Consider the following 72,089-nt stretch of genomic DNA (forward strand, 5'->3'; position numbering starts at 1 on the left):
AAAACCCTAAAAAATCCTAAGAAAACCCTAGAAAACCCTAGAAAACCCTATAAACCATAGAAAACATTAGAAAACCTTAGAAAATCCTAGAAAATCTTAGAAAAACACTCGAAAACCATAGAAATTCCTAAAAAACTTTAGAAAACCCTAAGAAAATCATAGAAAACCCTATAAATCCATAGAAAACCCTAGAAAAACCCTAGAAAATCGTAGAAAATCATAGAAAACCCTAGAAAACTCCTAGAAAAACCTAGAAAACCCTCAGAAATCCCTAGAAAATCCTAGAAAACCTAAGATAATTCTAGAAAACCCTCGAAAATCCTAGAAAACCCTAGAAAACCCTAGAAAAACCCTAGAAATCCCTGGAAAACCCTTAGAGATTCCTAGAAAACCCTAGAAAACCCTAGAAAACCTTAGAAAACCCTAGAAAACCCTAGAAAATCCTAGAAAAACCCTCGAAAATAATAGAAAACCCTAAAAAACTCTCGAAAATCCTAGAAAACCCTAAGAAAATCTTAAAAAACCCAAGAAATCCCTAGAAAACCGTAGAAAATCCTAGAAAACCCTAGAAAACCCCTGGAAATCCCTAGAAAAACCTAGAAAACCCTAGGAAAACCCTTAGAAATCTCTAAAAAAATCCTAGAAAACCCAAGAAAACCCTAGAAAATCCTCAAAAATCATAGAAAACCGCAGAAAACCCTAGAAATTCCTAGAAAATCCTAGAAAAACCCTTGAAAATCATAGAAAACCCTAAAAAACCCTCGAAAACCCTAAGAAAACCTTAGAAAACCCTATAAATCCCTAGAAAATCCTAGAAAACCCTAGAAAATCCCTAGAAATCCCCCGAAAACCCTTGGAAATCCCTAGAAAACTGAGAAAGACCTTAAAGACCCTAGAAAAACCAAGAAAAACCTTAGAAAATACTAGAAAATCCTAGAAAAACCCTAAAAAACCCTAGAAATCCCAAAAAAATCCTAGAAAACTCAAGAAAACCCTAGAAAAACCCTAGAAAACCCAAGAAAACCCTAGAAAACCCAAGAAAATCCCAGAAAACTCTAAAAAATCCTAGAAAAACCCTCGAAACCCATAGAAAACCCTAAAAAATTCTCGAAAATCCTAGAAAACTCTAAGAAAATCTTAGAAAACCATAGAAATTCCTAGAAAACACTAGAAAACCCTTAAAAATCCCTAGAAAACCCTAGAAAACCTAAGAAAACCCTAGAAAATCCTAGAAAAACCACAGAAAATCCTAGAAAATCCTAGAAAAACCCTTGAAAACCATAAAAAAAACCTTAAAAAACCCTCGAAAACTCTAAGAAAACCTTAGAAAATCCTAGAAATCTCGAGAAAATCCTAGAAAACCCTAATAAATATCTAGAAATCCCCCGAAAACCCCTAGAAATCCCTAGAAAACCCTAGAAAACTGAAAAAGACCTTAAAAATTCTAGAAAAACCTTAGAAAATATTAGAAAATCCTAGAAAAACCCTAAAAACCCTGGAAATCCCTAAAAAATCCTAGAAAAGCCAAGAAAACCCTTGAGAAACCTTAGAAAATCCTAGAAAACCTTAGAAAATCCTAGAAAATCATAAAAAACACTAAGAAAATCCTAGAAAACCCTAGAAAATCCTAAAAAATCTTAAGAAAATTCTAGAAAATCCTAGAAAAACCCTAGAAAACCCTAGAAAACCATAAAAAAACCCTAGAAAACTCTTAGAAATCCCTAGAAAACCTTAGAAAATCCAAAAAAACCATAGAAAATCCATAAAAAATCCTAGAAAATCTTAGAAAACACTTAAAAATCCCTAGAAAACCCTAGAAAACCCTAGAAAATCATAAAAAATCCTAAAAAAACCACAGAAAACCCTAGAAAATTCTACAAAATCGTAGAAAAACCCTTGAAAATCGCAGAAAACCCTCAAAAACCCTCGAAAACTCTAAGAAAACCTTAGAAAATCCTAGAAAACCCTAGAAAATCCTAGAAAAACACTAGAAAATCTCTAGAAATCCCCCGAAAACACCTTGAAATCCTTAGAAAATCCTAGAAAACTGAAAAAGACCTTAAAAACCCTAGAAAAACCTAGAAAAACCTTAGAAAACATTAGAAAATCCTAGAAAAACCCTAAAAACCCTAGAAATCCTTAAAAAACCCAAGAAAACCCTAGAAAACCCTAGAAAATTCTAGAAAACCCTAGAAAATCCTAGAAAATCCCTAGAAAACCCTAAAAATTCCTAGAAAACTTTAGAAAATCCTAGAAAAACACTAGAAAACCCTAAAAAACCATAACAAAACCCTAGAAAACCCTAGAAAATCCTAGAAAACTATAGAAAACACTAGAAAACCCCTAGAAAACTCCTAGAAATCCCTAGAAAAACTTAGAAAACCTTAGAAAATCCAAAAAAAACCATAGAAAATCCCTAGAAAACCCTAGAAAATCCTAGAAAAACCTTAGAAAACCCAAGAAAATCCTAGAAAAACTACAGAAAACCCTAGAAAACACAAGAAAATGATAGAAAAACCCTCGAAAACCATAGAAAACCCTATAAATCCATAGAAAACCTTAGAAAATCCTATAAAAAGCCTAGAAAATCGTAGAAAATCATAGAAAACCCTAGAAAACCCAAGAAAACTCTTAGAAAAACTTGGAAAACCCTAGAATACACTCAGAAATCCCTAGAATACCCTCGAAAACCCAAGAAAATCTTAGAAAACCCTAGAAAATCCTAGAAAAACCCTCGAAAACCCTAGAAAATCCTAGAAAAACCCTATAAAACCCTAGAAAATACTAGAAAAACCCTAAAAAATCCTCGAAAACCCTAGAAAAATTCTAGAAAACGCTAGAAAATTTTAAAAAAACCATAGAAAACGCTAGAAAAACTTAGAAAACCCTAGAAAACCCTTAGAAATTCCTAGAAAACCCTAGAAAATCCTAGAGAACCCTAGAAAACCCTAGAAAATCATAGAAAAATTCTTAAAAATCATAGAAAACCCTAAAAATTTCTCAAAAACCCTAGAAAACCCAAAGAAAATCTTAGAAAACCCTAGAAAATCTTAGAAAATTCTAGAAATCCCTAGAAAATCCTAGAGAATCCTAGAAAACCCCAGAAAATCCCTGGAAATCCCTAGAAAAACCTAGAAAATCCTATAAAACCCTTAGAAATTCCTAGAAAACCCAAGAAAATCCTAGAAAACCCTAGAATATCATAGAATAACCCCAGAAAATCCTAGAAAGTTATAAAAAATCCTAGAAAAACCCTTTATAATTGTAGAAAACCCTAAAAAATATTCGAAAACCCTAGAAAACTCTAAGAAAACCATAGAAAACCCTATAAATCCATAGAAAACCCTAGAAAAACCTAAAAAACATTAGAAAATCCTAGAAAACTATAGAAAACCATAAAAAAACCCTAGAAAATCCTAGAAAAACCTAGAAAACCCTCAGAAATCCCTAGAAATTCCTAGAAAACCCTAGAAAACCCAAGAAAATCCCAGAAAACCCTTGAAAATCCTAGAAAACCCTAGAAAAACCCTAGAAATCCCTAGAAAATCCTTAGAAATCCCTAGAAAACCCTAGAAAACCCAAGAAAATCCTAGAAAACGCTAGAAAAACCAAGAAAACCCCTAGAAAACCCTTGAAACCCTAGAAAATCCTAGAAAAACCCTCAAAAACCATAGAAAACCCTAAGAAAAACATAGAAAACCCTATAAATGCATAGAAAACCCTAGAAAATCCTAGGAAAGCCCTAGAAAATCCTAGAGAATCGAACAAAACCATAGAAAATCTTAGAAAACCCTAGAAAACTCCTAGAAAAACCTAGAAAATCCTAGAATACACTCAGAAATCCCTAGAAAACCCAAGAAAATTCTAGAAAACCCTAGAAATTCCTAGAAAAACTTTCGAAAACCATACAAAACCCTAAAAAAACCCTCGAAAACCCTAGAAAAATCCTAGAAAACACTAGAAAATACTTGAAAAACCCTAAAAACCATCGAAAACCCTAAAAAATCCTAGAAACCCCTAGAAAATCCTAAAAAAAACCATAAAAAAAACTTAGAAAACCCTTAAAAACTCTTAGAAATCCCTAGAAAACCGTAGAAAATAAAAAAAAAATCCTACAAAACCCAAAAAAACCCAAGAAAACCCTAGAAAACTCCAGAAAAACCACAGAAAATCCTAGAAAACCCTAGAAAACTTTAGAAATTCCTAAAAAACTCTCGAAAATCCTAGAAAACCCTAAGAAAATCTTAGAAAACCCTAAAAATCCCTAGAAAACTCTAGAAAATCCTAGAAAACCCTCAGAAATCCCTAGAAAACTCTAAAATACCCTAGAAAACCCTCAGAAATCCCTAGAAAACTCTAAAAAACTCAAGAAAATCCTAGAAAATTCTTAAAAATCCTAGAAAACCCTAGAAAATCCTAGAAAACCCTAGAAAATCTTAGAAAAACCCTCGAAAATCATAGAAAATCCAAAAAAACTCTCGAAAACCCGAGAAAACCCTAGAAAAACCTTAGAAATCCCTAGAAAATCCTAGAAGACCCAAGAAAACCCTAGAAAACCCTAGAAAAACCACAGAAAACCCTAGAAAACATTAGAAAATCCTAGAAAAACCCTCAAAAACCATAGAAAACCCTGAGAAAAACATAGAAAACCCTATAAATCCATAGAAAACCCTAGAAAATCCTAGAAAAATCCTAGAAAATCATAGAAAACCATAGAAAAACATAAAAAACCCTAGAAAACCCAAGAAAACTCCTAGAAAAACCTGGAAAACCTTAGAATACCTTCAGAAATTCCTAGAAAATCCTAGAAAACCCAAGAAAATCTTAGAAAACCCTAGAAAATCTTAGAAAACCCTCGAAAACCATAGAAAACCCTAAAAAACCCTCGAAAATCCTAGAAAAACCCTAGAAAACTTTAGAAAATACTAGAAAAACACTAAAAAATCCTCAAAAACCCTAGAAAAATTCTAGAAAACGCTAGAAAATTCTAAAAAAACCTAGAAAACACTAGAAAAACTTAGAAAACCCTAGAAAACCCTTAGAAATTCCTAGAAAACCCAAGAAAACCCCTAGAAAACCTTAGAAAATCATAAAAAAACACTTAAAAACCATAGAAAACCCTAAAAAACTCTCGAAAATCCTAGAAAACCCAAAGAAAATCTTAGAAAATCCTAGAAAAGCCTAGAAAATCCTAGAAATCCCTAGAAAATCCTAGAGGATCCTAGAAAATCTCAAAAAATCCCAAAAAATCCCGAGAAAAACCTAGAAAATCCTAGAAAACCCTTAGAAATTCCTAGAAAACTCTAGAAAACCCAAGAAAATCCTAGAAAATCCTAGAATATCGTAGAAAAACCCCAGAAAACCCTAGAAAATTATAGAAAATCCTAGAAAAACCCTTCAAAACTGTAAAAAACCCTAAAAAATCCTCGAAAACCATAGAAAACTCTAAGAAAATCATAGAAAACCCTATAAATCCATGGAAAACCCTAGAAAAACCTAGAAAAACCTTAGAAAATCCTAGAAAATTGTAGAAAACCATAAAAAACCCTAGAAAATCCCAGAAAACTCCTAGAAAAATCTAGAAAACCCTCAGAAATCCCTAGAAATCCCTAGAAAATCCTAGAAAATCCCAGAAAACCCTTGAAAATCCTAGAAAAACCCTAGAAAAACCCTAGAAAAACCCTAGAAAACCCTTAGAAATCCCTAGAAAAACCTAGAAAAACACAAGAAAACCCTAGAAAATGCTAGAAAAATCAAGAAAACCCCCCAAAAAATCTTAGAAAATCCTAGAAAATCCTAGAAAAATCCTCGAAAATCATAGAAAACCCTAAGAAAAACATAGAAAATCCTATAAATCCATAGAAAACCCTAGAAAATCCTAGGAAAGCCCTAGAAAATCGAAGAAAACCATAAAAAAATCTAGAAAACCCTAGAAAACTCCTAGAAAAACCTAGAAAACCCTAAAATACCCTCAGAAATCCCTAGAAAACCCTAGAAAAGCCAAGAAAATTCTAGAAAACCCTAGAAATTTCAAGAAAAACCCTCGAAAACCATAGAAAATCCTAAAAAAAACCCTCAAAAATCCTAGAAAAATCCTAGAAAATACTAGAAAATACTAGAAAAACCCTAGAAAACCCTCGAAAACCCTTTAAAACCCTTAGAAATCCCTAGAAAACCGTAGAAAATCCAAAAAAACCCTAGAAAACCCAAGAAAACCCAAGAAAACCCTAGAAAAACAACAGAAAATCCTAGAAAATCCTAGAAAACCCTAAAAAACTCTCGAAAATCCTAGAAAACCCTAAGAAAATCTTAGAAAATCCTAAAAATCCTTAGAAAATTCTAAAAAATACTAGAAAACCCTCAGAAATTCCTAGAAAACTCTAAAATACCCTAGAAAACCCTCAGAAATCCCTAGAAAACTCTAAAAAACCCAAGGAAATCCTAGAAAATCCTTAAAAATCCTAGAAAACCCAAGAAAACCCTAGAAAAACCCTAAAAAACCCTAGAAAATCCTAGAAAAACCTTCGAAAACCATAGAAAATCCAAAAAAACTCTCGAAAACCCTGGAAAATCCTAAGAAAACCATAAAAAACTCTCAGAAATCTCTCGAAAACCCTAGAAAACCCAAGAAAACCTAGAAAAACTCTAGAAAACCCTAGAAAATCCCAGAAAAATCCTTAGAAAAACTTAGAAAATCCTTAGAAATCCCTAGAAAACCCTAGAAAATCCTAGAATACCCAAGAAAACCCCCAGAAAATCCTAGAAAATCCTAGGAAAATCCTCGATAACCATAGAAAACCCTAAAAAACTCTCGAAAACACTAGAAAACTATAAGAAAATCTTAGAAAATCCTAGAAATCCCTAGAAAATCTTAGAAAATCCCTAGAAAATCCTAGAAAATGCTAGAGAACCCCAGAAAACCCCTGGAAATCCCTAGAAAAACCTAAACCCTAGAAAACCCTAGAAAATCCTAGAAAAACCCTATAAAAACTTAGAAAACACAAGAAAACCCTTAGAAATCCCTAAAATACCGTAAAAAACCCAAAAAAACCTAGAAAACCTTAGAAAACCCTAGAGAATCCTAAAAAAACCACAAAAAGTCTAGAAAACCCTCTAAAATTATAGAAAACCCCTCGAAAACCATAGAAAACCCTAAAAACTCTCGAAAACACTAGAAAACCCTAAGAAAATCCTAGAAATCCCTAGAAAATCCCTAGAAAATCCTAGAAAATCTTAAAAAACCCTAGAAAACCCAAGAAAACCTCTCGAAATCCCAAGAAAAATCTAGAAAACCCTTAGAAATTCCTAGAAAACCCTAGAAAACCCAAGAAAATCCTAGAAAACCCTAAAAAATCCTAGAAAAACCCAGAAAACCCTAGAAAATCTTAGAAAATCCTAGAAAAACCCTTGAAAACTGTTGAAAACCCTAAAAAATCCTCAAAAACTCTAGAAAACCTTAAGAAAACCTTAGAAAACCCTAGAAATCCCTAGAAATTACTAGAAAATCCTAAAAAACCCCTAGAAAACCCCAGAAAACTCCTGAAAATCCCTAGAAAATCCTAGAAAATCGAAAAATACCTTAAAAACCCTAGAAAAACCTAGAAAAACCTTAGAAAATATTAGAAAATCCTAGTAAAACACTGAAAAATCCTAGAAAACCCAAGAAAAACCCTAGAAAACACTAGAAAATCCGAGAAAACTCTAGAAAAACCTAGAAAACCCTAAGAAATCCTAGATAACACTAAAAAACCTAAGAAAACCATAGTAAATCCTAGAAAACCCTAGAAATTCCTAAAAAAACCCAAGAAAATTGTAGATAATTGTAAAAAATCCTAGAAAATCGTAAAAAAACCCTAGAAAAGCCCTAGATAATCCTAGATAATCCTAGAAAATCCTAAAAAAATCCTAGAAAAGCCTAAAAAATCCAAAGTACCCTAGAAAACACTAAAAAATCCTAAAAATCCTAGAAAACCCTAGAAAAACCTAAAAGACCCTAGAAAAACCAATAAAAAACCCTAAAAACCCTAGCAAACCCTAGAAAATTCTAAAAACCTCGAAAACCCTAGAAGCTCCTAGATAATCCTAGAAAACCTAAGAAAAACCCTTGAAAACCCTAAGAAAATGCTAGAAAACCCTAGAAAAACCTAGAGAACCCTAGAAAAATCCTAGAAAACCCCGAAAAAATCTTCCAAAACCCTAGAAAACACTAAAACCTGTAGAAAACCCTGAGAAAATCCTAGAAAATCCTAAAAAAATCCTAGAAAAACCTAAAAAATCCTATGTACCTTAGAAACCACTAAAAAATCCTAAAAACCCTAGAAAACCCTAAAAAATTCTAAAAAACTTCGAAAACCCTAGAAAGGCCAAGAAAAACCCTTGAAAACATTCGAAAACCCTAAGAAAACCATAGAAAACCCTAGAAAAACCTAGAAAACCCTAGAAAAACCCTAGAGAACACTAGAAAACCCTAAAAAATCCTCAAAAAGCCTAGAAAACACTAAAAGCCATAGAAAACCCTGAGAAAATCCTAGAAACCCCTAGAAAAACTCTAGAAACCCCTAGAAAACCCTAAGTACCCTAGAAAACACTAGAAAATTCTAAAAACCCTAGAAAACCCTAAGAAAATGCTAGAAAATCTTAGAAAAATACAGAAAACCCTAGAAAATCCTAAGAAAACTCTAGAAAAATCTAGAAAACCCTAGAAAAATACAAAAAAATCCTAGAAAACTATAGAAAAACACTAGAAAACCCTATGAAAACCATAGAAAATCCTAGATAAACCTAGAAAACACTAGGAAAACCTTGAAAAATCCTAGAAAACCTTAGAAAATTCTAATAACCCTAGAAAAACACAAGAAAATCCTAGAGAACCCTAGGAAAATCCTAGGAAACACTAAAAAAATCTAGGAAACCCTAGAAAACTCTAAAAAACCCGAGAAAACCATAGAAAAACCCTAGAAAACAGTAGAAAATCCTAGAAAATCCTAAGAAACCCTAGAAAACCCTAGAAAAACGTAGATAATCATAAAAAATCCTAGAAAATCGTAAAAAACCATAGAAAAACCCAAGAAAATCCTAGATAACCCAAGAAAAACCTAGAAAAATCCTAGAAAATCCTAAGTACCTCCTAAAAATCCTAGAAAATCTTAGAAAACCCTAAAAGACTCTAGAAAAACCCTTGAAAAATCCTAAAAATGCTAGCAAACCCTAGAAAATCCTAAAAATCGTCGAAAATCCTAGAAAACCCTAGATAACCCTAGAAAACCGAAGAAAAATCCTAGAAAATCCCAAAAAAATCCTAGAAAACTCTAGAAAAACATTGAAAACCCAAGAAAAACCCTAGAGAACCCTAAAAAATCCTCAAAATCCTAGAAAACCCTAAAAAACCTCGAAAAACACAAGAAAATCCTAGAAAACCTTAGAAAATACTAGAAAATCCTAAAAATCCTAGAAAATCCTAAGAAAATCCTAGAAAACCCTAGAAAAATCCTATAAAACCCTAAGAAAACCCAAGAAAATTCCCAAAGAATCCTAGATAAATCTAGAAAACCCGAGATAAACCTAGAAAATACTAGAAAACCCTAGAAAAACACTAAAGAGCCCTAGAAAATCCTAGAAAGCCCAAGAAAAACCCTAGAAAACCCTAGGAAAAGCCTAGAACACCCTAGAAAATCCTAGAAAATCCTAGAAAACCATAAAAAATCCTAGAAAAATCTAGAAAAACCCTATAAAATCCTAGAAAACTCTAGAAAACCCGAGAAAACCCTAAAAAACCTAGAGAACCCTAAGAAAATCCAAGAAAACCCTAAAAAACCCTAAAAAATTCTAGAAGTTCCTAGAAAACTGTAAAAAATCCTAGAAAACAATGAAAAACCCTATAAAATCCTATAAAACCTAGAAAACCCTAGAAAATCCTAAAAAACCTTCGAAAATCCAAGAAAACTTAGGAAAACCCTAGAAAACCATAGGAAACCCTAAAAAATTCTAGAAAAACCCTAGAAAACCCTAGAAAAATCTACAATACCCTAAAAAACCCTCGAAAACCCTAGAAAATCCTAAAAAACCCTAGAAAACCCTAAAATTATCCTAGAAAATCCTAGAAAACCCTAGAAAATTTAGGATATCCAAAAAACCCTTGAAAAAACCTAGGAAACCTTAAAAAACCCTAAAAACCCCTAGAAAATTCTAGAAAATCCTAGGAAACTCTAGAAAAACTCTAAAAATCCTAGAAAACCTTAGAAAAATCCTAGAAAATCCTAGAATGCCCTAAAAAATCCTAAAAATCCTAAAAAAATTCTAGAAAAATCTGAAAAATCCTAAAAATCCTAGATAACTGTAGAAAACCTAAAAATCCTATATAAATGTAGAAAATCCTATAAAAACTATAAAAAATCCTAGAAAATTCTAAAAAACTCTAGAAATCCCTAGAAAATACTAGAAAAATCCTAAAAACTTAGAAAAATACTAAAAACCCCTAAAAAATCCTAGGAAATTCCAGATAATCATAAGAAACCTTAGAAAGCCCTAAAATACCCTAGAAATCCCTAGAAAAACCCTAGAAAATAGTAGAAATCCTAGAAAACCATAAGAAACCCTAGAAAACCCTAGAAAAATCATAGAAAACCCTAGGAAATCCTAAAAAACCCTAGAAAAACCCTAGAAAAACCCAAGAAAATCGTAGCTAATCGTAAAAACTTAAAAAACCGTAAAAAACAATAGGAAAACCCTAAAAATCCTAGATAATCCTAGAAAATCTTAGAAAAACCCTAGAAAATCCTAAAAAATCCTAAGTACCCTAGAAAACACTAGAAAATCCTAAATACCCTAGAAAACCCCAGAAAACCCTAAAAGACCTTAGAAAAATTCTTGAAAAATCTTAGCAAACCCTAGAAAACCCTAAAAAACATCGATAACCCTAGAAAACCTAAGAAAAAACCTTGAAAACCCTAGAAAACCCTAATAAAACCCTAGAAAAACCTAGAAAACTTTAGAAAAACCCTAGAGAACCCTATAAAACCCTAAAAAGTCCTCAAAAATCCTAGAAAACGCTAAAAGTCATAGAAAACCCTAGAGAAACCTTAGAAACTCCTAGAAAACACTAAAAAATCATAGGAAACCCTAGAAAAACACTAGAAAACCCTAAGAAAACCATAGAAAATCCTAGATAAACCTAGAAAACACTAGAAAACCCTAGAAAAATCCTAGAAACTTCTAATAACTCAAGAAAAACACAAGAAAATCCTAGAAAACCCTAGGAAAATCCTAGGAAACACTAGAAAACCATAGAAAAACTCTAGAAAACAGTAGAAAATCCTAGAAAACCCTAAGAAACCCTAAGAAACCCTTAAAAAACCATAGAAAAACGTAGAGAATCGTAAAAAACACTAAAAATCGTAAAAAAATCCTAGAAAAACCTAAGAAAATCCTAGATAACCCTAGAAAATCCTAAGTACCCTAGAAAACACTAAAAAGTCCTAAAAACCCTAGAAAAACCTAGAAAACCCTAAAAGCCCCTAGAAAAACCCTAAAAATCCTAGCAAACCCTATAAAATCCTAAAAACCCTTGAAAACCCGAGAAAACCCTAGATAACCCTATATAACCCAAGAAAAATTCTAGAAAACCCTAAAAAATCCCTAGAAAACACTAGAAAAACCTAGAAAATCCAAGAAAAATCCAAGAGAACCCTAAAAAATCCTTGAAAACCCTAGAAAATCCTAGAAAAAGCTAAAAAACCTAGAAAATACTAGAAAATCCTAAAAACCCTAGAAAAACACAAGAAAACCCTACCAAAACCCATAAAACCCTAAGAAAATTCTAGAAAAATCTAGAAAATCCTAGAAAAATTTAGAAAAACCCTAGAAAACCCTAAAAAACCCAAGGAAACCCTAGAAAACCATAAAAAACCCTAGAAAACCCTACAAAAACCCTATAAAAACCTAGAAAATAGTAGAAAATCCTAAGAAAACCCTAGAAAAACCCTAGAAAACTGTAGATAATCGTAAAAAACTCTAGAAAAACCCAAGAAAATCCTAGATAACCATACAAAACCCGAGAAAAACCCAAGAAAATACTAGAAAGTCCTAAAAATCCTAGAAAACGCGGAAAAACCCTAGAAAAACCCTTGAAAAACCATAGCAAACCCTAGAAAACCCTAAAAACCCTCGAAAATCCTAGAAAACCCTAGATAATCCTAGAAAACCCAAGAAAAATCCTAGAAAACCCTAAAAAAAAACCTAGAAAACCCTAGATAACCCTAGAAAATCCAAGAAAAACCTAGAAAACAAAAAAAAATCCTTGAAAATACTAAAAAACCCTAGAAAATACTAAAAGCCGTAGAAAACCCTGAGAAAATCCTAGAAAACTCTAGAAAACCCCTAAAAAACTCTAAGTACCCTAGAAAATAATAGAAAATCCTAAAAATCTTAGAAAACTCTAAGACAACGCTAGAAAAGCCTGGAAAAATAAAGAAAACCTTAGAAAACCCTAGAAAATTCTAAAAAATCCTAGGAAACTCTAGAAAAATACTAGAAAACCATAGAAAACCCTAGATAAACCTAGAAAATACTAGAAAACCCGAGAAAAATCCTAGAAAACCCTAGAAAATTCTAATAACCCTAGAAAAACATAAGAAAATCCTAGAAAACCTTAGGAAAATCTTAGAAAACACTAGAAAACCCTAGGAAACCCTAGAAAACTCTAAAAAACCCGAGAAAACCCTAGAAAAACCATAGAAAATAGTAGAGAATCCTAGAAAATCCTAAGAAACCCTAGAAAAATCCTAGAAAACCGTAGATAATCATAAAAAACCCTAGAAAACCGTAAAAAACCCTAGAAAAATCCTAGAAAATCCTAGAAAATCCTAGAAAACCCTAGAAAATCCTAAAAAACCTTAGAAAACCCTAGAAAACCCTAGGAAACCTTAAAAAACCCTAAAAAATCTTAGAAAGTCCTAGAAAAATCCTAAAAAACCTAAAAAACCCCCGAAAATACTAGAAAACCCTAGAAAACCCTAAAAACGCTAGAAAATCCAAAAAAAATCTTAAAAAATCCTAGAGAACCCTAAGAAAATCCTGGAAAACCCATGAAAATTCTAGAAAAAATCTAGAAAATCCTAAAAAACCCTCGAAACCCCCAGAAAACCCTAGAAAATAAAAAAACCGTAGAAAACCCTAAGAAAACCCTAGAAAATCCAAGAAAAACTTAGAAAATCCTAAAAAAACCCTAGAAAATCCTAGAAAACTTTAGAAAAACCCTAGAAAATCCTAGAAAAACACTAGAAAATCCTAGAAAAATTTTAGAAAAATCTAGAAAACCCTAAAAACCCTAGATACCCCTAGAAAAATCCAAGAAAACCCTAAAAACTCTAAGTACACTAGAAAACCCTAAGAAAATCTTAGAAAAACCTTGAGAAACATAGAAAACCCTAGAAAAACCCTAAGATATTCTAAAGAACCTTCGAAAACCATAAAAAACACTAAAACCCTAGATAACCCTAGAAAACCCTAAGAAAACCTAATAAAACCCAGAAAAACCTAGAAAATCTTAGAAAACTTTAGAAAACTCTAGAAAAATCTTAGAAAACCCTTGAAAACCCCTAGAAAACCCTAAGAAAACCATAAAAAATCCTAGAAAGTATTAGGAACCCCTAGAAAAACATTAGAAAATCCTACAAAAACCCTAGAAAATCCTAGAAATCCCTATAAAACCCTAGAAAACCATAGAAAATCCTAGAAAAATCCTAGAAAAACCTGGAAAACCCTAAAAATTCAAGATAACAAAAAAAAACCTTTAAAAAACCCAAGAAAACCCTAAAAAACTCTAAGTACCCTAAGAAAACCCTTGAAAAACCTATAAAAATATAAAAAACCCTAGAAAAACCCTTGAAAAATCCATTCTAACTTGAGCGTCGGAATGTCTTTGCAGATACCACCCACATTGCTCTAATCAGACGATCCGGCCATCATTCCGACCCGCAAGTCCCCGATCCATCTTACAACCCATACCAGAGTCTTCCAATACAATTTTTAATAAACATATTTTAACTAATATTAGTAAACATACTATTAAACATTCGTAAACTTATTTTAAAAAAAAAATTTTAATAATAACTTTTAACATTTTCATTCTAAACATATTATTACTGTTAGTAACAATTTTTTTTACAAAAATATTAATTACAACTTTTGATATTCCACTCTTATTAATCACGTATTATTTCTATTAAGCCTAAATATATTACAAAAAAATTATAGCACAAAAAATCTAAAATTTTAACTAATTACATCAATTTTATATTAACTCTAAATATTTTTAAAAAACTTTACTCTACATATTCTAACATTTTAACTAATTACAAATATTTTTTAGTGATTTCAAAACATATTCATAAATTCTAACACATTAACCGTCTCCAAATAATACTAACTAATACAATAAACACTAATATTAATTAAAATTAATATTAAATAAATTAACTTACATATTTAGGATAATTTAAAAATGGAATAATGTATTCTTTATATTTAATGAAATTACGAATCACCAATATTATTTTACTCTTTTAAATTTAAAATTTTACTGAACTCCCGATTAGAACACCATCCATACAACTCTTCCTCCCTCTTTGTAAATTTTTTAGTAAGTGAAGATATGAAAATGACTTCACTTGGCCATCCAATTATTTTGTTGTGGTTTATCCGTGAAGGAAAGAGACAGGAGCAAGCAGCCATGTGTTTCCCCTGGTCAGCTGCATTGTGGATAGTGGATACTTGTTCTCTTCCTAGCAATTCCTCCCTTGGGCTGCCCAGGCGCTCCCTCCATCTTTTCTTGAAGTTCCGAAAAAGCCCTTCAAATTGGGCCATCATTTTCAACGCTATACTCGTTTTTTTTCTCCCGAACAGTCACAATTCGCCGCTTTATTTGGGTTTGGTGACTGGATTCGACGATTTCGGTCCTCCCAATATTTTCTTGTTTGGTATTCGGTCCTCCTAATATTATTTTTTATAAAATTAGATTACATACTAAATGGGCCCTTATCAATAAATACACCAAAACTGATCCAATTTTATGATTCGCCAAAATAATAATAATAATAATAATAATAATAATAATAACAATTTACATAAAGTTAAGATGATGGTCATCCTCCATAAGCTCTGCAACAAGAAATTTTATTAATCCTCAATTAAATAAATGAATTGATTCTGGGCAATTTGCTCATTCATTTGGATTAATACCAGACAAGAGAGAAAAATATTGTAGCTTTGTCCATTTGAGGGCTAAAGAAAAGATACCCGGATACCCCTATTGGGCTCGGACAGAGACGCATCTTCATGTCAGCCACAGAACCACCTTCATTCCAAGAAGCAGCGCGATGTGTTGTCTGCAATTGCAGTTTCAACACTTTCAGGAGACGGGTACTTCAGATCCCTCCCATCATATCTTCACGTTCTGTCTTAGATTCTTAATTTGAGATTTTATTTTACTTTTTTTTACCAATTCCATTTGCATTTGGGGATCTCTTAACGATTGATGCGATCTTGCCTGTTTTAATGATTGTTGAAGGGTCGATTATTTCACATCAATTTTTAGGTGCATGGAACGATGTTCAGTAACTTTTAATGTTTGCCATAAGTAAATAATACCACAACTCCGAACAGTTTTGATTAAATGCTTATTTAAGATCCAGTCCATTTGTTGTGAAAATGGCACAAAGTCTAAAGTTGTTACAAACTGTTTAATTTTACTTACAGAAGGAGCCTTAAAGAATTTGTATTGACTATGATATTGCTCATGGTGCATAGCTTGTGTCAAACAATCATTGCATGTTAAATATGCTGTGATCATCCTCTTTTAAAATGTTGGCGAACTACTTCTCTTCAGTGTACGGTGTATATGTGGCTGTGTGTAAATTCTGCTTGTCTTACATGGCTTTAATTTGCAAGCCCAATGCACACGAAATTCTGTTTATAATAAAAATCTTCTCCTGGCAACTGACTGTATGCTTCTTTGAGGTGTGTATGCAGCATCATTGTCGATCCTGTGGGAGAACTTTGTGCAATGAACATTCATCAAATCAAATGGTATGATACTTTTTCTTGGGAGTGAAATACTTGTTCTAGTAGTATCCTTGAACTTCATAGAACAATACTTTACTATGCAGGCTTTACCTCAATTTGGCATTTACTCAAGTGTCCGAGTATGTGCTGATTGTTTCAACAATTCAAGGTAAACTACTTGGTCTAAAGTTTCAATGTATGCATGTTACATTTATTTTATTTTTTCCCCGAATTATCATGTGACTACAAAAATCAGATACATATTTCTTAAAACATGTTAGATAGTCAACACTTACAAGGAAAAGATGGTTAGGAGAACCTGTGTGACTTATGATCTATATTAAATCATAAAATATGCTAATATCTTGGATTGTATAGTTTTTATCTTTTTAACATGTTGGTTCAATGTATTCTAGTCTGTGAAGTGCTCCAGAGATCGATTGAACATCTTTTTTATTACTTTTATGTTACACGCCGCCCGGGGGGGGGGGGGGGGTGGGATATTGGATTGAGTCAAAACGTCATATCAATCACACCTTGGTGTTTAGGTTAGGTTCTGTGGGATATGAGCTGTTAGCCTGTTACTTGTTAACAAGTTCAACGTCATAATTAGTGATTTTAAGCCAATATGAATGTCCTTAATTAAGGAAGTAACTCGTTAGGAAGAGAGAAGAATATTGAATAAAGTTAGGAGTGTAAGTTATTACAGAGGGGGTCCTTAAGAGACCCTTTATTAATTTTATCAATGTAGCCATGCTGTACTGTTTTCATTTTCATTTCCTCTTCTTGTAATAATAACGATGCTTTCTAAATGAGATCACTATTATATGATAGTCATACATACCACACATGCCATCGTGTCTTTGACACAGGTCTGGGAATGGTTTAAGACAGGCTTCTTCCGGTGGAGTGAGCAGCATAACGGATACAATTTCTAAAATAGATATCGATGCCAATGATGATCCAAAAACCATTCCTACTGCAGGGAGTACACTTGCATTGGGCATTAAAGAGTGTATGTGTGGAATGCCTCTTTGCATTTGTGAGTCTGAGGCTCCCACACCTTCCTCTTCTGCACAACCTCGGCAGGTAATAATTCTTATTGTTATCGGGTACCTTTGTTGTTGCAGTGCATAAGCTCATGTTTTCTTTTTAATCCTTTGTGACGGAAGATATCCTCTCCGGCTATTACCTCTGAATCAAATCCTAAACCTAAGAAGGCAGATACTGCTCCAAAAAATAGAAGCTCCAGTTCATCTAGCAAGTTTAGGTAAGGACCTGCTGGACAAAAAACTGCTTTTGCTGACACTAAGTATGTCTTGAATGTTAACAGTTTAATTATGTAGTTGTGAATCAAAACCTGACGATGTAGAGTGACAGAAATCGCGTTTCTATTTTCTAACCCTTGCATTGTCTACTACCTACATAACTAAAAACTTGTAGCAGGCCATCACTGTTAGGAGCTATTTCTTTTTAAAAACTGAATTCTCCATCAGCTAAAACCACTGTGTAAGCAAAGGGAGAAAAAAAAAACAACTAAAAAAAAGGAAAAGGCCTATGAACGTGTAGAAATTTATGTGTCTATGCCTCTGTGGTATTCAACTGGTGATTTTTTGTTCCTAAGCTTATTGATTATTTATAATGTAAAATTGCAGTTCTGCTTTTGGTCATGTAACCAATGGGACATCGGAGAGAAGCCAGACCGATTATGGAGCCAATGGAGAGGTAACTCCTCCCCCCAATTGTTTACACTTGTGCTATTGCATTGTGCGAAAAAAATCTTGGGTATTGAAAGTCACTTTGAACTGAAGACAGTGCTCTCTCTCAGGGTTTAAGAGAAGCAATAAAAAATGGTGACGTAGCTGCTGTCAAGAAACTTCTTGATGAGGTTTTTCACTTTAAAATTACATACTTACAGTTATAGTTCATTTTCTGGAATAAGTATTTACGGATGCTAAAATGTGCAGGGTGTGGATGCAAATTACAGGGACAAGCAAGGGCTATCGTTACTGCATTTGGTACCTCTCTTACTGTGTGTAGTGTGTTTGTGCTTGCGTGCTTCTGCTTGTTTGTACTTGTGCCTTTCACCGTCAGAATTAATATATTCCAGATTTCCAGTTTTCTTGATATTGGATAGTAATTTTAATATTATCTGTAGGCTGCGGTCTTCAATCAAACTGATATAGTTTTCATTCTCATGGATTCGGGTGCGAGCCTGGAGTACAAAAATGCACAAGGCAATTAATCCTCTCCTTTCTTGATATTATTGTTCCTATTGTTCTTAACAGTGGAAAGTAACAAAACTCCCGGCTGCAAATCATAATCAACTGCTTTTTCTTTTTCAGGAGAAACACCTTTAGATTGTGCACCAGCTACCTTACAGTACAAAATGCGAAAGAAGATAGAAGACGGTGGAACAATGAACCAAAGCATTTGAATAGGTGGAACAATGAACCAAAGCATTTGAATAATCTGTTGCTTGTATTCGTAATCTTCTTATTCGGTGCAGCAACAGAGCTTGAACTATTACCAGTGTCAAAGAACAAAAGAATATTGTGTGTTCCAGAGTAAAAATCTTCTGCTTCTATGTAACGTGATCGAATCGGATTTAAATTCATCAGATTGAGGATGCAGTCCTGTATAAGACACATCTTTGTTCAGCTACCCAACATAGGGAGTAGTTTTGAGTTTGTAAACATGTGAGGTATGACATAAGAGCATCTTTTATAATATGCATGTTACTTACAGTGAAAGGCAATGAATTATGAATGGCGAATTCAATTGATACCACTATGTTTTTTTGGGTGAAGTATGATTTTTGTCCCTAACATTTCTGAAATTTTTTAAATTATCCCTAATATTTAATTTGATTCAATTATATTCTTAACGTTTGAACTAGTTTCAATTCTATCCTTACTGTTAAATTTTTAACCGTCAAAATTAGTCAAAATTTCTTTTTTCAATTTTAACTTTAACTCAATCCCTCATCCCAACCCTAATTGTCCAATTCAATCCCCCCACCAAACCTCCCACACTTTCAAAACACAGCCACTTAAAGTCTTCTTCTTCGGACAAGGGGATCACTGCGTCGCAGCTGATGCTGCTAGCATGTGTCCAACCTCTCCTCCCCTTTGCCATCTTGTTGTCCTTGCTACCTCCCGATCTCTGGCTAGTCGCGGCTCGCCGGCTTCACCACCTTCCCTATCGGCCCTGGCGCCCAGCTCGCCTCTTCTGACCTCCTTGCAACCTTCCTAGCTTCACCTTCCTTCCCAGCGGCACTTCCTCACTCAGCCTCGCTTCCTCTGTGGACATATCTCTAGGCTCCTCATCGTCAGCTATATGCCTCCCCCATGTCGTCCAGACTCCGGATCCCCCAACCTTCATCGGCGACGACTCTCAACATTCATCAGTCACATACATCTCGTTCCTGTTGAATTTATTGTTTTTTATTTCATCTTGTATTAAGTTGTAACCCCCAAAATAGATTGAAGTTCTTCAAGATTGTTGTGCTTTCTGCTATACTATTCCTTCATCTTCCATAAGATTTGAGTTTGAGTTGCATGTGTATATGTTTCTTCATCTTTGTTGAATTTTTCAAGGTTTATGTGCTTTTTCTGCTGTTCGATTTAAATTTCAGTATCTTTTTTATTGTTGTTGTTTGGAGGGAAGAATATGAATAAAGAAGAGGTGATGGTGGTTGCAGTGGTGATGGCAATGACACTAGTAGAGGCTTGGATTTGCCAATTGGAATTGAAAAATGGGGAATGAGTTAATGATAAAATTGAAAAAAAAAGTTTTGACTAATTTTTTACTGTTAAAAATTTAACGGCAGAGATAAAATTGAAATTATTTCAAACGTTAAGGACATTGAAATTTAACAACAACAACAACAAAGTTTTGTCCTACTAGGTGGGGTCGGCTACATGAATCAAATGACGTCATTGAGTTCTGTCATGTATCATGTCTACAGAGAGACCGTTAATATGTAGATTTCGTTTGACCATCTCATGGATGGTCTGTCTGTCTTCTTCTCACATGTCCAAATCACCTGAGACGCGATTCTACCATATTTTCCACAATGGGTGCTCCTCCAACTCTCTCCCTTATATCTTCGTTCCTTATTTTATCCAATCGCATATGATCACTCATCCATCTCAACATCTTCATCTCTGCCACACTTAGCTTATGTTTGTGCTCCCCTTTGGCCACCCAATACTTCGTACCATAAAGCATAGCCGGTGTTATATCAGTACGATAGAATTTACCTTTAAGTTTTAAAGGCATTTTTTTGTTGCATATAAAACCAGATGCACTCCGCCATTTTGACCAACCTGCTTAGATCCTATGATTTACATCCTATTCAATCTCTCCATTATCCTGTATGATGCACCTAAGATACTTAAAACTTTTAACTTTTCGTAGGATGTTTTCTCCAATCTTCACCTCTATATTAGGGTTTTCCCTTCTAAAACCGAACTTACATTCCATATATTCCGTCTTGCTACGGCTTATGTGCAGACCATACACTTCTAGAGCTTCTCTCCATAAGTCCAACTTCTTATTTAGGTCTTCCCTTGACTCTCCCATAAGGACAATATCATCGGCAAAAAGCATGCACCATGGCACAGGCTCTTAGATGTGCTCTGATCTGTGAGTACTTCCAAGACTAATATGAAAATGTATGGACTTAAGGATGATCATTGGTGTAATCCTATACCAATAGAAAATTCTTCTGTCACACCACCTTAAGTCTTCACACTAGTTGTGGTCCCATCATACATGTCTTTAATTGCACGAATATATGCAATCCTTACTCTCCTCCTTTCTAAAACCTTCCATAAAACCTCCCTTGGCACCCTATCGTACGCTTTTTCCAAATCAATAAACATCATATGTAGATCCATTTTATTACTATGATACCTCTCTATCATCCTTCTTAATAGGTATATCGCTTCGGTGGTGGATCCATCTGACATAAATCCAAATTGGTTCTCTGTTACTTGTGTCTCTTTTCTCAACCTCCGTTCTATCACCCTTTTTCCATAACTTCATGGTATGGCTCATGAGCTTGATTCCTCTATAGTTTCCGCAACTTTGTATATCCCCCTTATTCTTGTAGATAGGTACCAATGTGCTCTTTTTCCACTCATTAGACATCTTCTTTGACCTTAAAATCTCATTAAAAAGCTTAGTTAACCAGTTGATGTCTTTTCCTCCAAGGCCCTTCCAAACCTCAATCGGGATATTATCAGGTCCTACTGCCCTGCCATTTTTCATCTGCTTTAGAGCCTCTTTTATCTCGAAGTCTCGAATCCTTCGATAGTAGTCAAAGTTTTGATCTTCTTCCCTTGTACATAACCGACCAAGGCTCGGAAGAGTCTTATGTCCTTCATTAAATAACTCGTAGAAGTAGTTCTTCCACCTTTCATTAATCTTTTCCTCTTGAGCCAGTACCTCTCCATCCTTATTCTTTATGCATTTAACCTGATCCAAATCTCTCGTTCTTCTTTCACGGATCTTTGCGTTTTTATATATACATTTTTCTCCTTCTTTCGTACCCAAAGACTGGTAGAGACCCTCATATGCTCTTGCTCTTGCTTCACTTACAGCCACTTTTGTCTCTTTCTTAGCCGCCTTATATTTTTCCCAATTATTTGCTTTGCGGCATAAAGACCACTCTTTAGAACACTCCCTTTTTATCTTTATCTTTTCTTGTACACTTGCATTCTACCACCAGGACTCCTTGTCTCTTGGTCCTATTCCTTTAGATTCACCAAAACTTTCTTTTGTTATTCTTCTAATAACTCCTGCCATCTCCCTCCACATCTCTTCTGCACTTCCATTCCATCCCACTTTGCCTCTTCTCCTACCCGTCTTAGGAAGCTTCTTTGTTCCTCACCTTTCATCTGCCACCACCTTGTCCTTGGTTTCTTCGTATGATGTCTTTTCCTCAACATTTGCTCAACGCGAAAATCCATGATGAGCATCCTATGTTGTGTTGTTAAACTCTCTCCCGAGATAATTTTACAATTAATGCAAAATTTTCGGTCGACTCTCCTCAACTAGAAGAAGTCGATTTGAGAGCTTGTCATGCCACTCTTATAGGTTATAAGATGTTCGTCTCCCTTTTTAAAACATGTATTTGCGATGAGAAGTTCAAAGGTTGAGGAAAAGTCCAAAATACTTTGTGAACTAGCTTATTTACCCTTGTCCGTTCATGAAAACGCGGGAACCCTTACTCATTTAACACTACATCTGGGTACCGATGCAGCGGCCCTTACTCATTTGATCGAGCCATATAGTGCATTACTTCTGGGCAATGACCTAGTTTTAGCGCAATAACGTCTTTGATTCATGTCATGAGGATTAGACTATGTTTTTATGTTGGTTGTCAAAGATCTAGCATAACCCTCCTCCTTTATTCGAATTTGGGACCAGCTATGTACCTCAAATGTAACATAGGTAGACAGACGTTAAGGACATAATTGAATCAAATTAAACGTTAAAGATAATTTTAAAATTTTTTTAAAACATTAAAAACAGAAAACATAATATTGTATTCAGAAGTGTAATATACTCATGTAGACCAACAAAAAGACATGTTCCTTTATATATAGGTACTACAAAATTCTGAGTTAGATTTGTTATCACACTCAAATATAATGGTCTGATTTGTTAATTATAATTTAAAAAAGTTAAACTTCATATTAGAGAGAAATAGACAAACTAACCATAATAGTAAATAACACACAACCTTTATCTATTTATAAAAAATTAGCCACAATGTGCATACGTTGGATCTGACTAGGATGTTGGGATTCAACACATGCAATACAAGCATTGTGACGTTTCATGATCCTGTATAAAAAGCAAAGCTGACCTAGCTTCATGACCAGAGTGAACCCCCTTTAAAATCTCATAATTCCATAATCAGTCATTACTAATGGCCATATATAATTGATGGCAAGCAATAGTTTATGGAGAAAAAGAATATTTTTATTAAAGCTAGAATGGTCCATCAATTACACGGCTCAATAACTTTAGAGTGCACATTACATTTCAAGTGGCTTGTAAGTGGCCTTGTGTTGATTTTTTCCCCTTGCCTTGTGTTGATTTCATACATGATATATCAATTCACTTTTTTTAACATCCCTAAAACTACTTGCTGCATATAACTAAAATTTATTGTTGAAATATGTGGGATTAAAAGACGGTCAAAGAAATAATAATTTAAAATTATCATATTTAATTTAATATTTATAATTGTATATATATAATTTTTATAATTATAAATTTATTATATTTAATATTATTTATTATAATAATTAATAAATATAAATAAAATAATTTTAGATCGATTTAGAATAATTTCTATAGTCTCATTTGTTTTTGTCCAAAAAAAAAAAACAATATATATCAATGCATGTGTTCATCACTTCATTGTAAAATTAATCGTAACAAATATCACATAAGGAACATCCATTAACAAACATATATGACGATGATCCAACTGAAATCGCTGCGTTTCTCAAAATATTTATTAATCCAGTGGCTTCTGACGAGGACACGCGGAAGAGTGTCAATTAGTGGTCGCGAACCTTTATACCTAATCCCCTAAAAGGACGGTGCGTACATCTATTAAGTAAAAATTTATATGAAGTTATTTTGATAGAAAATTGGTAGTTAAAAATTATTAGATAAAATTTAATTAAATTTATTAAATTATTTAATTATTTTAAATATTAAAATAATAATCAAAAGTAAAAATATTAGATAATTCACAACGGACATCTTTTAAAAAAATTAAGTCTAATTAAATAATAAATTTTAATAATTTTTTAATATTTTTTAAAATAAATATTATAATTTTTAAAAAATAGTATATAATTTATTAAAATAAATAAAAGTTAATATTTATTTTTTAAAAATAAATTGAGTAAATTCAACACTTAATTAAAAGACAAAGAATTTACTTATATATATATTAATGAGGTATAATTTAAATAACATTATTTTTTCATACTCAGTTTAATATATTGATGGAAGAGAGTATAAGTGTATAACTAAAGAAAGAAGGTGGATGAGAGTGAAAGCATAAAGAAAGTAAGAAAAGCCGCCAGCACCACCTTCTTCATTGGCTTTATATAGAAGCCATCTATAACGTCTTGAACTTCCCCCTTTTCCTTTTCTCTCTCATTCACTCTATTCTTTTTACTTCAGAATCACACATTTCTTCAGAACATATAGAGATTCATTCTTCACTGCTTTTACATTTCAATGGGTTTCTATGCTGAGGACTCATCATCTGCATATGGTTGGACAATAGGTCAAGCCATATATGAAGCAGCTCTAATCGTTGCAGTTCTGAGATGGGTCTTGTGCTTGGTTTTCAGGCTCATCAAAGATAGAGGAACAACACCTTCTTCTTCTTCTTGTACTCTTGTGTTGACCACGTTTCGTGAGATAATGGAGAGGCTTCCAGAGACAGAAGAAGATACATCTTGTGCAGTGTGCTTGAACCAGATGAAGATGGAAGATGAGGTTAGGGAACTAATGAACTGCTACCATGTCTTCCACAGAGAATGCATCGACAAATGGTTGGACAATGATGACAACAACCATAACCCTACTTGCCCTCTTTGTAGAGCACCTTTGCTCACTCTTAATAATAATTGCAGTTATTCTTCATCAGAGAGCTCTTTTGGTTGTGTGCCACCATCTCCTCAACCTAGTTGGGCTGTGGAGAGACTTCTCTACCTCTTCGGAGATGATCTTCTTCCTTGCTAGCTATATGTGCAATAAGAATTGTGAAGAGATGATTAATGTAGATCTATTAGTTAGTTAGTTAGTTAGAGGAATTCATTATTTATTGCGTTTGATCATCAATGTTTGGAGCTGCAATCAATTAGATGATACGAGTAGAACTAGGCACATTATTTAGGATTTTAATTTGTTTGTATATAGATTTTTTTTTCCCCCATATCTGCCATATGATGATATGATATATAATTCCATTCTTGAATTAATAATGGCCATCTGTTTATTCTGCAAATAAATGTTGAAATATATACATCTTTATTTTTATTTTATCCTGTCCTCTAATATGTTTAATTAAGTTCCGAGTTTATGTTATGAAAGTGGCTATTCCTTCGTTTTTATATAGATCTAGGCGACACTTTTTTCAGTAGAAAATGATTCATTATTATTTCTTCAAATACTGAGCAAGATGTACCGTGGCATAATAAGAAGGCCAAGTGTGCGTCATGCTGCAAAAGTTGCTATGTTGTTAGTGGCACATGCACTAGCACTCTAGCATCACCCTCCAACAAATCACAACAATCCACACACCCATAGAGAGTCATCTCTCTTATTCTTATCTCTATATGGCCAATAATTAAGTGCCTTATTGCCCTTCATAGTTAGTTATGTGCCAGTGCTTAAGTTTTATTAGGCAAGCGTCGGTAAGTTCGTGAGAAAACAAAATATGAAAGTATGATTAAACTTTCTATTCCCTACTTTTTAAGTAATTAAAAAGTAAAAAGTGCATTAATTCATACAGCTACTACTGTATCACACTTAATCAATGATGAAAGCTATTGCGCTCTGATCTGTTCTGTTTGTGGGGTTACTTCCAGCAAAACTATCTACAGCACATGTTACATCAATAATTGCAGGATTTTTTATAATAGCATCAATTTGATATACCTTTCCCTCCTTTATTATTCTCAACAGAAAATATACAATCTTCCGACTCAAATTCTCATTCAATATTTATACAATATTATTCTAAGTGATCAATAAACTAAAACTCTTCAGCTTTCTGTAAGCCTTGCTGTATGTGGTAGCTAGTATTGTATTGTATTGTATATTTCAAGCATGTGAACCAGACCAAAATGACGTAATCTAATCTTTCGGATAAAAGAAAAATGATGCATTTATTAACAGAAAGATCTTAGATGTCCTGAGAACAACCATACCATCGGTATATTAAACATCAATTAATAAATCAACTACTCATATAAAATATATATTAGAATAAAATACACATTAAAAATAAATTAAATAATATATCTATTTATACACAAATATATAATACCTAATTTAATATCTGATTTTTTTGTATGTAAATAATATTTTTTCTCCTAAAATACATAATGCCTAATCAAACCATGCAAATTAAGAGTTGCATCAAGATGACCTTCTTTCTTCTTACCTTTTTTTTATTTTATATAGTGAGGCTCTTTCATTTACTTTACAAAAGAGAACAGAGATTGAATTTTTTTATTTGATGCTAAATCTTAGGTGCTCCAAAGTTAGTCACTTATTTTTTGCAGATGATTCAATACTATTTGGAAGAGCAACTGAGCATGACTGCTACAATGTTATTCAAATTCTTAATGCATACGAAGAAATTAGTGAATAGAAAATGAACTTAGACAAATCCTCAGTTTTCTTCAGCAATAATACTCTTACTCGCGTTAGAGATCAACTAGTTGATATTTTACTAGTTCCGCATGTAAAAAACAAAAACAAATACTTGGGTTTGTCAACTGTAGTTGAGAGATCAAAGAGAGCCACTTTTAACTATATTAAGGATAAAGTTGAACAAAAATTGCAACACGGCAAGAGAGTTTTGTTATCATCAAGCGGAAGCTGAGGGAGGTTCCTATCAAAATTATTGTTATTGTTGTTCCTATTTACACCTTGAGTTGTTTTAAACTACCGAAATCTCTTATTAATGATATCCAGAAGGCTATTCTTCAATTTTGGTGGAGTTAAAGAGGGTCGGAGAAAGAATACAATAGGTTAGTTGGAGAATCTCTTCTAGACCTAAAGTCTAAAGAGGCCTAACTTTTAAAGACCTAAAAATCTTTAATCTCGGCATGCTAGCTAAGCAAGGTTGGAGGCTCTTGACTAGACTGAATTCATTGGTGTAAAAGATCTATAAGAGCAAATACGTTAAATACTCTAATTCTTTTAGAGCTTAAGTTGGGATTATCCTTTATGGGGATGAAAAGGCATTCTTGAAGGGAGAAAAGTGTTGGATAAGGTAAGAAATTTTGTGAAAAGTGGGCAGAGGTTCATCAATCAGAATCAGAGAGAACTCGTGGGTGAAAGACTACACAGCTATTACCCTTAATCCATACTCGACTATATAGTACTCTCCAGAATGGGACTCAAAGTTAATCCTCCCAAATAGAACTTGGAATCAGGTTCTAATTCAAGATATGTTCATAACAAAAATTACAACAGTCATACTCGGTACAAAAATTTATCAAGGAAAATATGAATTACCTGGATGAAGGAGAAGGGTAGCTATTCAATGGCTTTTAGTAACCATGTAGGATCCAAATTTTTCACCTTTCAGTGGAATTTCTACTGAAAAAGTGTGGACACAAGGAATTATGGTCAGGTCTATGGAACATCAATTTTCAACCCAAATTAAGAATTTTCTTTGGAAAATAATACACCAGGGTTTACCAATGATGCAGCAGATGAAAGCCACATTCCAGTACGTGAATTCTTAATGTCCACCATGTAACAAAGTTATTTTGATAAAAAGCTAAATAAAATGAAAGGATATAAGCACTCCTATTTTATAATCATTGAATTTTAATGGGAGAGTGATGGTTATCCGTGGCTAAGAGAAGGGAGTTGAATCTTAGCTTCTTTTTCTGCTGTATAGTGCTTTTACTTTCTCACAAAAACTTAGGAAATATTTTTACTTTTGTCTCATACCTAGTTGAGAGACATTTTCATTTTGTCTCCTAATTAACAGAAACATAATCGAAGTAGAGAAGGAATGATATCGGATATATCCTGGTTCAGCTACTTAGTGCAATGTAACCTACATCCAGTCTCCATTACAACTATGACACAAAATAGAAAGATGTACAAAGCAAACCTGAGACATCTTATGCTTTTTCTCCTAGTTTAACTTACTGCCTTTTTCTTCTCATTGGCTTTTTCTTACAAACCTCACCATATTTGTATTTTACAATGAGACTCAGACAGATTAAACTGAGAAAAAGAAAATATTAAATGAAGGCTTAAGTACGATTTTAGTCCTTAACGTAGAGGCCGAAAATTTATTTCGTCATCGGCTTTTTTTTCGCTACAAAATGGTCCCAAAGGTTCCAATTTGTTTTAAAATCGTCCTTTGGACGAAAATACCCTTCTCCTTCTTCCCCAAAATCAACAAAAAACAGAAGCTCAACCAGAAGCGAAAGAACAGCAGCGGAAGAACAGTAGAAGCAAAAAATAATGAAACAACAAGCTCAACCAGAAGCGAAAGATCAGCAGAAGCAAAAAATAATGAAACAACAACAACTAGAAGTAGAAGAACAACAATAACAATGGATCTTGTATACAATTAACCATTAACAGAAATTCAATAACCTAAGCTAATTCTATCAAATCTAAGCTAATTCAACAACAACAACAACAACAATTCAGCAGCAACTTTCAGCAATTCAATAACCTAAAATCAACTAATAGAAAATTAAAATCCAGCTAAACTAACCTAGAATCAAATCAAGGAACTAACACTAACCAAAAACCAAAATTGAAAGCAAAATAATAACCTGGATTATGAAAATAGAAAACAGAAAAGATGGGACAGGGGGCAGTGGTGGAGCGTCGGCGGTCTGGGCATGACGGGAAGGGGCTGGAGGGAGGGTAACAGGCAGTGGTGGCTCTGATTCCTTCTGTGACAGGGACTGAGGGAGGGGAAGCAGGGAGGCTCGCTAGCGGTGGTGAAGCAGAGGAGGCTCCACGTTGCTGCATAGTGGTGAAGCAGGGGAGGTTCCACGTTGCTGCGCCATGGTGAAGCAGGAGAGGCTCGCCAGCGGTGAGCTCTGGTTCGAGGAGATCCGAGACAGAGAAGGAGAGAAGGAGGGGAGAGAGTCGTGGTTGCTCTGGGGTTAGCGCGAAGGAGAGAGGAACAGCGGCGGCGGCAGCCCTTCCCCTTCCCTTCCCCCTCTTCTGAACCAACTCCCCCTGGCCCCTCCCCCCAGCATGCGTGATCCCTTCCCCCTTTCCCCCTTATTCAACGCTTTTTTTTAGGGATATTTTTGGAATAAAATTAAAATTTTGGTAAAAAATATGATTTTAAAACAAACTGAAATTTTCGGGACCATTTTGTAGTAAAAAAAAGGCCGAGGACGAAATAAATTTTTGATCTCTACGTTAGGGACCAAAATCGTACTTAACCCTTAAATGAACTACATGAAGGAGAAGGACTCAAACAGTTTAGGTAACTATGAGAGTGAACTCTGTATTTTTTTTTTTTACTTACTCTCCTTGCCTTCAACCATTGGTCGTTCACCCTTAATATAAAAGAGTGAAGTTTCCAAGGTTGAATCAAATCCAATCCTAACACTGTCTTCTTCTCCAATATCAGAGACTAGCAGCGGCTTCATCAGAGAGGAGAGAGAGAGCCAAATATGTTGCATGCATCTCAACTGTTCTCTCTCATCATTTTTCTTCAAACTTCTTCAATCTTGACCGTTGAGCTTGACTTTGGCTCCAAATTTTGATTCTGAGCGTTGATAAGCTTCTGAACCAAGTTGACTTCACATTCTCCATTGTTTCTTCTTATGTGCTTGAGATCTTGTGGCTTTTCTTCTTGGTTCCTCGGTGTGTCACAAATGAGGGAAGATGCTTGGTGTGCTTTGACCGAGTAAGATGAGCTACTTGGTTGTAGCCTATTTTCTTTGCTTTGTTTTGGCAAAGCTCCTTTTGTCTTTCTTCATAACCTTTCTTCTGTGTTTTTCATTTTCTTCTTTCTTCTTCTTTGATTGAGTGATGTGACCAAACCAAGAAAGAGAAGAGAGAAGTGATGGCTTTCGGTGGAAGTTTCAAGGAACTTAATTGAATTGAATTTGAAGTTTCAGTTACCAAAAGTGAGAGAATCGTATGGGGCTTGTGGTCTCTTGAGTTACTTTCTTTAATTTTATCATACTTGGTTCATGGGCTTGTGATTGGTAATAAACCCCAATTTTGTAGTTTATCTTGTGTTGAATTTAGTAGATTTTATCAACTTATCTCACATTTATTCAATAAAATAGCATGGTTTTGTAATTCTCCCTAAATTGTGCTTAATGATTAAAAACATACTTTTTAGGCCTTAAAAGTGCCAAATTTAATTCACTTTAATTCCATTTGATGCCTTGATATATTTGTTGAGTGATTCCAGGTTTATAAGGTAAGGATTGGATTGAAGAACTGAAGAAAAAGCATGCAAGCGGAGAATTCATAAAGAAATGAGGATTTGTGAAAATCATAGCAAAGCGCACGCGTGACCAAGAAATTTCGCCAAGCGACGCGCAAGCGTCACCCAAGCGTACGCATGACACTTGTCATGTAACCTCATTAAAGGAACACGCTGGAGGCGTTTTCTGGACTTGCTAGAGCCCAATCCAACTCATTTTTGAAGATATTAGAGGCCAAATTCTTTCTCAGAATTAATATCAATCATTCCCAGTTCAGTTCTCAGCTTGCAAAATCTTTCTTCACATAGTGGCTTAGTAAAAATGTCAGCCAATTGCTCTTCAGATTTTACAAATTGAATATCAATAGTTTCCTTTTGCACATATCTTCTAATGAAATGATATCTCACTTCAATGTACAAGACTCATATTAAAGGTGGGATGTTGAAAGTTGTTAAAGGTGCTTTTGCGGTAATAAAAGTTGAAAAGATTGAAACGAATCTATACATGTTTATGAGAGATACTTTGCAAGAGGCATTAGTTGCTTCGGCAAGTTAAGAAGAAATGACTATGATATGATATTGTAAACTCGGCCATATGTCAAATTGGGACTTGAAGTGTATATATATATATATATATATAGAGAGAGAGAGAGAGAGAGAGAGAGAGAGAGAGAGAGAGAGAGAGAGAGAGAGAGAGAGAGAGAGAGAGAGAGAGAGAGAGAGAGAGAGAGAGAGAGAGGTGCTACGACTCCGATGGCGGTGACAACTAGTGAGGTTGTGAGACGAAGACTACGACCCAAAGATGAAGGTGGAGTGCAATGACAACAGCGCAATAAGTCACGACATAAGATGCAAGCGAGAGGGGGCGAGTCAACGATAATTACGACTATAACAGCAGCGAGACAGGTGACAACATCAAGGACAAACGTCAAACAAGTGAGAAGAAGTTAGGTTGGGTCGAATAGGGTGAAATAAAAGTGGCTACAAGTGAGATCAGCATAGATGAAGCGGCAAGGCTACAAGTGAGGTAGAGTGGGATGAGATAATTGTGGTTGTAGGTGAATTAGAATGATGGTGAGAGATTAGAGATCGAGAATAGGTGAGATTAGAATTATTATTGGAAACTTGGAATTAAGCTAGGCAAGGTAAAAAGAGAGTTTGAAATTTTGAATAATTTTTTAATAAAAAATAATAAAATTTGAGTAAAATTCCACTCCAATCCTTAACCATTTATAAAAAGGATCTGGCATTTTCTGACCAACATAAAATGACAATGCGATCCTTATTCATTCACTCCGTGTGACCAAAAGGTCCTCTAATAGCTCTTCCGTGAAATATAACTGAGAAATCCTATGTGTAATGGTAACTCTCCTACGTGGATTCAAACCATTTGATGACATAATTAGGTCTCTACACAGTCATAAAAAACGTTACTATTTTGATGCACCCTCAAACCATATTTTAAAAGAGACTTCTCATTCTGTCCCTAACATATCAAACACTCTCATTCTTTGCCCTCATCTCATACATAGAATTACCTTAAACCCTAGAGGCTGTCAGACTTCCCGCCAGAAACTACTGACGAAGGAGAGCCGGCGAGGGAGAACGTGAGGGCGAGATAACTGCGATGTGGCGTTTACTGATGAAAGAGGTGACATGTTGTTGACGGAGCAGTTCTTCGAGATTAGTTTCTTCAACCGTTTGTAGACCACAATATTGTGGTCCTTCATTTGTTTCTTTGAAGAAAGTCTTTGAAGAAAGTATTGTTCCTATAGATCACCATAAAGTATGATATATGTATTTTTTTTTTGTTACATTTATGAAGAATAGTCGCTTTCACTAGGGTTTGATTATTACTTCAAGTAAAGAATTTTTTTGTTTTGGGTATATTAATGTTTGGTAATTATAATTTATTGTGCCTTAATGAGTATACTTTATATGTTGCAAAAGTCCTTTGAGATTATATCAGTGTTTCACTATGGAGGGTAGTTTGAGAGAGACAACAATAGAGTGCTTTGCTACCTTTATGGTAAGGTGCATAGATTCTCCAAGTTGGACATTAACTTTGTTAATTTTAAAGATTTAGAGGACATGTTCAAAGGTCTAGGATATACAGAGTACAAGACTATGTATTGGCAAGACCCTGCCCCTGACCTAGAGTTTGGCCTCCATATTTTGAAAGGTGACAAAGAAATTAACCAAATCTGTGATAACAAGATGGTAATTTTTGAAACTGATGAATTGTATGTGTATGCTGATCATCCTGTGATCCAACCAGTTGTGAATAAAGCACGAAATGTTCCTATAGAGTTGAGTGATTCCTCTACTGATGATAGCATTGAGAGTGCTGAAGATGAGTCTTATAAGCCTCTCCCACTTGGTTATGAGACACTCAGCAGCAGTAGTAGTGAAGAGTTGAAATCAAGAAGACATCAACACCTAAGAAGAAGAGTGTGACTCCTGTAAAGAGAAAAGTTAATGATGATGATTGCTTATCTCCTAAAATCAAGAAGAAGAAAAATAAGAGATATGGGAGGAGAAAAAGAAGGCGTATTTTGAAAAAGGATGAAGCTGTGAATGGGTCAAAGCAGGGATAACATGCTAGAGATAAGGGCCCAGATTGTAATGACACTAATGGGTGAGGTTGAAAGCCCAAATGAAGTGCCTAGAGCATGGGCCAATGATGAGCCCATTGTAAAAGAAGTAGATTCTGGTATTGAAGAGTCATATCAATATGAATCAAAAGCATTCAACTCTCCAATTTCATCTTATGATGAGGGCAAGAAGCCTAAATTTTATGAATTTGATGATGATACTAATTATGATGAAGTGAATTTCGAAGTTGAAGAAATGTTTGATACTATGCACAATTCAAGCAAGCACTGAAGGACATGTTTATTTTTGAAGGAAAAGAGTTAGAGTATATAAAGGTTTTCATTACTTATTAAATATGGTTAATTCTTATTCAACGGCATTATACCAAAACATACTTCAAATAACAAAACACTAATAAATTGTCACTTCAACTCACAACAATGATAAATACTAGAGGATTATAAATTATATTTTTACTTGTAATTTAATTCACTACAATCTTTCCATCATCAAAATCCAACAATCTTTACATCTTAATCACCATTCCTAATGTGCATCTAACTTATAACAATAATACCCAAAATCTAAAATAAGTTGCAATTTTTTACCTCCTATTTGTTTGCAGTGCAGTAAAAAAGAATCTGAGAGCAACGACAATGAATAATGCCATGATGATACATCCAGTCCGTGTTGTGTATCTTCTTCTTTGAACTCCTTCGTATAGCTTAATCTTCATTTCTTCAATTTTATCCTCCAACTCCTTTAATCTACCTTGAACTTTCATCTTCTACACTTCCACAACCGTATAGTCAGACTCAGTTATTAGCTCATCCAGTCACTTGAAATATTTGCAATGTGTTGAAGGAGTCTACAATTATGGACAATTATTTTTAATCAACCTAATTACAGAGAAGATTGTAAGCTGGAGTGAATACTAATGTACCTTGAAATAACTGCAACCAAAGAACAACCTATTTGGGTTATTTGATGTGGTGGATTCAAAAAAATTGCATAAGCTCTACAATTGCAAGTTAGATGTGTGAACTTCTTTCTCGCCATGCCAACATTGCCAAAGTTGTTGCTTGAACAGCCCATCGAGTTCTCTTTCCATGAACAACGGATTGAACTTGATGAATGATCTTCCATTATCATCACTAAAGGTAGGGTTTGAGATTTAGGGTTTACAAACGATTAACATTTGGGTCCGTTCTTTTTAAGAACAAGGATCAAAACGGCAACGTTTTTATGATTGTGTAGAGACTTCTTTGTCCTATCAAATACATTGAGTCCACGTAAAAGAGTTACCGGTACACATAGAATTTTTCGGTTACCATTTCACTGAAAATCTACAAGAAATGCCTTTTGATCATACGGAATGAATAGATAAGCGTCGCATTATCATTTTATAATGGTCAGAGAACGCTAGGTCTTTTTCGTAAATGGTTTAAGACCGAAATGAAATTTTACTTTTAAAATTTTAAATTTATCTTTTTCATTTTTAAATAAAATTTTAATATTTTTAAAAATAATATATTTATATTTTTGCTCATTTAAATATTAAAATAACAATTAAAAAGATAAATTAAAATTTCCAATCATTAATCTTTCAATAGAATCATCGAATTTTAATTGAATCATCGAAAGTTGACATTTGGATGGTTTTGTTGATTGGAATTTATCTTTTATGACATTTGGATGGTTTTGTTGATTAGAATTTATTTTTTATGAATACAACTTCAGTTATATTTGTTCATGAATAAATTTGTTTGCATTCAAACCATTTAGTATGGAAATAATAATTTACTCGTCAATTTATGCATGTTATTTTTTTATTTTATTTTTCCATCAATGTGATAAAAATCAAACTAAAATTATCAAAAAGTGAATAGTGATATCCCTTACCTTTGTATCCGTCTACTCTCCATAACATTGTCACCGTATTTGGTTGGAGTTCACAATTAATGCGATGGATTAACAAGAGTACAGGATATTGCATACTAATGGTTTGAACTTTGAACTTGTGGAAAAAATAAAAAAGGTAACACAAAGGGAAAAGAGAACTAGAGAAGTCGAGGGAGACTCTGATGTATACATTATGAAATATGAATAGCAACTATTTAATTTTCTAATGAAAAGATTTAGGGGTTTCACATGGTACAGAACTATTATCATACAACAAAATACTGATCGTAAACAACCCTGATCAGAGTTTAGCTATTGTCCAAAAACAGCACGGACGAATATGGAGAGATGAAAATGAATATTGGGACATCGGATGAAACCAATATGATGTTTTCTATTGCCTTTCTACAAAACTGTTAGAGAGATTATATAAGATAGCTATGGTAAAAGAGGTTTCAGCTGTGCTTGAAATAGATCACCAAGAGCTCCTCGAACATCCATCTGATTAGAAAAGGCAAAGGATTAGGATTATCAGTTTATGAAAGGAGGGATTTTTTTTTTTACCAAGAGCACTATGACTGTTCAACCCTATTATTCTTCCCCCTAACATCAAAATTCGTCTGAATAATCCAATATAAATAATGTAATCATCTAACCGTATTGGACATGGAACACATTCAACACAAACAAATTCTGCCCAAGTACAATGGTACTAACTACTAAGATTTAAATAGCTTTTGTTTCATGGAATAGGATTTAGACGCCTAACATCTATTTGGTGTAAAGCATATAATCTTTACATGAGACATCCTCTCAGACATGTTGAGAAATTGAAAAGTTTTATAGGGAAACCACTATCCCCAATTTGTATAATCCTCTTCCTCATCTTAATTAAACTTTTTCTTTTTTTTTATAAAAAAAAATTAAGTAGCTAATTTTAGCTTTTTTTTAGCCATTAGTAAGGCATTTAAAAAGCAACTGGTTTAATCCTATTCAATTGTTTTAGCTTTGTCAAGGCAAGCATAACTAGCAAATATATATATATATATATTAAATTCATTGAGAATTAATTTCCATTTTTAAACTCGGATAATTTTTATTTTGGCTTCCTTATTATTTATCAACTAAAGGAAATCAATTGGTGTCCCAATAACTTCCTATGTATATTTTTTTATTTCCTTAAATTTCACCAAGTACCTACAAATTACCAATTAAATGCAGCCTGTAGTCATCACAGAAAAAAGCAATTACCTGGTCACAGCAAACAAGCTTCGTTAGCAAAGGATAGATTTCTCTCAGGTGTCTTCTAAAAATTTTATTGTTCATCAAGCACATGCTTTTAAGCACCTGAAAGAGCAAGGTTAACGGATATCAACTTATAATACAGGGAAGACAACATCAAGAAATTAAGAAACAAGAAAAAGCTACAATGAATTTCATCCAATTAAGTGTACGTGTCAGGTACCAGTATAATGAATTTTTTTTTATTAGGGTTCCAGTATAAGGATGCAAGTAAACGAGGTAAAACAGGTATGTTACTAGTGCAGCTGCTACCAGTGAGGTATCACTCTAAAAATGGCGTGATAAGAACAGAAATTAGAAGAAACAAGTATATGACAGGCAACTCCACAACAGTTGGTAGAATGCAAGTCAACTTTCATGCTCTCATGGATTATAATCCTTGTACCTTAACAATGACAGGAGCACGAAGTTCCAAGACTCGATGAATATCTATGTTAGCAGTTTCTCCAGAACTAGACTGGAGATCAGAAGCCTCCCTGAGAACCTGTTCACAGAAAGAGACCAGTTTCTCCTCAGCTATCCGTTCAAACTTCTCTTCTGCATCAGAACCAGCATCTTGAAATCCATCAGCCTGTAGACCTTTTTCTGAGTTTGTTTCAAATCCATATGTCGATTTCTGTAAGATGTTTAGATATATGCCAGTACCCGCTAATTCCTGGCGAAGAAGATTCATTGGTGGCCTGTTCAAAAGTTGGCAATGCTTTAAGTCCTTGAATTGAACAAAATGTATACACATACAGATAATTTTAATACCTTTCATCAGGAATTTGGTGCATGCGAGTCCTAAGGCTGGTGGATGAATTATATGAAGCAGCAAACTCCAACAAGGACAACAAAATGTCCAATACAGCAATCTTCTGTTCTGCTTTTAACTTGGTCCAATATTTCTTCTGTTAACAATAAGATAAAAAGTTATATGGGAGAACATATCAAAACTTTCCCTTTTTCATTATTGTTGCAGAGATTTGCAACCGCTACCAGGTTAAGTATATTCTACCTCTTTCCCTTACATATGCATTCTTAATATTTACACACACACACACACACACACAAAATAATAATAATAATAATAATAATAATAATAATAATAATATACAAACCTGAATGCCATCCATTGCACCAAGAAGCAACAATTGTGTAATGCACTTTCCCCTGACAGTTGCTAGCAAAGGACTCTCCTCATTCTTGGTATCAGGCTCTACGATATCAGCAACCTAAAATGAAGCAAAATAAGAGAGAGTATCCCTGCAAAAATCCAAAGGTAAATGTTATATTGCTAGCACCAGATAGCAATATACCCTAACTGGAGAAGTTGGCTGAGAAGCATCTGACACGCCGCTTTTAGATTTTGAAGTAAGATTCCTAAGGAACAGATTGTCCATCATATTTCCCATGATACGTTGACCTAATGTTTGACTCCTATGGAGGCCTCCATCCGCAGCTCTTGGAGTTCTTCCTGATGGAGATGATAGCCCTACAATAAACAATTCGTCAATGTCACTAAGTATATATTCATTGATTCTTCTAAGTCTCAACTTCCAATCAAGACCCAGGTTCCACTTCATTTTTCCTTTTAAGGTAACATCTGAAATCCCCACAAAGGCAGCTGAGGAAATCAAATCAGCCAATTCACAATCTTTTTCCCCCTGCCCCCATGCGTTAAATTTTTTACAACTAATCTATTTGATAGTTGATACCTTTCCATAGTTATCTGACTACATCGTCGTACTTAAAAATGCACCTAACTAAAATTTGAAACTCTAACCTTCAGACTGCTCTACATTTGTGTGAGATGCCGAATCTTCAACTACATCGGCATTTGTATTTGGGGATGCCAATGGGGATAATCTTCCATTATCACTGCCATCCAGTTGATGCTCACCTACCTCATTGACAATTGGCTTTATGGTAACATTGTCACCAACATTTTCCCCTGAATCTCCAACAATGCCTCCATGCTTTCCCAGGTTTTCAAAACCCAAAGCATTGAGCAGTTCTACCGGTTGTGTTGTGTATGAAGCGTCCCTGAAGATCAAGAGTAAACAAAATGGATTATAGTTATCATCAGAGAAATTACAATGAATATTCAGGAGTTGACAGAAGTTTGCACCTTATGCTTTTAAGTAATGTGTCCCAGTCACTGTCACTGAATTGATGTCCACCAACTTCAATGAGATGTACCAAAGCACCAAGAGATATTGAGACCACTGTTTGATCCGTCTTTTTTGCACAATCTAACAGCAAACTCAGCAGTGGCGGCAGCATAAAACAAACCTCCTGTAATGAAGTTTCCTCATCAATGATCGTTTTACAATTCAAGGAAAACTAGATAACAATAATCACATTCTTATAATACTAATGCAATGAATTCGTGATTGATAAAACATCTGACAATTTTACTTTTTAGCAGAAATTATTTTTAAGCAATCAATGGCATGTACATGAACAATAAATTTTTCCCATATCAATGACCATCACTGCTCCACACTGAGAGATAGACACACACACACACACACACACACATAGAGATAGAGAGAGAGAGAGAGAGAGAGAGAGAGAGAGAGAGAGAAACCAGAGTATTCTATGCAATCCCCAGTCCTTTATATATTTATTTATCTGTTTTACACACACACATAGAGAGAGAGAGAGAGAGTATTCTATGCAATCCCCAGTCCTTTATATATTTATTATCTGTTTTACTAGGTTACCAGTTTTACTTTTGGCCAACAATCAACCAACAGAATACAATAAGGGTTAAGGGATTGGGTTGCTATTGTAGAGAGAGAAAGAGAAATATTGACTGATTGTTGGTTTGAAAAAGTTAGGGTTCCTTTGGTTTGTGTTTTCATTTTCAGCATTTTCTGTTCTAGAATTTTGTGAAGGAAAAGGACAAAAAATAGTGAAAACAATAAAATCCCGTTTTATGTTTTCTCCTCCTGTTTTCCCTTTTTTTTTTTTCTTCACAAAATTTTAAACATAAAATATTGAAAATAAAAAAAATGAAAATGCAAACCAAATGCGCCCTTAGTTTCTAATCTTTTTCCACTTCTTGATTTGCAAAAAGCTCAAATTCCAGAAGCAAATGTTGCATTTTGCACTCTTAAGTACCATGCAACTGTTAAATCCCCAAATAGTATTACACACAACACCCAGGTCTCGTGATGTTTAGCATTTAGGGTTTAGGTCTAGTATTTCATATTAACCAGGAAAGTGTCATAAGGCCAATCATCAGCAAGCAGAGATCACAAGAAAGCATTCTCAATAGTGTAGTATACCTTATAGAATGTATTAAAAAGGTTGCAAAGCAGCTGAAGTGAATGTATGCTTGTTTCACGAAACCAATCATCATCAGTAGAAACAAAGCCCTCTTTTCCAGCATGTCTCACATGATCAAAAATTGGAAATAGAACTCGATGGAAAATACTCTCCCAAAATGATGTAGAGAACTTGCTACCTCTTTCATTCAATAAATCAAACAATACTTCAAGCGCACAACTTCTGACTTCAGGTCGCTGATCTGATGTTAGATCAGATAATCCAGCCAGCATCGGGAACCAATAATGCTCAGTTACATCCATAGTTGCATCCAAATTGGCATCAATAGGCATTAAGGCACCTCCAGGAATAAGACCCTAAGTTGACAAATAAAACATTAAAGTAGAGGCACTGACAGTAAAAACCGAATAAAGAATCCACTTCTTGAAACAGTCAACAATTTTACATAAAGTACTCAAAATTGGAGCAAAAAATGGCTCATCTACAATGAAAAGATTGAGCATTTGGGAAAAATAATGAGAATTAGGCTTAGCTTCCAACATCCTGTTATCATACCATGCTCCAAAATAGTGTGCATGCACACACATATATATGGGTGAAACATACTAGACAGTGATAGAAAAATAACACATCCCACCCCGTTTGTTAATTTAGAGGGGCTCAAAAAGACCAATATAATCATTTGAAGTAAAAATGAGATTTCCGACTGAAAATACCAAACCAACCTCTGCTAGACGGTCTTCACATATACGCAGGAGTGCAATAGCCTTCAAGCTAATACGATGTGAAGTTTTATTGTTGGCAAACCTTATCAGACAATTCACGCAATCCATGAAACAATCTCCCACTACTTGATCAAAATGTTCTAAGATGACTGCAAAATTTCCATCCGTTAGATGCACCACAATTGCAACAGAAGACTGCAATGACAAGATCAAAGAAACCTATTCTTACCCTGCTCAACATTCTCAAATGCACTCTCAACAATCGATTCCAATTCATCATCTGCAGCAGCTGTAAAAATCATAAACACACTACGCCATCCAGATTTTATGTTTCCAACTTTAGATTTTGTCATCTGCAACATACAATCGTACCAACTTAAATATAGAAAATATATCTAATGACATTAAGTACAAATGGAAAAGAACCAGAATTCAAGCCAACTAAACCTGAACAATGCAATCAACAATTAGCCTCCTTTTGGATTCACTTTGACTATTCCGCATAAGAACAACAAAAGGTTTGAGAATATCATTTTGGAAACTGAAATTGGCCAGTTCAGCACGCTCCAAATACTTCATACCAAGTTGCCTTAGAGAATCTATGGCATACATAGCAATTTTCTCATCATGATGACTCCCTGCAGATATAAAGTGATTCGCTAGAACAGACCAAATTCTAGCCCAGACCTGGAAGACAATAAACAAAGCTTACAGATGCAATTTATAAGGCATGAAATATCAAGATGAAGCAAATACTTGCAATTTGCATTGATAGAATACATACCATACGTATACGAGCCATATTATAATAACTGATTTCAACAAGCTTTTGCAAGCTGAAAACACGAGCTGGCGATTGTTTCAGCTCTTCTGCTGACACACCACAGAGAGCAGTGAAGAATTCCACAACTGAATCACTAGGTAGTTTAACACTATTCATGAAAACTTGTTCAGAAGGTTTGCCAGCTAACTCTTTCAGAGACTGAACAACAGCATCCCTGGAGATTTGGTTTGACCCATGCATGACAGTGGCAGAAATTGCAGGAGTACTTGTTATAAATTCAAGGCGAGAAATACATTCCAGAACAGCATTCCATGTGTCTTGAAGGGAATTCATGTCTGAGTCACTAATAACCAGCAGTGTACGCAACGCTTCAACATTTTTACTACGCATTTCCTTGGGAGCATGCAAGAAAGTAAACCTGAGTTCAACAAAACCAAAAAAGAACATAGTCAACTGTCCCAAAATCATAGTTGAAAGATGGCATCCTTATTGTCATGTATAAAATATGTATATTTCCTAGTATGTCAAAATAAAGGAAAAGAAAACAGAGGGGAATGCAGAAAAATATCAAACCTGACAAGAGAAGTTAAAAATGCATAGCGCATAGTATCCATTCCAAGCACATATGTAATATGTATGCCAGCTTTGAAGCCTTCCATCAACAGAACAACACGAGGCTTATTCTCACCTTCCTCCATTGTTACAGAGAAGGTAGCAAGCAAAGGCCACCCAACAGCTTCTACCATGGGCCTTACAAGCTCAATCTGCTGGGCAGTGTAGAAAACCCCTCTTTTCACCTCCTTATTCCTGAATATAGCTTGTGTTTTCTTAATGATGGCCTCACTTTCAGACTTGGCATCTTCTGATAACTTTCTTCTGGGCAGTGCCAAATTAAGAATACTGACAAGGCGCCCTTCTTCACCTTCTGGCTTTTGTCTGCTGCTTTTTCCAATGAATGTTGTGTCATCTTTCATTTTAATCTCTTCTTTGACAATAGAATCATAGATCTCTTCCAGAAGCTCTCTAGGAGCACATTCCTCAGCATCATCCCTGGCATTCATGCGAACAAAGTCTGACTTGGACATCTTAGGCCAAACCATTGGGTTGTGAGCATCAGTATTTAACATGATAACAGCATAAGCAAGAACATATGCTGTATCAGCATTTTTAAAAAGGCTTGGATTGTCTGCACAATATCTGCCATAGACAACATGCACAAAAAGAAACTACAATTATTACATAAGACACAAATTATTAGTGGAGATAGAATTATCATGACATATTGAAAAAGTATTAGTCGCAGAAACTATATGCACAAACCAAAATCTTGAAAGAAACAAAATATCTATGACACAAATCATCCAATGTTTGAGATTTAAAGTAACAAAGGATAAATTAAATGATAACTGACTTGGGAAAAGGTCAAGTACAATATGTATTTGATAGAACTAGCTCCTTATCAATCACAAGATTTTCTATCAAAATTCAACACCAACGGTGTATTTTGCACGTGGGTTAAAATACACATGGATCAATTCCATGGAGCTTCCATTCATAATTTTTACCCCAATACAAACAAGCTGCAAAAGAGATTCCAACAGAGGCAGAAATAAGTATACCCAAAACATCCGACCACAACTCTATAGAATGACAATCAACCCTGGCCTAGGGAAAGAATAATGAGGGGAACTTGCATGTTAAAATAGCCATTACCTCTCTGCAAACTTTTCCATGATTCGATCTATCTTTTGGGCTTCACCAGGAAGTCGGAACCCTTTAAGAAACTCCCGGATTGCAATATCAAATTTCATTCCAGCAAACTTCATCGAATCTACATAAGCATGCATGACAGCAAGGGGAAACTCTTCATGTTGACCTAAATAGTCACCAATTACAGCCTGAAAGCAACCAAGAGGTATATATTACAGAACAAACATGAATCTAGAATTAAATTGCACTACATGAGAGTTACAACCTTATCCAGATTGGGAGTGATCTTCAAAAATTGAGCAACCGAAGCAGGTTTGTTTTCCACTAACTTATTTGATATTAGATATTCCAACCCTTTTGTCGGTTTCCTGTTGAACTAAAAAGATTATTAAAACCATAAGTCAGCTCGAAACTACATATTGACCATTATACAATGGAAGGTTCTGACAAATTTCACTTCCCTTCTATAAAGTTTAAAGACCATAAGATCTGATACCTCAGCAATGGCAGCCTCCAGTGTAGATTTATGAGCCTTGGCCTTCTCAAAATTACTGGTTACATCTTCCCTGGATTTAACTTCAAAAGAATCTTCCACTGAAGACCCTTCTTGCTGATTGTTATTCAGGTTCAATTCCTTATGTGATTGCTCCCACTCAACCAATGATTTAAGAACACTAACAAGAGCCTATGAGATAAAGAAAATGTGATCAATCAGCAACATTACCAAGAGACAATGATTCAATGGAAGTATAATTTTCCCTCAATTTTCAACCCCACTTTCTTTTACTTCCCTTGCCGCAATCATTCAAGTGAAGACATCTTGCATTTAAAACACAATTCATAAATATTTTGTATTATTATTAAATATGAAATAATTAAAAAATAAATGTGAAAAATTCTTTCATGCATATAAATATAAATATTAGTTTTAGTATTAGTTTTATAATAATATCCACAAAAAAAAAAAAAAAGCAATTTAATACCCGATATGGAAGTTCAATGAAACTATAGAGAATTTTAAAGTAACTAAACCTCGAATGAACTACTTGCTTCCCATAAAAAAGGCAACAGCTAACCTACCTGAAGCGATGAACCTTTAATTGAAGCTGTTTGAGAAACAGCAACAGCATTTGGATCAGTATTTTGAGTACCCTGAGCTATTTTTGATAGAGCTGTAACCTACATGTTAAATTGGAAGACGGTAGAGATTATTGCATTCACCAACATGCACATAAATAACTTCAATGATGTTTATGCCATACAAAATCACTGTCAGATTTTACCATTCTTTCAAACAAGTTTGGTGCATCAAGATCACAGTCATAATTCACAAAAATGTCAACAAGCATCTGTGGATCCTTGCATACTTTTTCTAGCATCCTACAAATCAACACCAAATCAAATTAATCATACCAAAAAAAAGAATGGAAAAACAACATATCATTTAAGGTCTTTAAACCATATTACAAGAAATTTTAATCAACAGCAAGAACATCATACCGAAGAACACTAAGTTTTTGGTTGATGGGAAACTCTAAACTGTCCAGTGGTCTAAGCACTATCAGCGGAAAGAAGATGCCTATTTCACCCTGAAAACAAAAAGAGTGGTGCAGAAACAGATTAGACACATTAAATCAACAGTGGTCTCTGCTAAGAAGCCTCTATGAGATTTGCAAAAAGATATGACGCATACTTTGAGACTTTCTCTGAATCGCAACAACAGCACCAAGAATATTCCAGTTGCATACTGCCAACAAAGAAGAACAAAATAACAAGATTTACAAGTAGATCCTTAAGGATATGCTAAAAAATGTAACTTAGTTCAACCAACCTGAAATATGACAGGGGATTGTGAAACTGAAGCTCGCAATAATGCATATGAAAGATATGCCTTCACCGAATCAATAAAATGAAAATTCTTTGTAAATGAGTGACTAACTCCCTCCAACAAACCCTGAGAAAATAAAATAAAAAATAAAAAAATTCAATTGTCGTCAGTTATGAAGAAAAGAGTAATTTGAAACATTGAGAAACCAATTCACAGCAACGTGAATGAGTTTCAAAGAATAATAAAAAGACAATAATGTGCCGTCCTTCCATAAGGTTTTCTTTAAGAAAGAAAGCATTAAATACAAATATCAGCATCAAAACAAAAGGATATGTAAGTTTTCTTTACATCATCTTGACATTAATTGCATTTGTAGATCTAAACCCAAGGCAATACAATTAAAAGCACCAAGTATATCACGGAAAATCAAATGGACCTGTAACTTGGTCCAGAGTAAAGCAAAAAAATGCTTATGCATCATTACAAGGAACATAATTTTCTATGAATTTTGCTACAACCTATAAACTAGCAGTTAATAGATGCTAGAATCACTTTATAACCTGCAGAAGCTCAAGAGATAATATCCTTGTCTTGGTTGTAACTTCATCATTATCTTCCTTCATACCCATCTGCCAAATTTACAGTTGAAAACATAAGAGATATTGAAAGAAAGTAACCGTGATGCTAGTATTTAAGTTGCAGAACCAACCTTGCAAAGAGTGCGAAATACCAACAAAGCATCACGTTGTACTATACCCATGCTCTCCAAATCAATCCCACTTGACAGAAGATTAATAGTTTGGGTAATTAGTCTCAGTGAAAAAAATGCAGAACAGAAATTTCTATAACATATCCATACCGTATAATCTGTTTACCATCTTCAGTATGCACGGCCTTGTCCAGCACAGCTTCTAAGCCCTATAAAATATACACAATCTTATCATAATAGGGATTAGCTAAATAGGATTGGATTAGTAACATATTTGTAAACTATTCACCTTAATATCAGCACCCCCAGCAAGATGTTGAAGTTCCTCAAGAGATGCTGGTAAAGCATCCTTGGCTTGGCTAAGTGCATCACCTAAAGTCATTTCTTTTTCATTTGACTCTCCCAAAGATGTTTCGTCATATTTTGTGTTTGAATTCTCAGCTGAAGCTGCCTCTGTAGCTGTATGTCCACCTGAAGTTTCAACCTGGACACTTAAAGGCATTACTAAAAGAGAATTACTGTGGAACCAATAGACTTAATATACTTAATAATAAAGAATAAAAATAAGCCCCCACCGGATTGGTTTCCATTCTCCTAAAGATGATGCTGATCATCTGTGTTAGCATAGCCTTTGATGTTGCTTGGTTTATAGGACTCTTGCTACAAAGGCAAAGAATGAATCTGAGTACTATAGATTAATAACTAAGCATCAAAGACAAAATAGAAATGAGTAATACCTATTTAGTGCAATATTGTAGCATACTCTGATAACTCCCAACAAGGGTTCGCCATGCACTGAATAACACAAAATAAGGATCGTTAATTATACAAAAAGAAGAAAGCAATATGTAAATAAATACATACGAACAAGACAAAAAAGGTGGCCTAGAGAACCAAGGCGTGGTTTGAAAACCAGAGGACCGATATGATGATCAGGGTGACATAGTGAAAAAAACTGAAAATAAAAGCATAATGCATGTGTTAAATTACATCACAATTAGTTGTGTAAACAGCAATACTCTAAGCTTCTAACTGAGACGAAAGCAGGCCTGTATTGTCTCTATTGATGGAGTTTTTCTCCCTTCTCCTTAACACAGCAGTTTTGCATAATTTGTTTTCCAGTCATGCCTAATCAGAGCACTCACAAGTCTCAATTCTCAATTCAGTGTAATTGAATTCCATAGAAAGATGAGGAGATTTAACTAAATGAAAAACTAATGGAAGCCGCAGATTCCTGAGGCTACCAATTTAATGGCAAAAATGGGCTTGGCTCATTAAAAGAGCCATGATCTTCTTCATAGAGTCATCTCATCTCATCAATGATATTCTGTGAAGCATGCATGAGTAACATGACCCATAATGGTTTTCATATTTAAAAGAGTGAAGTCATAATGCCAATTTTTCATCTTTGATTTCAATAGTAATGCCATGGTTTTCTATACCAACTGTTATGCAGCATAGACATGGTGAATGTAAGGATAAAGCATCTAAAACAGAAAGCTCTATTGCCAAGCATCCTCCCCAAACTCAAAGCGGGAAACATCGCCATGGTTTGTCTTTCCAAGTTATCTTTTTGAAATATGCCAAAATTTAGTTACACATCAAGTTCTAGAGAACACAACCTCATAGCATCTACTCAGAAAATAGAAATATACAAAACAAAAACAAAGGGGAAGAGGAACTACATGATTTTCATATACCTTTTCTCCTAGAAATAAAATCAACCGAAAAAGTTCTTTACTGCTTTTGACAGGTTATATTAAGAAAAGCAATTATGCTGAGTTATGTTTCCAACCAGCTATGGTATGGGGTGGGGTAAAATAAATAAAACAAAAAAAAGAAACAGCAACGGCAAGACTTAAAAACATTTAACTTAACTGCTGTTACTTAAAGCTAACTCCCTCACAAGAGATTGTATGTCCATCAATATAACATGTTATCAGTAGATATACTTAACAGAAGAGTGGGTTCATTACTACAATAAACACACACCTCTGAATTTTGTGGAAGCCACAGCAGTAAGGAGTACCTTCAGCACTTGGAGAATAGTACTGCATATTGATTCACAAGAATGAATATCACACAGAACTTATATTCAGTCAGCAAAGCTCGAGGGGTAGAGATTTGCATACCTATCTGGTGATGAATTATCAATACAACTGCACACCATATTTAGAATGTCTGTAAACAGTGGGACATTTTTACCGCCATCTAACCCAGGATCTCCTTCCAAATGATCATAAGCAATAAGTTTCTGTATTAATGGAAATCAAGAAGAATGAGCAAGATTTTGCAATTCGGCATGACTAAGCATCATAACAGCTATAAGAATTAGTTGAACAACTCATTCAGCAGCATCAAAAACAGATGCACATACATGAAGACAATCCAAAGCAGGATCTAGAATTTTCAAGTTCTTTGTCTCAAATGCAAGACGAAGTGGATTTAAAATAAGCTCTGCATCAGGTCCATCAAGTGTCTGCCCAGCATTCGCTAGAACAACCGTAATATTACCACCCTTAGCCTTCTGTGACTGATCTGCTTCTGTTCTAGTCGCTGCTCCATCTTCAGTTTCATTTGTGCTAGCAACAACCCAAAATGTATTCAATTTAAACTACACCAAATACATCATGTCCAATGTTTTATCCAAAAGATGTTTACCTGGCCGATTCAGCTGACGATGCCACTTGATTGGCCTCACTCGGGGCTTCTTGCTTTTTCTGACTTGCCTCTTTCGCAATTTCTGAAACAATAGCATAGCATAAATAATAATAATAATAATAATAATAATAACAATAATAATAATATTATTTAAGATAAGATTATTAGTAGCACAACAAATACATCATCTCCAAGGATCAATGGCGCAAATTGAACAGTGAACAGCTTAAACAATATCATCTAAGCTGAAAATAAAATCATGAAAATTGAATACGCATCAAAGTTCAAATCAGAAGGGGAGGAACAACACAAAAGGCAAGAGAAAGTAATTGAAACAGAGATCTAGGGTTGAGAATCGTATAGAAAAAGTTAACCTGTATAATTCTTAATAGCTTTCTGGAGGTCCTGGTACTTCTTGCTGGAACACTCCTTCAACATAGAATCAAACGCTCGAGTGACGAAACCACCGGCCGCCATTTCCTCTGGCTCTCTCGAAAATGCAGATCACATGCAGTGCTGAAAGTCGGAGACCGGAATTCGAGGAAATGCAGGCGAGATTCCAGATCACGGCGAAATCGAAACGAGATGGTTTCTATCTGAAGAGCTCGCAGATTTTTCCGGCGAAGATGGAATTCGGTGACGCAGAGAGGGATCTGAGAGATGGAAGAAGCAGAGGGTGATAGTGTCAGATCTGATGGGTAATAACTAATAAGAAGAGGATGATGTCGTCGGTTTTAATTTGATATTTTGACGTGTCTGCTTTGGTCACCGTAGTGGAACCATTCCATGGGCATTGCATTGCTTCCCCGAGCTGAGATTTTAGAACAAAGCTAAATTTTGGAACACTGACTGTACAATGATTTTTTTTTTTTTTTTATTCCTCTATAATAGAAATGAGTAATACTAGATCAACGATTTTTTTTGTCAATATAAACTATTTTTTTTTATTGGAAGAATGGACAAAAATATAACCGAAAGCACAGTGGTAAAAAATTAAAAATCCAACAGATAATTAAACTGGTTAGGTTATTAATTTATTGGTTTATTGGTTCAATTGATAAATTACTAGTTAAATCGATAAAATTGATTTCACGTAAATAAAAAATAAAAAATGATAAAAAATTATATATATATATATATATATATATAAAATATAGAATGGTTTTTTTCAAATTCCACAACTTATTTACAATAGTCCCATGCATGATCGATTTTTGCTCTATTGTTAATTTTTGGATTCTAATTAATATATTAAGGCTGCGTTTGTTTCTGAGAAAATGACAAGACAAGATATTGAGAACAAGACACAAAAAAATAGAGATACAAAATTTTGTATTTTTGTATCTTGTTTAGTGATAAACTTGAACAAATTATAAAAATCTAATTTATTCTCATTTTTTTCTTTCAAAAAATTTGAGAAGAAAAATATAATAATAATAAATATAATTATAAAAAATTAACAAGAGTAATGAAAGAAAAAATAAAAAATAAATTGTGTCTCTTGTTAGTGTCTCCGTGTTCTTCCTGTTATGATGGACACAAAATACACTAATTCAGTGTTCTTTGACACAATATCTTTGTCCATGTTTCATCTCTAAAACACAATTTTTTGTCTCTGTATTATTGTCTCAGTGTCCCGTCCCTAAAAACAAAAGCAGCCTAAGAGTTGATCCTTGTTCTTGCAAGAATGATGTTTCTGATGGTGCTGAAGTCATTCTTAAAAACTATGGAATAACAAAGGTGTAAAACGACAGTTATTACAAATTCACATCATCTATTTCCTATTAAGTAACCCTAAATTCACAGTAACATCAACAAAAATAACTATAAACATCAATAATCAAACAAAAGACATCAACTTGCCATTAATCTAAACAGATTTATAATAAAAAAATTCAACAAATTCAAGAAATTCATAATCAAGAATCAACAAATTCAACAAGTTATAATTAACAATATAACATAAACAGAATAACTAAAAAAAACAGATGCAGAAGTAGAGAAGTGAGGAATGAGGAGACCACCAACCTATGCGAGAGAGGAAGCGACGACGGCGATGGCGACGACGACGCGAAGCAACAGCCACGAAGCAAGGAGCCGAAGAAGACGACTTACGAGCCAAAACACGACGATGCAGGAGACGTTGTTGGAAACGCACCGTGTCCGGCGAAACGAAGAAGACGAGATTGCCGGCAGTGAGGTGAGGTGAGGTTGAGAGAGACTATAGTGTGATGAGGTGAGGAAGAGACTTAAAGGAGGGTTGGAGCTTGGGCTGGGAGTGAGTCAAGCCAGCTCATGAACCAGCTCGACTCATTAATAGCTCGATAAGCTATTAAGCTAAACTCGTGAGCTAGTGAGCCAAGCTTGAATATAGAATTGAGCTCATAAATTAAATGAGCCAAACTTGAGTTTAGATAAGTTCAGTTCATTAGCTTGTGAGCTGGCTCGATTATATATATATATATACTTAATTACCTAAAATTTTATATTTATTTTTAACATATAGTTTTGATGTCGGACATAAATAAAAAATTTATAGTTTATTGATAGATAAATAATATATAAAATTGATCTTTTTAAATGTTTTTTAAAATATATAAGTTATAATTTATTGATATAGAATTATAGATTATGTTCTTATTATTTGAGTCAGCTCGTGAGTTTTCGGTGAGGCGAACTTGAGCTTAAGAAATAGACTCAATTGTTAATAAGTTGAGCTCAATTTTTGTGAGCCGTGAGCCAAGCTCAATTTTTGTGAGTCGAGCTTGAGTTTGGTCTAGCTCGACTCAACTCGGTTCACTTCCAGCTCTAGTTAAAGCCTCGAGGGATTACTGGAAAATGGGTGCCGTTTAGGGGATGTAGGGTGAGAGGAAATGGGGTATTCGAGTGTTTTTTTTAGACCCAACGACTTCGTTTTAGCAAAGAAAAAAAAAGTTCCGAACCGGTTGGGTTATATAAAATCGACGATTCTTCGATTTTCATTAAAATCGGACAATCTTTTCGGTTCTGTTCATTGTCCAGTTAGATTACTCAACCGGATCGACTAAGTGACCGGTTCACCAGTTTTTTGATCGAACTGGCCAGTCCGATCCGATTCTTACAACTATGACTGAAAGTTAATAAGCTGATCACAATTATACCTAAATCATTTAATGAGTCATGGATACATGCTATTTGTTTAAACATATTCACCTTTTCCATCATGGGCGTGTGTCTTTGTTAGTTTAAGTACACACGTGGGGCTATGGTCCATGCTGGGACTATCATTGTGAGTGATGTGTCTTTTTTATTGTGAACTCAGATTAAATAATTTAATTTCATATTTAAATTATTATAAAAATTAAACTTAAAACCATTCCTCTCTTTTATCTCCAAAAATTGCAGAGAGTCTTGAAATCCTAATGGAGAATTAAAAACATGGGTTCACTCCAGGAGATATCGAACTGACGGTGGATCGTCATTATTGAGGAAGAAAAAGAAGAAGAAATTCAACTACAACAATAGCAAGTATTTGTACGGAATTGAAGCAGTGATATTAAAGTCTATAACAGATTGGAATCTGCGATGTCTTCTGTGAGAGTTATTTTTTCAAGTTGCCTTACTTTTTGAAATTGGTTTTAGGGTTTCATCTATTTCTTTCCTTTTGTATATGGATAATTATGTCAAATGCGCAGAGTACTAAACATAGGTATGAGTATTTTGTATGAGTTGACTAAGTTGAAGAAAAACTAAGAAATGTGGAACAGAGAATAGATTTAAAGGACGTCTATAGAAACAATCATAAACAAAGATGACTGAGTTTACAGAGAGTGTGACAAAAGTGAAAGAAGATGACAGAAATTACAGAAGACAGTTAATTAGATTAATAAAGAAATAAAGTGTATTAAAAAGATGATTATGAACATTTATTTTGGATTGGAATTTTGGGCATTGTGGATATTTATGATATATGCTCAAAAGTAAGAATTAAATGTAATAATTCTGTTATTTGGATTCAATAAATGAAAAAATAGTTCTGTTTTATTGTAAATTTTATATTACAACCTATGTAATACAAATCTATGATAAAACAAACAAGTTTCAACTTGTGTAATGTAAGAGGTTTTTTAAATTTATGAAACAAACAACAAAATTTTCTAAAGAGTTTGGTCTCTTCTCTCTTGAATAGGTCGTTGTTGACATTAAAAGGAAACCTTACGTGGAGATCCGTAGCAACCTTATATCCTGTGGATTGAGGACTCCTATCTATACATCTGAATGATTCATATTAAAAATGCAAAAGAGATTATTTAAAAATATGCTTTTCCCCCTAATGAGATTTTTGGGTCAAAAGCAAAGCATCCAAAGCTTAACCAATATAGGCATATAGTAGTACAACTGAATTTCATGTTGCCTTAACTTTTAGTTTGATCCTACCTTTCTTTGCTTGATTATTCTCTCTTGGAATCCAGTTCTTTATTGAGTCGTCATGTAATTCTTTGCGTAACTTTATACTGAATAAAAGGACTGAATTCTTCTTTTCCCACTTTTTAATAACTACGGAGAATAATCATCAGGTTCATATATGTACATGTTTTGACACATAGGAACTCCAAAAAACATAACAACATGGCATTATTCAACCAACAATATGCAACATGTTTTTTGTTATCACTTTGCATTCTAAGCCAATGCTTAACAGAGGGTGTTATTGGCTTTGCTTGCAACTGGGGAACGCGTTCAACGCATCCCTTAACACCTCAAATAGTAGTGAGGCTGATGAAGGACAATGGATTCAACAAAGTGAAGCTCTTTGAGGCTGATCCCGGAGCACTCAAGGCACTTGGAAGATCTGGTATTCAGGTCATGGTCGGTATCCCAAATGATATGTTGGATTCACTTGCAAGCAATGTCAATGCAGCTATTGCTTGGGTGACACAAAATGTTTCCACTTACATATCCAAGAATGGGGTTGATATAAGGTAATATATGAAATTTTTTTAGATGATTTTGAAGCACTTTGAGAATTCTTATTCTATTTCATTTATACTGTGTCGCATTAGTAATATTAAAAAGAAAAATAAGTTAATTAAAAAAATAGTGAATTTTTAAAATAGCAATATTACGTGACAGTAAAGATTATTATTTTTTTTATCAATACTTAGCTAGTAATAATTTGCACCTATATTTATAGAAGTTTTGCACACAAATATATAATTTATACTTATATTTACAAAAATTTGTACACATAAATTAATTTTGTACTCTCGTTTTATAGAATTTGTATATATGAATTAATAAAATTTATTTGTTAAAAATAATTTAATATTTATACTAATTAAATGATAATAAAAAAAATACTAAAAATTATTAGTTTTTAAGAGTTTTTCTTTTTAAATTTTAACAATTTAATTTTAAAGGATAAAAACGACCAACATTATTAATTTGTTACAACATAAATGAAATTGATCATAAAATTGTTTCCTCATGCTCATAAATCGATGCCATAATACATGCTACATTAATAACTATATATTTATTAAAATGCATATTGTACTATCTAGTTTATCTTCATGATATTAGTTAATGAAATAGTAACATTTTACACAAAACATTTAGATAAACCTCAAGATGAAGCGTTTCCTATCAATTAATTTTTATGTTAGCCAAATCAATTTCTAACAGAAAACAAGAATTATTAAATCATAGACAATAATTGAATAACCTAAAATTACGTACTCAATTTTTATTATTTAAATATGTTCTGGGTATTTTTTTTATCATAAGTATGTTCTACATACAAATTGTAAAATTAAATATCTACAAGACAATAAAAATATTTACTTCTTTTAAAAGACAATAAAACTCATTTTGTCTTGATATTATGTGAAATAAAAATATGTTATTATTTAAATATCTACAAGATAATAAAATATTTTTTTATTAATGCATATAGCTATAATATTGTAGGTACTCAATTATTTAAATATGTTCTACGTACTCAATTTAAATTTGTTATTATTTATATTTTTTTTTGTTAAAGACTCATTTGTTTGGTATAAAACTTAGTAATTACTATTTTAGAGGATTTATTTTCCTATCTATTCATTCTAATGGTTAATTATAAATTTATAATGCAACATATTTTTTATTATTAAATCCTAACACAATTCATGCACAACAATTATTTGTAAAATACTCAGGTACGTTGCCGTGGGTAACGAAGCTTTCCTCAAAACATATAACGGCCGGTTTGTGAATGCTACATTTCCCGCCATCCAAAATATTCAAGCTGCCCTGATTAAAGCTGGTCTAGGGAGGCAAGTGAAAGTGACTACTCCTCTAAATGCAGATGTGTACCAAAGTGACAGTGGCCTTCCATCAGGTGGAAACTTTAGGCCAGACATTCAAGATCAAATGATCAACATAATAAAGTTCCTACGGCAAAATGGTGGCCCTTTAACATTCAACATCTACCCATTCTTAAGTATGGATGCTGACCCAAACTTTCCAAAAGAATTTGCATTCTTTGATGGCTCTGCTTCCCCTGTGGTAGATGGGTCAATAACATACACCAACGTGTTTGATGCAAATTTTGACACACTAGTTTCAGCTCTCGAAAAGAATGGCTTCAGCTCCATGCCAATCATAGTAGGAGAGGTTGGATGGCCAACGGATGGAAGCGCTAACGCAAACATAAAGAATGCTCAGAGGTTCAATCAGGGACTATTTGACCGGATAGTGAAAAAACAAGGAACTCCAAAGCGCACCACTGCTCCAGATATCTACGTGTTCGGCCTCATAGACGAAGATGCAAAGAGCATTGAGCCAGGACCTTTTGAGCGGCATTGGGGTGTGTTTAACTTTGACGGATCAATAAAGTACCCTTTGAATCTTGGTGGTGGAAAATCACTAGTTGCTGCAAAGGGGGTGAAGTATTTACCAAAACAATGGTGTGTAATGTCAAATCAAGCAAATCCAACGGATCCTAGTTTTGCTGACAGCATCAGCAAAGCTTGCACTTATGCGGATTGCACTAGTCTTTCTCCTGGTGCATCCTGTGGCAATTTGGACCCTAAGGGTAATGCTTCTTATGCATTTAATATGTATTATCAAACCATGGATCAACGCAAAGATGCGTGCAATTTCAATGGACTTTCTGCAATTACTACCATAAATCCTTCACCACCTCAAGGTTCTTGCAAATTCGAGATCATGATTGATCTTGGAAAGCATGAGAATAAGTCAACTACTTCTTTTGCTGCATCAATGAAGGGAACATGTTCAATGGTCATGCTGGTATTAAGCTTTATGTTCACGATGTTAGTGTCCATTATCAGCGCTTAGTTTTTACTAATTATTATGTGTGTTGTGATGAGAGTTTCACAAATTCACAGGTTCAATTTGTTTTCTCCTCTTTTATTTTTGTATATTCTCACCTTATATTTATATTTCCGATCCCAAACATGATAAATTGAACGTAGTATATATATGTTTAATAATTAGATCTGGTTCTTCAAGGGCCGCTCTGCCTTTTATATTTAATAAAATGTAGTTCATCACATATCATTTACCGGAGCACTTTTACTTTATAATAGCCTAATTATAATGTAGATGTTAAATTCAACAAAAATACTATTTGCACACTAAATTTAATTATCAAAATTAGTAATTATATATTTATGTATAAATATATGTATAATTTAATTTATTGTTAGTGTATATTTAGTATTTTAATGTGTAATGTAATAGTTGATTTTGATAATTAATTTTAATATATACCTAATAAAATTGTAAATTCAATTAATAAGATGTTGCTAATTGTAAACAATGCAATATGCAAAATGATAGCAAAAAATATTTTTAAAAACAAAAAGGTTTGAAAATGACAAATGATGACACTGTGTTTACCGAAAGTGAAATATCATTCTCTTAAGGGTTAAGGTATTGAAAACACCCTAAACGTTTCCACTTTGTTCTAAATCTCCCTCTTAAATTTGATTGCTATTACTTATACGGTAAATTTTTTTATTTTGGTTTTAATTTTATTCTTGAATGGAGATGAAATTAATTTCTTAATGAAAATATGAAAATCTCAAATTATTCTTATTTAGTAAAAGGTCTAAAATACTTTTAAAAGAGAATAATATTACATGATTAATAAATTTTATTATTTTTAGTTAATATTTAATCAACTCTAAATATTAAAAATTAAATTCTAAACTTATATATTATTTTAAATAACATTTGAAATTTATTATTTTTAGTTAATATTCAATCAACTCTAAATATTAAAAATTAAATTCTAAACTTATATATTATTTTAAACAACATTTGAAAGAGAGACTGATAATGTGCCTTTAGCATCAAATGATGCAATGTAATCATCAAGCCATACGAAATATTTACAGTGTAGTCTTGAACTCTATATAACATAGAAAATGGTAAGAACATACTAAAAGGAGAGAAATTAAACAAAGTTAAGAAAAAATTATATTACTTTAAAATTTGGACAATCATAAAATAGCCTAATAAGTTTAACTATGTTGAGAATAGGAATAAAATTGCATTTTGTCTACAATGGCACTACCGCATTAAATCTCCTCTTCTTCTTCTTCGTCGCTGCAACACTTACACCAGAGCTCACAATTGCACTCTTTCCCTCATTATTGTCTACATTTCTTCCAAAACTGCGAATAGACGTCGAACCAAACTTTCTGCTGTTGTTCATGGTGACTTAGGGCTCAACAAATTAGACTCAATGGGAGAGATGAACACCAACAATGCATAAAATGTGGTGTCCCATTGAAAAGATGTTTTTTTTGGCCGATATGGATCAGGACAACTAAGCCTCTAACCATTTTACATTGTCCACGTATGCAACAAACATTCACTTTAGCAGCGAAATGTGCTAGTACACAAGGTTAATGTGACACATCAGTATTTTTCATTTAGAATTGATGGAAAAACATCTATAGAAACCGTGTTGTGTTACGGAAGTAGAGAACAGGAATCGAAGTAAATCGTTTTTATCTTGAGAGATCGTGTTGTTATTTATGAAAAACGACAGAAACTGAGTTAATAGTTTACTCCAATTTAAAAGGAATCAACTGCCACCTGCACTTAAAGAAATCTGAAAAAAATTGAGAAAGATGAGAGCAGAGAGTCAAGAGACGTGAGAATAATTGAGATTATTGCATCAAATGAGAACTCATTTGAAATGAGACTTGTATAAAAGGACTGCTATTTGTTGAAAAGTGTAATTATTCTTTTACCAAAAAAGTAAAGGTAATTATTTCACAATACACTTTATATTTACAATAGTTTTAAACATAAAATATTTTTTATAATCTCACTACACATCTAAGTATTTTTGTCAACTAAATTCAATTAATTTAGTCCAAATTTAATAAAAATTACTCACATAATATGCGCATGAATTTCACACTGTTTCTTCATGCTCCTTTTTTTTTCTTAGCATGTTTCCTCCTCGTGGTCGTTTTTTTATTGTTGTTATTGTTAATGTTTTTTTTTTCTTTTCCTCCTCTTTCTTCTAGTAGTTATTGCAACATTTTTATTTCTTCTTCTTTGTTTAATTTTTTTTTGTTTTTATTTTTATTAAGAGGATGACATAAAAAGAATTATAAAAATATGAAACAAGAAGGAAAAGATGAAGAAGATGATGTTAATGATGAAGAAGAAGAGAAGAAAATTTTGAATTGTGTAGAAATTATCAGAAAAATAATACTAAAATATTCTAACTACGACACAAAAAGTTTCTTAATTTTGATATCGAAATTTCTTAACCGTGACAAAGGTTTTTGTCATGAGAGTAAAACAATAAGAATGATGAGAATGTGAAATAAGATAATAATTATGATATGAGAAAAGTTTTGAATTGTGTATAATTTATTAGAAATAGCATTCAAACTTTTTAACGGTGACATAGGGAGTTTTTTAATTTTGACATTGAAATTTTAATTACTTAACAATGATACATATTTGTGTTAAAAGAATAAAATAAGAAGAATTATGAGAATGTTAAAGAAAAAGAAGAATAAGAGGAATGGGAGTTTTGAATTATGTAAAATTTATTAAAAAAGTAACACCGAATTTTTTTAACTATGATATAGTGTTGAGTTAAGAAATTAACTAAATTAATTAATGATGACAAATATTATTTTATTGGATAAAATAAATAATTAGTGTTGATTATTTATGATGATATGTTGTAGGCCAAAAATAAACATAATGGAGCAGCCCAATTGGATGAAAATAAAAACAAGGCTAGTGGGTTAATAACAAAAACGAAGCCCAAAAGAAAACAAAGCTGAGAAATCAAAACGGGTCAAGCAAATCATAACCCGATCCAAGCCCGATTTGATTTCAGCAAGCAAACCCCTCTCATTTGCTTTACCAAAAGCAACGTTCGCTTTTGTGCCTTGGTCAGAAATCAGAGAGAGAGAGAGAGAGAGAGAGAGAGAGAGAGAGAGAGAGAGAGAGAGAGAGAGAGAGAGAGAGAGAGAGAGATTCTTCCCTAAGCTAATCACCAAAGAAGCAAGAGAGAGAGAGATTAAGCTTGAAAGGCAGATGTCAAATCAGCAAGTTCAAACCAAATCAAGCTTAAGAAAAGATTAAAGGTAACCCATTTCTTTTTACATGCATCAGATATTCTTCTCTTCATCTTCAATGTTCTGCCTATCCATTATGAGATACATGGAAAAGATGTTGTCTGTTCTTCTCTACTGTAAATCCACGGTTTTAAACATATCTTGGGGACTAAGTTGGTTTTCAAGGGCTGAGATAAGGTTTTACCATTGGAACCTTTTGTTCATGATGTTTTATGGATTTCGGTCAACCAAAGAGGTCAAAAGCAAAGTCCCAAATTTAAGTAAAAATGGGAGAAAGTGAATGGATGGGGGTTGGTGAAGTACACTGCTCAAGAAGTTGACCTAGGAAGAGCAACCAAGCAACTTGCAAGGAGATAAAAGAAGGTTGATGTTCATTGAGAAGCCAAGGAGAGATAACCAGTATATTGAGGTTTGGTTCTGTGAAGAAGTTCTCTAAAGAAGTTCTTCTACCTAGACAGTGCTTTCATTCAAAGAAGCATTCTGCAAAAAATGAAGAACTGAATCAGAGACATGTAAATCTGGTTTATCACATAGCAAAGAGGCTGTTGTAGAGTCAATCTCCTTCATGTTTTACAGATTGTATTTTCACTTTTCAATGTTTATCTTTCTGTAATTTCTTGAGTGAAAAGGCACATTGAGAGAGCTCAAGTAAAAGCCATGAGTGGAAAGAGGCTGAGTGATACACTTGAGAGAAAAGCCTAGAGTTATTTTCAGATTTCTTTAGGTATGTCTATGTCTTGTATCTTGTACCTGTGAGGTATCCCTTTCTTAGTTGGGTTAGCACTAAGAGTGAAGAGTTAGGTATTAGCATAGTTAATGTCAAGTTAGGTTAGAACTTGAGTTTGAGAGGATTGTCAATCCTGTGAAATTGATGTATGTAATACTTTTAACTATAGTGGAAATTCCTCCATTGTTGTGGAGGAGACTGAACGTAGGTTGCATAGCACAAGGCAACCGAACCAGGATACATGCTGGTGTTAGCTTTTCTCTTCTCTGTAATGTTTTATTTTCTGATATTCATGAGACAAAAATAAATTATCTCATAAATTTCTGCTGCTAAATTCAAACAGAAGCAGAATTTAAAGTTTGCATTAAAGGGTCATTTTAGTAACTTAAAAGAAAGGCATAGATTCAATCCCCCCTTCTCTAAGCCTACCACAACCTTCAATTGGTATCAGGAGCTAAGGTCTCAAGAATCAAGCTTAACCGCTTGGAGCAAAGATCCAATGGCAAACAACTTGGGCACAACCACAGTTGCCTACAGCCTCACTGAAGGCCAATCAAATAATAGGTCTCCCTTCTTCAACGGGAAGAACTATGCCTACTGGAAAGAGAGGATGAGGATCTTCATTTAATCCATTGACTACAACATATGGAATATTGTTATGAGCGGTCCCAAGATTCCAACAAAAACAAGTGCTGATAGAGTGGTAACTCCAAAAGAAAAAGTTGAATGGAATGAGGACGACAAGAAGAAGATGGAGCTAAATGCTATCAACCTTCTTCACTATGCTATCAGCTTTGAAAAGTACCGAAAGGTTCTAGATACAAGACAGCCAAAGAAATCTGGGAAAAACTCCAGGTTACACACGAAGGTACTAAACAAGTCAAAGAAACAATGATTGATATGCTGCGAAAAGAATACGAGATGTTCAACATGAATGATGGAGAAAGCATTGATGAAGCGGTTGAGAGATTCTCAATCATAATCAACAACCTTGATGCTATGGGTACAAACTACTCAGAATAAACCCTAGTGAGAAAACTCCTTAGAAGCCTCACAAAAGAATGGAAAACCACTGTCACTGTCCTAACCGAGAGCAATAACCTAAGCCCTATACCTATGATGAGCTGAGAGAAAAACTCCTTGCCTATGAAACCACACACACAAACCTGGACTCAAAGAAAAAAAGAATAGCCCTCAAGTAAAAAATAGAACCAAAAGAGATTGAGTCCAGTGATGGTATTTCAGATGATGAGCTTATGTTTTTTACTAGGAGATTTAGAAGGATGATGAAGAACAAGGGCAAATACAAGGGTTCAAGCTCAAAGGAACACATGATGGACTTGAGCAAGGTGACATGTCATCATTGTAAAGAGGCTGGACACTTCAAGCTAAACTATCCAAAGCTCAAGAAAGAGGACAAAGAAAAGAAGAAAAAGAAGAGAGTGCTCATGGCAGCTTGGGAGGATCTCGAGAATGACTCCAATGAGAAAGAAGACTCTGAAGGTGAAGACAAAGACTGTTTCATGGCTGGAAACAATAACTTTGATGAGATTTGCCTAGCATCCAAGAACAAAAAAGATATGTGGTACTTGGATAGTGGATGCTCAAGGCACATGACTGGAAGGTCAACTTACTTCATCAAACTAAACAAGTATGATGGAGGTTTTGTGACCTTTGGAGATGATGGTAAAGGTAAAATAATTGCTGTTGGAAAAGTAGGTAATGAACAATCTACTTTCATTGATGATGTATTTTTGGTATGTGGTTTAAAGCACAATCTTTTGAGTATAAGTCAGCTGTGTGACTTAGGATATTTAGTGACTTTCAAAAGGCTTGAATGCTGTGTTATAAATGAAAAGACAAATGAAGTACTTTTTGTTGCCAAGCGTTTTAATAATGTATATGGACTTACTCTTGATGAACTAAAGGATCAAAATGTAGCTTGTTTTCATTCTAAAGAATCTGAAAAGTGGTTATGGCACAAGAGATTGAGCCATGCAAGTATGTTTCAAATAAACAAACTTGTAAAGAAAGAATTAGTAAGAGGTCTTCTTTTGATAAAGTTTGACCTTGCCAAATGGGAAAACAAACAAAAAGTTCTTTTAAACCAAAGGAAGACATCTCTACTAAAAGACCACTTGAGTTGCTACACATTTATTTATTTAGTCCAACAAGAACTCAAAGCCTAGGTGGTAAACATTATGGTTTAGTGATTGTGGATGACTATACTAGGTTTGGTTAGGTTTTATTTCTTGCACACAAAAATGAAGCCTTTACGGCCTTTGAACCTTTTTGCAAGAAAATTCAAAATGAAAAGGATTTGAAGATCTCTTCTATAAGAAGTGATCATGGAACTGAATTTGAAAACAATGTATTTGAATTCTTTTGTGAGGAATTTGGAATATCTCACAACTTCTCTTGTCCAAGGACACCACAACAAAATGGTGTGGTGGAAAGAAGAAATAGAAGCATACAAGAAATGACAAGAGCTATGCTTTGTGAGAGTAATGTTCCGAAACTCCTTTGGGCTGAAGCGGTTAACACAGCTTGCCACATTTTGAATAGAACAATCATAAAGAAATTTTTGAAGAAAACCCTTATGAACTTTGGAAAGGTTACCCACCAAACTTAGACTACTTACACATCTTTGGATGCAAATGTTTTGTTTTAAATAACAAGGATAATTTGGGTAAATTTGATCCATAGGCGTATGAGTGTTTGTTTGTAGGATATTCCACAACTAGTAAAGCATATAGAGTTTATCATCAAGATGCTAGGATTATTGAAGAGTCCATACATGTTACATTTTGTGATACTAACTTGGTGCAAAGTATTTTGGAAGATTGTGATGCAGGGAATCAAGCTCAAAAAGATGTTGAAACTGTACAAAATCAAGAAAATGGAAATTCTGTTCAAACTGAACCAGAAACTGCAGTTGCTGAAAATTCAAGAGACAATTCCATTTTGTCTCATGAATCTGAAGGAAATCCTGAAGCCAACAGCACCTAGAATTCTTTGGTATCTGAATCTGCCTCCAAGTCCACCAGACCTCATGAATGGAGATTCTTGAAGAATTATCCTGAGGAATTTATCATTGGGGACGTCTCTCATGGAGTTAGAACTCGGTCTTCAACAAGAAAAGAAAATGAAGGAACAAACATTGCCCTTCTCTCTCAAATGGAGCCTCAAAATGTTAAGGAAGCCCTTGGTGACCCTTCTTGGAAAGGCAATGGAAGATGAGCTCCAAGAGTTTGAGAAGAACAAAGTTTGGACATTGGTTCCTAGACCAAATGGAAAGAAAGTGACCGGAACCAAATGGATTTTTCGGAACAAGCTAGGAGAGGATGGTAGCATTGCAAGAAACAAGGCAAGGCTAGTGGCTCAAGGATATGACCAAGAAGAAGGAATAGACTTTGATGAATTCTTTGCTCCTGTTGCCCGAATAGAAGCCATAAGACTTCTCTTAGCTTATGCTGCATTTTGTGGTTTTAAATTATATCAAATGAATGTGAAATGTACATTTTTAAATGGTGTGATAGATAGGGAAGTGTATGTGGAGCAGCCACCAGATTTTGAAAATAAAGAGTTTTTCAACCATGTTTTCAAATTATCTAAAGCTCTCTATGGTTTGAGACAAGCTCCTGGAGCTTGGTATGAGAGACTTAGCTCTTTTCTCTTAAAAAATAGTTTTCAAAGAGGCACCACAGACACTACCCTCTTTATCAAAAATTCTAATGACTCCTTCATTTTAGTCCAAATATATGTTGATGACATTATTTTTGGACCAGCCAATGAATCCTTTTGTACTGAATTTGGAAAACTCATGAAGTGAATTTGACATGAGTATGATGGGTGAACTTAATTTTTTTCTTGGGCTACAAATTAAACAAACTGAAAATTGTATTTTCATTCATCAAGAGAAGTATGCCAAGGAATTAGTTAAGAAATTTGGTATAGAAAATGCCAAACCCATGGGAACACCCATGCACCCTAATTCAAAATTAGACAAGGGAGAAACTGAGAAAGATGTGGATGAGATTAGGTATAGAGGAATGATTGGTTCTCTTATGTACTTAACTTCCTCTAGACCCGATATTGTGCAAAGTGTTGGATTGTGTTCAAGGTTCCAATCCAAACCAAAAGAGTCACATCTTTCTGCAGTTAAGAGGATCGTTAGATATGTTCATGGCACATCCAATTTTGGTCTTTAGTATCCTAAGATTGATGATTTTTCTGTAGTTGGTTATTGTGATGTAGATTTTGCCGGTGATAGAGTTGATAGAAGGAGCACATCAGGCTTATGTTGCTTCCTTGGAAAGTCCTTAAATGTTTGGTCAAGTAAGAAGCAGCCAACAGTGGCTTTATCCACTGCAGAGGCTGAGTATATAGCTGCTTCCTCTTGTTGTTCTCAGCTTATGTGGTTAAAAATACAGCTTGCTGATTACAAATTAAATGCTGAAAATATTCCCTTGTTGTGTGATAATATGAGTGCCATTAATATTTTAAAAAACCCAGTTTTGCACTCTAGGACTAAACATATTGAAGTGAAATTTCACTCAATAAGAGAACATGTCCAAAAGGGGGATATTAGCATTCAATTTGTTAAATCAGAGGAGCAATTAGCAGATATTTTCACAAAATCACATGCTGAGGACAGATTCTGCATGCTTAGGACTAGCCTAGGAATTCTGAGCTATGATTCATTATTTAAAAATTGCTGATGTGTTTGTTGGAGTTTTTGTCTCATAAACAGGTATGAGACAATTCTGGGCATGTGAAGAACTTTCCCTTCAATCAGCGTGTTTTGGGCTTGTTGCAAGTGAAAGTTGATCTGGGTCAACCTCAAAAAATCAGATCATGGGTGGTCCTACATGCTTCCTTAATTCAAACCACCTCTGGACTTAATATGAATGTTACATTTTTTTAATATTTGTTTTTGTTAGCTTGTGTGTTTCAGATTTTTGTCCAGAAAGACTTTTAGGTTGATTTAACTTTTTGTTCAAAAAAGGTTTTAAAAATTTAAAATTAGTTTCCTATTTTATTTTAAAATCAAATAAAATCTTTTTTTATGAGGTCATGTCTTTTCAAGTCATATCAAAAGGTGATGCAGTTGCATAGTTTGTGAAAAACTTCTTTTGGGTACGGTTACCAACACTCCCTCTCTTCCTTCCATTAACTTCTCCACAACTCATCGGTTTACTCCACCATCTTTACTGCTTCTCTTCCCTCAAAAGCCTTAAACTAACCAAATGAGGAAGAAAACCATTGCTAAAAGGACTCCTTGTGAAAAAGTTTACAAGCTTCTCACAAAACCTTCAACTCGCTCCCAAAACCGAACCTTCACTCCCTCTCCTTCTCCTCCTACCTCATCTCCTCGGACTGATCCTATGGCACGCACTAAAAACCCATCTAGGGTTCCATCTTCAGCCAAGCCAACTCCTCCTCCAAAGGAACCTCCTTTAAGGCTGGATCATCAAAGCCAAGTTCTTCAAAAGGGAAAAGACCAGCAGCGCCTGAACCTGCCTCTGAGCCCCATCAACCCAAGTCGAGGTTTGTTCTATTACGTTCTCAGTGAGGTAAAACTCAAGTTCCTCTTAAATCTGTTAGAGAACCTGACATTGATCTTTTTGCTCATAAATCCCAGTTCATGACATCACACTCCAACTATAATCCTTTTAGATTTAGGTATGCCATGAACAATGACTTTTATGATGGAGTTATTAAGTACCATATCCTGTGTCCCTCTTTTCTTGCTGATTTACCATCTTTGAAAAAGAAAGGCTTTCCTTTTGTTGAAAACTTAAAATTTCTGGACTGGAATCATCTTTTTGATATCAAAAAACCTGTTTATCTTCTATTGGTCAAAGAGTTTTATGCAAACATGTCATATCATGAGGGTACTGTTCATTCCTATGTAAAGGGAAGAGATATTGTGCTAAATAATAAAACCATCAGTGATTTATTGAAGTGTATTGATGTTGGTCCTTGTTCTTATACCTCTATTAAGTGGGATGAAGGAGTTGGTGTTTCTTACAATGATGCTTTGGCTAATATTTGTGAACATGTCTCCTTGATTGATGGCATTACACCCACTCACGAAGTCCTAGGATATGAACGTGCTCAGTTGCACAGAATCGTCAACCACATCATACTTCCTCAAAGTGGTTCATATCAAAGGGTTTTCTACACTGACACTCTTGTTTTATATGCCCTTCTCACCAAAACAGAAATTTCATTTGCATATTTGATGGTTAGATACATGTTTGACTCTGTTAGGAGTGAAAAAGACAAAGCACTTCCTTATAGCATGTTTCTAACTTGCATATTTGAGCATTTTGGTGTTGACTTGACTAATGAGTTTTATGAAAATAGACATTCATATCTAAAGGGAGGTGGTGCAGTGAAACAGCAAAAAGGATCTACTCGATCTGAGAGAGTGGTTCTAGATGATAATGATGAAGAGTTCATTCCCGATGAATCTCCTCCTCCTTCCACCGAGGGTACCTCCATCTCTACTGGCCAAAAATCTGCTCTGCTAAATGTTATCAAGGATGTTGTTCAGGAGTTTGTCTCCCAATCTAATCACATGATTCCTATGAGCAAAGAGCAAAGAAAGTTAGCCAGCAAACATGAGAATTCCCTCCGAAAATCAAGGGATAGAGTGGCTGTGTTTATGAAGTTCATTGATAATCTTAATCAAGATGAAGATCCTGCCACTGATGTTGAAGAGAAAGCTGATTCAGAGGGAAATGGTTCGGATGCCTAGGATTGTTTCATGAAGTTACTGCTGTCTGCTCTTTTTGTCTCATGAATTCTGTTCATTTTGCTACTTTGGAACTTATGTTTGTTATTTCTGAATGACTGTAATACCTTAACAACTGCTGCAGTTACTTTTAATTTATTTGGTATTTTGAACTGTGTTCTAACAACCTCTTGCAGGTTTTAAGGTGATGTTTTGATTAAGTTTGCCTATTTTCCATCCTTGATGACAAAAGGGGGAGTAATAGCGATATACTTGATCAATTTTTAGTTACTTGATCATTTTTAGTTAATTGTTGCTACTACAATGTTGTTGGCATGAATTTGCAAATGTTTGCAACTGTTGTAATCATTTTGGCATGAGTTTGGAAACTTGCTTTATGATATGTTGCTGTTTTAACCCTAACCCTGGAGTTTTAATGCTCTGCTTTGACTCAAGTATGATCTGTCACGAGCTATTAAAAACTATCATTGTCTGCTGCAACTTTGGCTTGTATATGGCATTTATTTGGTTCCAAATAAGTATATATAAACAGGAAAGAAGAGAAGAGCATAAATTCAGGGGGAGCTACTCTTGAAAAGGAAAGAGAGAGCAACATAAAATCAAGCAACATTATTCAAAGGAAAGTTTCTTAACCTTACTCAAATTCATTTTCTTTTGATCTATTGCTAAAATATGTTTGTCATCAAGGAGGAGATTGTTGAGTTAAGTAATTAACTAAATTAATTAATGATGACAAACATTATTTTATTGGGCAAAATAAATAATTAGTGTTGATTATTTATGATGATATGTTGCAGGCCAAAAATAAACATAATGGAGTAGCCCAATTGGATGAAAATAAAAAAAGGCTGGTGGGTTAATAACATAAACGAAGACCAAAAGAAAATAAAGTTGAGAAATCAAAACGGACTAAGCAAATCATAACCCGATCCAAGCCTGATTTGATTTCAGCAAGCAAACCCCTCTCATTTGCTTTACCAAAAGCAACGTTCACTTTTGTGCCTTGGTCAGAAATCAAAGAGAGAGAGAGAGAGAGAGAGAGAGAGAGAGAGAGAGAGAGAGAGAGAGAGAGAGAGAGAGAGAGAGAGAGAGAGAGAGAGCCTCTTTCCTAAGCTAATCACCAAAGAAGCAAGAAAGAGAGAGATTAAGCTTGAAAGGCATATGTCAAATCAGCAAGTTCAAACCAAATCAAGCTTAAGAAAAGATTAAAGGTAACCCATTTCCTTTTACATGCATCAGATCTTCTTCTCTTCATCTTCAATGTTCTGCCTATCCATTCTGAGATACATGGGAAAGATGTTGTCTGTTCTTCTCTACTGTAAATCCACGGTCTTAAACATATCCTGGGGACCAAGTTGTTTTCAAGGGCTGAGATAAGGTTTTACCATTGAAAATTTTTATTCATGATGTTTTATGGCTTTCGGTCAACCAAAGAGGTCAGAAGCAAAGTCCCAAATTTAAGTAAAAATGGGAGAAAGTGAACGGCTGGGGGTTGGTGAAGCACACTGCTCAAGAAGTTGACCTAGGAAGAGCAACCAAGCAACATGCAAGGAGATAAAAGAGGTTTGATGTTCATTGAGAAGCCAAGGAGAGATAACCAGTGTATTGAGGTTTGGTTCTGTGAAAAAGTTCTCTGAAGAAGTTCTTCTACTTGGACAGTGCTTTCTTTCAAAGAAGCATTCCGCCAAAAATGAAGAACTGAATCAGAGACATGTAAATCTGGTTTATCACATAGCAAAGAGGCTATTGTAGAGTCAATCTCCTTCATGTTTTACAAATTGTATTTTCACTTTTCAATGTTTATCTTTCTGTAATTTCTTGAGTGAAAAGGCACATTGAGAGAGCTCAAGTAAAAGCCATGAGTGGAAAGAGGCTGAGTGATACACTTGACAGAAAAGCCTAGAGTTATTTTCAGATTTCTTTAGGTATGTCTATGTCTTGTATCTTGTACCTGTGAGGTGTCCCTTTCTTAGTTGGATTAGCACTAAGAGTGAAGAGTTAGGTATTAGCATAGCCAATGTCAAGTTAGGTTAGAACTTGAGTTTGAGAGGATTGTCAATCCTGTGAAATTGGTGTATGTAATACTTTTAACTATAGTGAAAATTCCTCCATTGTTGTGGAGAAGACTGGACATAGGTTGCATAGCACAAGGTAACCGAACCAGGATACATGATGGTGTTAGCTTTTCTCTTCTCTGCAATGTTCTGTTTTTTGATATTCATGAGACAAAAATAAATTGTCTCATAAATTTTCGCTGCTAAATTCAAACAGAAGCAGAATTTAAAGTTTGCATTAAAGGTCATTTCAGTAACTTAAAAAAAAGGCATAGATTCAACCCCCCTTCTCTAAACCTACCACAACCTTCACATAGAAAATTTTTTAACTATTTTTTTTATCATTAAACTAATCATGTGGTGTTAAATTCATATATAAGAGATCTAATCATTCTTTTGTCATTTGTAATAAAATGATGTATTTTTTTTATTTCACAACACATTTAAATATATTTTGTTGGTTAAATGTGTTAGAATTTTGGATTTGTGGTTCTTTAAAGTTTTTTGTGTCGTTTATAAAAAATTTTGGTGTCATTTCTAATAGATTTTAATAAATTTTTTTTTATCATTTTTGTTATCATTAAACTAATTATGTAATATTAAACTAAAAAGAAGAAGAAGATAATGAGGATGATAATGATGGTAATGATAATGATACTGAAAGAGGAAGAGAAAAAAGAAGGAGGAAAAGAAATCAAATGAGAAAAGACGGATGGGAAGGAGGAGGAAGAAGAAGAAGAAGAAGATGACGATGATGATGATGATAGTAATGATAATGATAAATGATAATGAAAGAGGAAGAGAAAAAAGAAAGAGGAAAAGAAATCAAATGAAAAAAAAAAAGAAGGGGAAGAAGAAGAAAAATAGAAGAAAAAGGTGGAAGAACAAGAAAAAAAGCGAAAATTTAATAAACGCGTATAATGTATATGTAAATTTGATTTGATTGAACAAGTTTAAATTAAAAGTTTGATTGTCTAACATTTTTGTATTTTTCAAATACATGACTTGTTAAATAATTATATTAGGTGTATATTAAAAATTAATTATTAAATTAGTTACAAATATAAAGTACATATTAAACTATTAAATATATATTAAAAATAAAATAAACTATATACATATTTATATACAAATATATCATGATTAATTTTTTACATGTATATAGTATTTTTATTTGTTAAAATATTATATTTAACTAAATAATAGTGTAACCAATTTAGCATGAATACTCACCAAGAAAAAAAATTACATGAATAATATATTTTAAAATAATTTCGTTAGATAACCAACTAAAGTACCAGCCAATTCTGTCAACTCTTATTGGATTGCATTCCAAGACCTATTACAACACCTAAACATCTGAATCCATTTACTTCTTGTTACCCTAGTTCACCTTTTACCTCCTCCATTTTTTCACCGCAACCACTTCGCCACCCTACTCTTTCCCGCCTCAGCTCCCTACGCCGTGCATTCCCGATGATGAAGAAGCACCGCCCCACCCCTGTTGCCTCACTGCTATACGCCGTCTAAATAAGCAACGCGTTGTACCGCCTCTGCTCCCCATAGTTGTACCGTGCATCTGTTCCCTTGGGTCGTGCGATCCGGACGCCGAAAAAGTACCACGCCGCGCCGTCACCTCACTGCTCCACGCCATCTGAATAAACAACACATCGCATCGCCTCTGTTCTCCACAGTCACGCCACACATCTATTTTCTTTTTGCCCCTTGTAGTTGGATATTTCTTAATGCAAGTTTGCGAGTGTTCATTCTTAATTGATGGAGGTTTATTTGCTAGTTAGATGAATGTTTCTTTGTGTTGTAGTTGGATATTTCTTTTATTTGGTGGATGTATTTTTACTCTCAACTGGATGTATAAAATTTGGAATGTTTCTTCTTTTTGTTACTGAATATTTCTTTTACATATTAGTGGATGTTTCTTTTTGTAGTATGCAGATGTTTTTTGGTGCACTACGAAGACGCAATGGCAGTTCACACGACGACACAACGACAACCGCTCGAGTCCTTGCAGCGAAGACATGACCATCCGCGAAAATTTCCTCTAGCGGCAATGCGTGCGGCGCACTGCACGACAGGAGTTGGGGCACTTCGACAAGCGGGGATGCAAAAATCTGCATGAACGAAAATGCTGACACGATGGAAAGGAACGTAGATACTATTATAGACGGTGATTATGGGGTTACTTTATATAATATTTATTATTTAAAATTGGTTTAATATTAATTATTTACATTTTAATTTTAAAAAGAATTTAAAATTAATAATTATTAAATAGAATTGTTTAAGTTAGATGATTTAAGAGTTGTCCCTATATTTTTTTTATTTTAAAATTGTTAATAGTAAAGCACTAAAGATCGAGGGTAGGATCATATATAGTTCTGCGAACATTTTCAACTATAATTGTAGAGAAAGGGGATCTTCGAAAATTATGCCCTAACTCTCGCATTAACCTCCAATTGCTGGAAGTCTGAAAAAAGATATAATTTTTATTGGATTAACTTTGGTGATCACCTGTATATGACAGTTAGACGCGCTGTCACAAAAACCTAAATCCAATGCCTTATTATTTCCACTTCAGGAAAACCACAATCCAAGTAATTATTAACACTGCGGAGAGGCTGAAGAAGAAAAACCACGGCTCTGCATAGATCTTTCCTTTATCTTTGTTTCAATGCATATTCGATCCAGAGGTTCCAGCATCTTCTTCAATTCCCTTCTCAACCTCAACGAAATTTTCTCAGCTTTTCCGTCATTTTGTTGCTCACTGATTCTTCCCGGTCAAAGCTACCCACGAATCGGGTCTTTCTTTATTTGATCCGAAGCATAGAAAGATTTTTTTGTATGTTTTAAAAATATTATTTTAATCAACAACCCTAAACTCCCATTTTCCGGGTGTCTCAGATTGGCTAGGGTTCGATATTCATTTCTTCCTTTAAAAAACAATTAGGTGTTTATGTTGTTTGTGGTAGGAGGAGGATAAAGACAATAGATACCCCTTTGTCTCCGCCTGAGATTGACTGATAAAAGGTTGGTCCTTGATGATTGCAGTATTCGACCCCAATTGGCCCTCACTCTTTTTCAAAACGGAATATTGCCTTTTTCGCTGTCAATTCTATCTGTTTTTGTTCATTCATTTTATTCTTTGTTTGCTTCTTAATGGTAATGCGAGAGTTCCAGGGAAAGATTCTGGTTTTATATTATGTTTAAATTAAAGAACAGCGAATTCCCTGTGCGCTTCTTGTTTCAGCAAGCTCTGTATAATAAGAACCAAAATCACCATAAAATTCTCATGGCTTATTTGGCTGGTTACGATCCTTGTTCCCACTTGAGCAAGAGCTTTTCCCATTACCATTCTCTTCCTTCTTCTTCTGATCGTGGCAGCTACTTGTCTTTCCCATTTCTCCCAAATCTTGTTTATGCCAATGTTTTTGGGGTTGGCAGAAGCAACGGTTTTAGTCTTAGAGGTTGTAGCTTTGACACTAGTGGTGGTAGCAGTAATAGGAATGATAAAATTGTTGTGAAAGCGAATGCGAGGCCGCGCATTGTGGCTCGTCCTTTACAGCCTTTTTTGGCTGATTTTGAGCAAGGGAATTCTGTGAGGAGTGATGGCCTTGATACTACTCTCATTGGTGCATCGACTAATGGAACTCCTACTAAGCTTGTTTCATACCGTGATCATCATTTGTCCCAGAAAGTTGTTGTTGCTGTTGATGTTGATGAGGGTATGTGAAGCATATGTATGCATGTGGAATTTGCTATTTGAGTTTTCACTACGTGAATTATTAATTGCTAGTGCAGAATCTTGACTACCTTCCAATTTAAATATGTATATCTGTTTAAATATGCAAGGCGTAATGCTGTGCTGGATGTCTTTGTCTTTTCTTATGTTTTTATTATTTTCGAAAGATGATTGAAGAATTAAGTCAAATTACCTCCCTTGGTGCATGAAACGGTCAGAATATCATGCATAGTTCAAAGCTACAAGTATCTCTTAAATGTATATTTGTTTAAATGATGCTTGGTCAATGTATGAGTGGAACATTCTTTCTGCAACTCTCTCTCTCTCTCTCTCTCTCTCTCTCTCTCTCTCTCTCTCTCTCTCTCTCTCTCTCTCTCTCTCTCTCTCTCTGTGTGTGTGTGTGTGTGTGTGTGTG

General features: G+C 34.2%; 5 protein-coding genes across 6 annotated transcripts in view; 4 read left to right on the plus strand and 1 right to left on the minus strand.

Annotated features, from left to right (window-relative positions):
- Positions 1 to 15,109: 15,109 nt before the first annotated feature.
- On the plus strand, positions 15,110 to 18,868 carry LOC112740733 (uncharacterized). Of its 2 annotated transcripts, XM_025789327.3 has the most exons (11): positions 15,110 to 15,417; positions 16,027 to 16,083; positions 16,164 to 16,228; positions 16,932 to 17,148; positions 17,232 to 17,329; positions 17,715 to 17,784; positions 17,888 to 17,947; positions 18,027 to 18,077; positions 18,218 to 18,296; positions 18,405 to 18,470; positions 18,501 to 18,757. In XM_025789327.3, the coding sequence occupies exons 1-11, from the start codon at positions 15,334 to 15,336 to the stop codon at positions 18,524 to 18,526; spliced, it is 873 nt and encodes a 290-aa protein (XP_025645112.1). In that variant the 5' UTR covers positions 15,110 to 15,333; the 3' UTR covers positions 18,527 to 18,757. The 2 variants fall into 2 exon arrangements, with proteins under 2 accessions (XP_025645112.1, XP_025645110.1); XM_025789325.3 differs by having other exon boundaries at positions 18,405 to 18,868.
- Positions 18,869 to 24,063: 5,195 nt separating this feature from the next.
- On the plus strand, positions 24,064 to 25,148 carry LOC112740734 (E3 ubiquitin-protein ligase ATL9). Its single transcript, XM_025789328.3, has one exon. The coding sequence runs from the start codon at positions 24,337 to 24,339 to the stop codon at positions 24,844 to 24,846; it is 510 nt and encodes a 169-aa protein (XP_025645113.1). The 5' UTR covers positions 24,064 to 24,336; the 3' UTR covers positions 24,847 to 25,148.
- Positions 25,149 to 34,955: 9,807 nt separating this feature from the next.
- Positions 34,956 to 48,667, minus strand: LOC112740735 (brefeldin A-inhibited guanine nucleotide-exchange protein 5). The gene is made up of 33 exons (XM_025789329.3): positions 48,138 to 48,667; positions 47,764 to 47,845; positions 47,480 to 47,684; positions 47,235 to 47,356; positions 47,095 to 47,153; positions 45,840 to 45,897; positions 45,678 to 45,762; positions 45,392 to 45,586; positions 45,253 to 45,311; positions 45,103 to 45,172; positions 44,954 to 45,022; positions 44,397 to 44,519; positions 44,259 to 44,312; positions 44,066 to 44,154; positions 43,849 to 43,945; positions 43,646 to 43,744; positions 43,062 to 43,250; positions 42,831 to 42,941; positions 42,569 to 42,753; positions 41,429 to 42,052; positions 40,856 to 41,273; positions 40,519 to 40,758; positions 40,301 to 40,424; positions 40,072 to 40,220; positions 39,346 to 39,702; positions 38,181 to 38,347; positions 37,836 to 38,095; positions 37,369 to 37,544; positions 37,171 to 37,284; positions 36,824 to 36,960; positions 36,456 to 36,750; positions 36,020 to 36,115; positions 34,956 to 35,269 (listed from the first exon to the last, which is right to left on the minus strand). The coding sequence occupies exons 1-33, from the start codon at positions 48,238 to 48,240 to the stop codon at positions 35,207 to 35,209; spliced, it is 5,274 nt and encodes a 1,757-aa protein (XP_025645114.1). The 5' UTR covers positions 48,241 to 48,667; the 3' UTR covers positions 34,956 to 35,206.
- A 3,633-nt stretch (positions 48,668 to 52,300) lies between these two features.
- LOC112740736 (glucan endo-1,3-beta-glucosidase 5) lies at positions 52,301 to 55,311 on the plus strand. Its single transcript, XM_025789330.3, has 2 exons — positions 52,301 to 52,724; positions 53,946 to 55,311. Exons 1-2 carry the CDS (start codon positions 52,372 to 52,374, stop codon positions 55,087 to 55,089), a joined length of 1,497 nt encoding a protein of 498 aa, XP_025645115.1. The 5' UTR covers positions 52,301 to 52,371; the 3' UTR covers positions 55,090 to 55,311.
- Positions 55,312 to 70,346: 15,035 nt separating this feature from the next.
- Positions 70,347 to 72,089, plus strand: part of LOC112740738 (uncharacterized) — a 3,799-nt gene continuing 2,056 nt past the window's right edge. The window contains exon 1 of the mRNA XM_025789333.3: positions 70,347 to 71,657. Within this exon, the coding sequence (XP_025645118.1) occupies positions 71,135 to 71,657 (523 nt within the window). The 5' untranslated portion in view covers positions 70,347 to 71,134. The remainder of the gene's footprint in view (positions 71,658 to 72,089) is intronic.

Source organism: Arachis hypogaea, chromosome 14 (assembly GCF_003086295.3).
Source record: "Arachis hypogaea cultivar Tifrunner chromosome 14, arahy.Tifrunner.gnm2.J5K5, whole genome shotgun sequence".
Taxonomy (NCBI): domain Eukaryota; kingdom Viridiplantae; phylum Streptophyta; class Magnoliopsida; order Fabales; family Fabaceae; genus Arachis; species Arachis hypogaea.

Coding starts and splice junctions, on each gene's coding strand:
- LOC112740733 (XM_025789325.3), top strand. CDS start 15,334: ATGTCAGCCACAGAACCACCTTCATTCCAAGAAGCAGCGCGATGTGTT. Junction 16,229..16,931: donor GATTGTTTCAACAATTCAAG/GTAAACTACTTG, acceptor TCTTTGACACAG/GTCTGGGAATGGTTTAAGAC. Junction 17,330..17,714: donor AGTTCATCTAGCAAGTTTAG/GTAAGGACCTGC, acceptor GTAAAATTGCAG/TTCTGCTTTTGGTCATGTAA.
- LOC112740735 (XM_025789329.3), bottom strand. CDS start 48,240: ATGGCGGCCGGTGGTTTCGTCACTCGAGCGTTTGATTCTATGTTGAAG. Junction 45,173..45,252: donor GATGGTAAACAGATTATACG/GTATGGATATGT, acceptor TCTTCTGTCAAG/TGGGATTGATTTGGAGAGCA. Junction 36,116..36,455: donor GTGCTCCTGTCATTGTTAAG/GTACAAGGATTA, acceptor TTGCTCTTTCAG/GTGCTTAAAAGCATGTGCTT.
- LOC112740734 (XM_025789328.3), top strand. CDS start 24,337: ATGGGTTTCTATGCTGAGGACTCATCATCTGCATATGGTTGGACAATA.
- LOC112740736 (XM_025789330.3), top strand. CDS start 52,372: ATGGCATTATTCAACCAACAATATGCAACATGTTTTTTGTTATCACTT. Junction 52,725..53,945: donor AAGAATGGGGTTGATATAAG/GTAATATATGAA, acceptor TAAAATACTCAG/GTACGTTGCCGTGGGTAACG.